At 38.3% G+C, this 72089-nt stretch overlaps 2 protein-coding genes and 4 long non-coding RNA genes across 9 annotated transcripts in view; 3 read left to right on the top strand and 3 right to left on the bottom strand.

The window, feature by feature from the left end:
* Nucleotides 1-20316: 20316 nt before the first annotated feature.
* ccbe1 (collagen and calcium binding EGF domains 1) lies at nucleotides 20317-66870 on the top strand. 2 transcript variants are annotated; one of them, XM_028601540.1, is made up of 11 exons: nucleotides 20317-20804; nucleotides 20904-20984; nucleotides 53748-53800; nucleotides 54088-54219; nucleotides 54804-54941; nucleotides 56064-56170; nucleotides 57560-57668; nucleotides 58481-58620; nucleotides 60743-60778; nucleotides 63035-63070; nucleotides 64426-66870. In XM_028601540.1, the coding sequence occupies exons 1-11, from the start codon at nucleotides 20701-20703 to the stop codon at nucleotides 64699-64701; spliced, it is 1212 nt and encodes a 403-aa protein (XP_028457341.1). In that variant the 5' UTR covers nucleotides 20317-20700; the 3' UTR covers nucleotides 64702-66870. The 2 variants fall into 2 exon arrangements, with proteins under 2 accessions (XP_028457341.1, XP_028457340.1); XM_028601539.1 differs by having other exon boundaries at nucleotides 56061-56170.
* Nucleotides 27363-28584, top strand: LOC114570910 (uncharacterized). The gene is made up of 3 exons (XR_003694595.1): nucleotides 27363-27517; nucleotides 28119-28221; nucleotides 28467-28584. It is a non-coding gene; the product is annotated as an uncharacterized LOC114570910 (long non-coding RNA).
* Nucleotides 33062-33644, bottom strand: LOC114570912 (uncharacterized). Its single transcript, XR_003694599.1, has 2 exons — nucleotides 33419-33644; nucleotides 33062-33306 (listed from the first exon to the last, which is right to left on the bottom strand). It is a non-coding gene; the product is annotated as an uncharacterized LOC114570912 (long non-coding RNA).
* LOC114570913 (uncharacterized) lies at nucleotides 33952-34576 on the bottom strand. Its single transcript, XR_003694600.1, has 3 exons — nucleotides 34398-34576; nucleotides 34209-34294; nucleotides 33952-34023 (listed from the first exon to the last, which is right to left on the bottom strand). It is a non-coding gene; the product is annotated as an uncharacterized LOC114570913 (long non-coding RNA).
* LOC114570911 (uncharacterized) lies at nucleotides 34613-36068 on the bottom strand. Of its 3 annotated transcripts, none has more exons than XR_003694597.1 (3): nucleotides 35898-36067; nucleotides 35207-35329; nucleotides 34613-34707 (listed from the first exon to the last, which is right to left on the bottom strand). It is a non-coding gene; the product is annotated as an uncharacterized LOC114570911 (long non-coding RNA). The 3 variants fall into 3 exon arrangements; XR_003694598.1 differs by lacking the exon at nucleotides 34613-34707 and adding an exon at nucleotides 34860-34910 and having other exon boundaries at nucleotides 35898-36068; XR_003694596.1 differs by lacking the exon at nucleotides 34613-34707 and adding an exon at nucleotides 34865-34907 and having other exon boundaries at nucleotides 35898-36066.
* A 4877-nt stretch (nucleotides 66871-71747) lies between the features above and the next one.
* Nucleotides 71748-72089, top strand: part of lman1 (lectin, mannose-binding, 1) — a 17162-nt gene continuing 16820 nt past the window's right edge. Inside the window, exon 1 of the mRNA XM_028601587.1 lies at nucleotides 71748-72031. Coding sequence (XP_028457388.1) covers nucleotides 71812-72031 — 220 coding nt within the window. The 5' untranslated portion in view covers nucleotides 71748-71811. The remainder of the gene's footprint in view (nucleotides 72032-72089) is intronic.

Raw genomic sequence — 72089 nt, 5'->3', positions numbered from 1 at the left:
GTCTAAAAGTTGGAATCTACTTACTATATATTAAACTCTCTCCACTTCCAGGTGAACAGATTCATTTTCCCATCTGTGACATTCACAAGTCATACTGTGCAATTTATTCAGCTCCTTGTATGACAGATGTCTTATGCAATCCTGATATAATCTGGCATTAAGGTTGAACCAATAGAGACTCTATAAATACTTTCTCTTTTTGCCATCATAGTTGTCTTAAGTAATAGATATCTGTGGCCTGTTTTGCACGCAAGCCCTAGATTCTGATAAGTGTTGTCGTAGTGCAGATTTGTGCCCTAACTCCTTAGATGGCCTATGAAGTACGCTGAACTATTCTTCAAGACAACCAAATGTATTTAATTGTCTATTTTAAGCTCCATGGTTTTGTGAAATTATTTTACACGCATTTATACTATTTATACATATTTCATTGGTTTTATATTTGACATTTTTATAGACACAGTATGAATAATAATATATTCTTTCCTTCAAATGAAAATGCTACAGTCTTGTATATCGGCCACTAAGCAGCATTTAATGTATTCATGAGATTTCAGACTCTATGGTTGCCCAAATCAAATAGACTACAATTTTCAAACAAGAACAAATGAAAAGAAAATTGTGGTATCAAAAATATCATTTAATTTTCGTAAAAAATCATGAATACAGCATAAAATAAGATTTGAGGCTTTTAATGTAAAAACAAAACAAAAAGCAATCTGTTTGACCTGACCTCCCCCACACACACACACACACACACACACACACAGACACATACACATGTTCTGACGTAAGCTATGTAATAATCAAATGGTTTCCCGTGTCATTAGTGATTACATCACAGAATGAATGGACATGTACAGATGTGGTGTCAAAGTAACCAACGTGACACTGATGATCAGCCTGAAGTAATAATTGGCAAACTGAGTGACCATGTGGCTGTTACGCAGTCAATCAAGCCACATCTGCACAGTTACACAATTTTGAACCCAAAGGTGCATTAACTAATACTGTACATAAAGCAACAGTACAATATGATCACTACTTCTAACCTAAAGAGGGCCTATTGAATGATTGCCAGTACATTTGTTCATGTTCCCCTCAGGATGAATTAAATCACTTCAGTGATTCCCTGACATTTTATAGCCTATCATCAGCTAAACATCAGCATGTTAACACTTCAGCATGCTAACATTAGCATTTAGCTCAAAGCACTACAGTGCCTATAAGTACAGCCTCACAGAGCTGCTGCTTGGTTCAGCCACACCTGAATATACATATTCCAAAATATCTTTTTAGATTTTAAAGGTTACAAATTGATACAAAATCTGGTTTATTTGTAATGAATCAACCATTTTTTCCACATATACTGTAAATGTAAGCATTTTGAAGTAGAAAGGCAGATTAATCTGAAATGGTGCTTCAGAGCTTCTTTATATTCCGAAGTGGAAACCCCAAGCTCTCATTTCTGTGTGTTGCCATCTAATCCACACCCTGTCCATTCATATGCAACCAAGCGTGCCATGACGATTTACGTAGCTGACACATGGCAGGCATTAATCAGGTATTTGCTCCCGGCTGGAGGTGGTGATAAGACCAAGGGTTGAGGATGAATGCTGGTGGGGATCACAAAGCGTTGCATTTTTCCCCTTTACAGTACATTTGTCATATTGATTCAATTGATTTACATAACAAAGAGGCCAGGTGAGCGCTCTCTCTCTCTCTCTCTCTCTCTCTCTCTCTCTCTCTCTCTCTCTCTCTCTCTCTCTCTCTCTCTCTCGTCATTTGTGTATGCATGTGTTTTGTGCTCCGATGTTGCTCTGGAAAGTTTCTATTTGTCATCCTCCTGACATTGGAAGAAAGCTATTTCTGGATCAGTGTTTGCTTTTGACTCCAATGTAGCATCCCAGAGGTTTTATTGACAAGAGGGAAACTGTTGAACACAATGACCTCAGAGGTAAAATCAATGATTATTATTAGACAAGTAAAAGTCTTTCATGGATGCCCAATTTTTATTTTTTAATAAGATAAAGAGAACAAATTCTCGTTCTTTTTATAAACCATCTCTAATCAATGTTTGCCTTACCTAAAGCCAGCATATGGCACTAAGTTAGTGGCTTGTCTTGTACAGATAAAATACAGATAAAGTTCTGTCTAGTAACACCACTGAAGACTGACCTCTGTGTAGATAATGCACATTTCAAAACACACCACTTCAATCACAGAAAATCACTTACTTCCTCTCTTTGTTGATTCTCTCTTTTCGAAATAGGTGCCTATAACATGTGGAACTCTTCTGTTCAGTTCAGATCTTCATTGACCCACAAGAGGACATTTTTTTTTTTGCAGCAAGGCAGCATAAAACACAAACCCAATAAAAACCAAATAAATTAGTGCTGGTGCTAGGCACGCAAATCAGAATACAACAAAGGTGTAGGTAATAAAAGCAAAGAAAAATTGTGAAAATAGGGATAAGACAATTTGCTAAGCTGTACAGGGAGCCAAGAGGCGTGTATCAGTGTGTGTTTACTGCACATGGGATACATTTTCTGCAACGGTTATTTCTAACCAGAGGGGAAAGAATGTCAAATTCCTTAAAGAGGGGATTGTCTGGATTTGCTATGATGGTATTTAGCATTTTGTGTTATTAGCTGGCTAAAACCCACTAAGGAAGAAGGCTGCTGCTCACCAATTATTTAACTCGACAATGTTGTCCAGTTGTTTCCTTTGAATTCCCATAACTGTACCAAGAAATCTGTTAGAAGTTCGGGACTGATTCTATGATGGTCTTCGTTGCCCTTGCTTCAATGTTCACATCAAAGCTCAATTACTTCAATCAATAGTCAATACTGTATACTGTAACAATTGTCTGAGAAGCTGGAAGTGATGTATGTGTTATGTAAGTTAATAACAGTCAATAACAATTTAAAAGATCACTGACTACAGGCCCATGGTTTGACTCATTTCCATGAAGCAGACCGACACCAACTCATCTGCAAATTTAACTTGTACTAACTTGTGTACAGAATAAACAGTTGTGGGAACAGGACACAACTCTTTGGGGAGCCTATGGCAGACAGAATATACTTTACCAAGTGAGGGAGTCTTAAATCCATCTGACGATCTTGAAATTGAAATGTGAAAGATGTAGCAGTCAAGATGTAGGCCAAAAGCAGAAGAGGTCAATAAATAAAAGTGTTTTTATGCCATCAAGGTGCTTATAGAGAGAGATAGAGAATTGGTGCTTGCATCATCCACCTCTCTTGTTTTTGCAAGGGGTCAAGGAGACCCTCGGCCCTGCCGACCAACTGAGTTCTGACCAGTCTCTCAAATGCTACCCGCCTGAAGGCACTGAGCTCCTAAAAATACTATTTATTAAAAGCTTTTTAAGTCAACTGTTTGTGACAGTAAACTGGGATTTGCCTAATCATAATGGAGAAAAAAAAACACATACGTATGTGATTTATAGTCAGCATGTTGACCGGGATTGAGTTGCTTCATCATAAAACATTGGAGTACAGGTAAAACTGAAAAAACTTGAGGTCTTGTGAGGCCTTAAAGTCTCGTAAAGCAGAGTCCAGCTGGTCATCTGTGCCACATTTTCCGCAGCAACACAGCATAATTCAAATCCTGTTGGATCTCACGCTATTTGGCTTGCTTAGCAAAGTATCCTCTCTCATCCCACAGAACATACATCCATTTTCTCCTTGACATTAGAGAGAATAGTTCTAGAACAGGAAGGAGTTATGATGAAGGAATTTTGTATTTTAATTGTTGGTCCTGACAGAACTAACAGTGTGTCAGCCATGTTACATGTTACTGTTAGCTCAGTGTTTTATAATGTATGTATCCATGAAATTTCAACAATAGATCCATTTTGATCTAACAGGTTTGAGTAACTTGATTATCTGGTAATTCTCTCTTGTGAAGATGAAAGGCACACAACCACAACTAGTGTAATTGGTCCTTATCTATCATTTCCCACCGTAATCATCCTTATAATAAGCCGTTATATACAGTAACCCACCTCAATTATTTAACACAATAATCCTTTAGGGTCACTTTACTTGATAGACCTTATTGACTCCTGGATGAAGTCACTAATATCCTAATAAAATGCAAGTATATCATTAGGTTTTACTTTTTTAAGATGTTTTTGAGTTTGCAAATTTAAAATCCCAATTTAAAATGACAAATAAGTAGGTTTAATGTTTTTGAGTCTTATTTAGAATACATGTAAACACAGATTTACAATCAGCACTAACTGATTGGGAATTCATCCACAGGTGCATGGCTGCAAGCTGTTGCGGTATGATTGCGCAGGAAGTGGCAGCAGCAGAGATTGAGCAAAACGCTATTTGACAGCTTAAATAGACTTTCCAGTTGGTAATGGCACTGTATAAATTCAGCCAAGACATGGGCAGGTCAGAACACAGCACCACTTAAGTTGTCAGGCTGAAGTTGCTCTGCAGGCGTGTTTCATTTCAGCACTTATATGCTCTATTTGGATGATTCTGAGCACTGTTCAGTCATACTGACCCAACCCAGGTTCTTTTGGCCTTTATATAAATCAAAATTGCAATTCAGACAGATGTCATGCCAGGCCAATCATATACCTACTGTACTGTATGTAAAGTGCAATAGTCTGCCAATCTATTTACCAAAAAAAGAAAAAAGGGGGCAACCAGGTGCTGAATCATCAAATCCATCTTTTTGAAATAACTAAAACAAAAATAATAATTTAACAGATGATGCAAATGAGATAAACAAAATAGCTATTGATACATTTAAATACATTGTGTAATATGGAAACAGCTTCCCATCTTTTTATTATATTAGAAAAATATAATTAATAAAAAGTTAAAAAATAAGAAATATAATTATACGTTCCATGTCCACTTTCAGCAACTTGTTCACTTTGTATTTTCATGATTCATAGTAGCCTAATATTTAATGTCATCCAGTTTTGGTCCGATTTTTTGTAGCTCCCTACCACAAAATGCTTTATACACTTTTTTTTTCACATATGCAGTCGTACTTCCCTATGGAATGCCGTTTTATTCAATATTAAATAAATGAATAAATACATACATATATGAATAAATAAATGAAATACATCATGAAATAAATAAATGAGGCAATAAATACATAAATAATTAAATACATGTAAATATTTATATATAAATGAATCAATTAGTTGAATAAATATATTTAAAGGTTTTACTTTTACTTATATCATGGTACTTTTATTTCATAAGTCCACATTTATTTATTTCAATGGACTTTTATTTCCTAACGGCACATTTATTGATTTCCCTCTCTATTTATTTCTTATATGCAAATCAGGGGGCGTGGCTATCACTGACATTGAGAACAGAGCCGTGGGCAAAAAAAGGCTGGCAAAGTGAGAGTGCGGACATAATGGAAGACATCGGTGGGCTCCGAGATAGCATGCTATCATTAGCAGATCAAATCGATCAACATGGTTTATCAGCAGATACTATTTTGGCACATGCTGAAGAAGTTTTGGAAACACTAGGGCGGACAAGTGCTCTTCAAGAAATATACATAGACGACAAAGTTTAAATTGTTTAAGACTGATTGAGCACATTTGTTTTTTGTTTGTTTGTGTGGAAGATGTCATAGTCCAAGAAGTCAACGTTACCGCTGGTACTACAAGCACAGGTGCTGGACGGCGCCTCTGGATATTCCAGGTGACATGCTGGCTAACTTTGTGTTGTCTATCAACCCGAGTCATCCAGCACGATTCAGAGGAGATTGGCCGAAGAAGGGATTAGGTGAGTTAACTTACTTATTGAGCTAAAAAGTAGGCTATGGTGGGCAAACACATTTATAATACAGGCCACATTCAACCCCCCTTTATGGGCTGTGGTAGTAGCCGTATATATTTTATGAGTTGGGCTGTTATGGGGTGCTGCCGTGCTATCACTAGCTATAGATGGACAAATTCATTAAACCAGCTGCTGTTTTAATCACTGCGGGTTGACAAAACATTAGCTGAGGCGTTGTTAAGTGAGCTAGCGGGCAATCGACTGCTCTAATTCACATTTAACTGAACATTTCCGTTGATGGTGAAGTGAGACAAGGTGAATGGGACTTCTTTGGGACTATTTATGTGAACGTTTCTGTCCTCATTCATCTCCTTTCCTTCTTGCACAGCCGATGCAGTTGACACACCTGTAAACACGATGTTATATAAAATAAACAATAAATACAGAAACGGCCACACAAATAGTCCCAAATAAGTCCCATTCACCAGCTTGTCTCACTTCACCATCAACGGAAATGTTCAGAATTAAAATCTTTATCACCTTTAAATAAATCAATCTTGTATGAGAATTTGTAACCTTTCTTTGGTTGACATTTTATAATCCATTTTACAATAAATTATATATCTTTTTTTTTGGTGTATTATGAATCAAGAGAACAGTTTCTACATTTCTGAAGATTTATCTCTATAATAATGTAGAAAATACCACACTAAGAGAAACTCCCCTCAGGCTGAGTGCTCTGGACCATAAACTCCTGTACTTCATACATCAGTCATCCGTAAGACCATGAAGAGAGCATGTGCCCTAGTCCATCCACACCATAAGTCAACTTATGATGCCAAATTTAATTTTTTTTTGCTGACCTGGTGAAAGTCATTCATGCATTCATCTCTTAACGGCTGATTTACTGCAATACTCTGTACTATTGCCTCAATCAAAATAAAGCTGCGTGCTTACAGTTTGTGCAAAAAGACACAGACAAGGATTTATTTCTGCACTATTGTATTATTTATCTTATCTTTTAACAATTAGTATCAAATTGGAATGCGCCCCTCCCCTCTCTGTCTCCTTTTGTCATTTTGTGAATTTCAAGTTTGTCACCACCATCCTATGTCCTTGAACCTGGCTCCCTGTAATAAACTTAGCATGATAATTGCACAGGTACTAAAACCAATTCATATATTTACAAAGTAATCAGCCCTCCAATTGAACGATGGTGTTTGCTTATTAACTTTGTACAGGGCCCAGAACCTATGTCTACGTACGATGGTACTGTAGTTGCAGGTCCTGTTTCCTGTTTCCTGTCTAAACATCACATTACAGATAAGGCGTAGTGTCAGATAATCTGTTTCGTAATATCCGCATACAGTGTATACCTCAGTTGCATATATATATGATATGTTTTTGTGTGACTGTTGTCTTATATTGGTTCTATAGCTTTTGTCACCTATCGTAGCCTATCCTACTACCCTTTATATATAGCCTACTGATTTGATTAAAGCAAGACAACATCGGCAGTATTGACTGCAAAATATGTTACAGAATATTTCGTTCTGTATGACCAGTGCAACATTTGAAAATATTTTCTCTGAAATTTTGTATTACATTTATATCTACATTGATGTCAAAACCTAGACTTTCAAACATCAAGATGTCATTTATTAATATGCATTCGTGTCTAAATGACATATAAACATATTTTCCTATTCTATTTTTGCCTGGAAACGCCTCCAACACGCTCGCGTCTCGCGTGAAAAATAGGCGTTGGTTCTATTTCTAGCAGGCGCGCGGCTCGAGCCGCGCCTGAGACGCGCGTCTCACGCCGGCAGTGTGTAAGCTCTAACCTGTTAACATGGGAGCCGAAATATAAACGGACACGCCACGCGGCTGACACGCTCGCGCAACGCGTGCAGTGTGTAACGGGCCTTATACTGATGCCTTTGGGTTATTAAATGATCCCTTTGATGCATAGTGAAGAAAAGAAAACGCACTACCCGCACATAAAATTCAGTTAGGTCCATTTCCTGGTCAGTCTCACATTTTTCAGCATATCTCCGGAATTATTACTGTTTTATACAGAGCACCTCAAATTATGCCACTGAAAGAAACATTAATAAATGATAAACCAGCAGCTGTGCGCGTCAGTGTTATGCAATCATGCCCTACCAGTAGTGTATGTGAGATAGAGAGAGAGTGAGTTGCATTGTGGCTGAGGTAAGAGAGAGGAAGCCAAGTGGCCAAGACTTCATTGACGAGGCTGCATGAGACCATCCATATTGATGCTTTATTTACGGTACCACCACCGCCTCCCTGCATTGACCTTAACGTTACTGTTTAATGCATTATTGAAGAGGCTTGAGGGCTTCAAGTGTTGAACAAAATATAGAGTATGAGAAGAGTTTAATATGTAATGCTTCAACGGCTACAGTAAATGCATATATTCACACAGATATTCACTGCCTAGTTAGTCTTGCTTTGCCAGACCTTCCTCTACAGCGCTGCGAAGGAGGGTCTGACTAGTCCACACAGCATTCCGGGATAGGAGAAAAACATGCTCTGGTTTATTGGCATCTCTTTAAACCAATCACAATCATCAAGGGTGGCCCAAAGCACCGGACAGAGCCAAGGTGCCTCTGCAAAATAGCCTCGGGAAGGAACTTGTTTTGGTGGAATGTTCAAAAGTAGTTTTAGTCGTGCAACAGAAAACTCAGATTAGACAGATAGTCTAGCCAGCTGTCTGGATTTACCCTGCAGAGATCTGAGGGGCAGTTAACCATAGTTCTCATAAATCCACTGGAGTTACAACACTATGAAAGCAGAAGGTAAAGGACATCAGGCCAAAAAGAGTGAAATCTGGCGGAATTTCCATCGGCAAAGGAGCAGTCCCGGAAGTGGAACGTCGTGGATCAGTGGCGTAATGAGACAACACCGGGCCCCTATGCAGGATTATCAAGGAGGGCCCCCCTACTAAAGCACGTGATGATGGCACAATGTCCACGAGTAGGCTACCATGAATAGGAAAGGATAGAATAATTATTACTATTAATTAATTACTCTGGGCTGAGATAGGAACCTTACCAAAAAGGCTCAGGATGCTGCAAATGTTGGTATACTATGAAAATGGCTGGTGGATTTAAGACAACAAATTATAATTTATTGAATTAATCATATATGAACATATACATCACTGTCAGTGGCTTGTTGATCTTTACATTGTTAGTTAATTTCCTATCCTGGCCACACACACACACACACACACACACACACACACACACACACACACACACACACACACACACACATTCATACGGTTTGATAAAGTACTTATTGGACTTTAACTTATCATTGCACTTACAATAACGAGTGTAGCTGTCCTCAATTTAGGTCATCGTGTCGTCTCATCTGCGTTTTTTTTTCCTGCATCCACCGCGTGTGATTGTGTGTGTGTGTGTGTGCGTACGCGCGTCAGTGGCGGGGGAAATGGAGCAGCAGCCCCTTCTGCTGCAGAGAGCCGACAGGATTGAAACAGCAGCCGCTGTGAAAAAACGTTACAGCTTACATTGATGTTAAAATGTATACAGGTTGGCACGACGGTCTGAAATGTTTTGTTATGTCTTTCGCTGTACGTTTTGTTGATAAATGTGAGATGTTCGAGTCACACACACGTCTCGTCTTCATAACAGAAACAAGAAAATTAATTTGACCCGTTCTCACTCCCGCTTGGTCAGTGGCTGCACGTGGGACTGCTGGGATTGTCGCGAGTAATGTAAATGCAATAGGGGGCCCCAGCTGTCAATCAATATCTTCCATGATGCGGGCCCCTGATTGGTCCGGGCCCGTAAGCACCACTTACCCTGCTTATCGATAGTTATGCGTCTGTCGTGGATATAGACTACTGCCTAGTTAACACTGGTACCTTTTTTAAAGGGGCTCCCTCTTAGGTCGCCTGGGACAGGTCTGCTCTCTGTCCCCAGAGTTAGAACTAAACATGGAAAAGCAGTGTTTAGTTTTTATGCATCACATACCTGGGAAAAACTCCCAGAAAACTGCAGGTCCGCTGCAACTCTTAGTTCTTTGAATCAAGGCTGAAGACTTTTCTGTTTGACGCTGCCTTTTATTAAATCAAATAATTGTTAATTTCCCTACACTGCACTGTAACTTTTATTCTTGTATTTAATATCTGTCTTATTCTATTTTAGCTGTTTTTATATTTTCTTTAATGAATGTTTTGAATTGTTTTGAATTGGTCGTTAATGTTTTATGTAAAGCACTTTGAATTACCTTGTTGCTGAAATGTGCTATATAAATAAAGCTGCCTTGCCTCATTCAGTAAAGAGGCAGAATTCCGGGAGCACCAACACTTACGAAACGGCATGTATTGGACAATACAAGTATCCATGGAGAACCATGTGTGAAGTGTGAAAATGGTTTCAGAATGTTGTTTATGCGCATTAAGTAAGCAGCCAGTAAGTTAACCATGTGTCATGCTGTGTGCCTCTCTGCTAATGGTTTTGTTCATGTTTCCTCAGGAGCACAATGCATCACTAGACATCAGAGTTACAAGGTAATTATTACTGTTGTGGACTGTACAGTACAATCATTTGTACATGAACAGTACATGAAAGTGTAAAGCGCTGCATGGCAATGTTTGTCCATGGCGGAAGAAAATGTATTGACTAATTGTATGCAATTCCAAGGGGTTTAACACTGGCAATATACAGTAAATGTAGATCCAGGTCACTTTGCATCCCGCTGCCTTTGCTCCAAGTATAATACGACTGCTTTCCGTCCTTATGCTCTATTTGTTGCAACAATCTATTAGTTGACCAGAGGTGTGCCCCCACTCTAATTCAACTAAACTCATTTAGAATTACATACATTCTGTGTGTTAGGCCTTGTTTTTATTCCAATGCCATATTCTCTGTATGAGTTTATGCTTCCATGCATGTGAAATTAGTATTACTGGCAGTAATGGCAGGGAGTGGGCGATGGAATTACTTATTACTTTGGTTAAACTGATTACAACTGGCAAATGGTGATGAGGGTTGCAAGTAGAAACTGCTTTGTATAAGAGGTCACAATTAAAAGAGTGTGGGAACCTCAGCTATCTAAGAAAGTGACATGCAAAAAATGTTGCTGCTTTATCCTGTATCAAAGCAATCCAACCAAGTTTTTTCCCCAAAGGCAGAGAGGAGCTGATTCCAGAGTTTTCTATAAACTTCACAACACTTTTAGACAAATTGATTCAAACTTCTAAATGCAGTAGACTATAAAGCTCTGTGACCAGGGGACCTTATTGACATTGCAACAGGAAATGAGTAACCTTTGATGTTCTGGCACTTTGCTTGCCATTATTTTTATAATGTGCAATGTTGTTCAGGTTCAAAGCTTCTTCTCCTTAAGGTATTCTTGCTTGTTTCTTGGCTGCCTTGTGGAAGAATCAACAACATGGTTCAAAAGGCTTGTTTATCAGAATTTAAATTTAAGGGGATCTTTTGATACATTTAAAGGGGTACCAAAACAGAATAACTTGGAATTCTCTTTTAACGATTGAATGATAATGTAAGATTCAAGTGATAGGAAATAATGAATAAATCAAGAGCTAACATGTGGAAAGAAGTGACTGTAATGAGATAAATCAGTGTGAGTGGAAGCAAGTTTGCCTTTGGGTTTCATTCTGTTTCTCATCTATTGTGACACAAAGATCGTAAAGCTAAATTGGGGCCACATATCATTGATCAAGGGCAGATAGAATTGATACTAAAATGTCAGAGCATAGAGCTGTATGTAGATGCCAGAGATTATTTACAGTTTAGGTGTCTCCAGGAGTGAGAGTACTGTGACTGCAGCTGTTTTATGGGGAAACCTTATCAGCATGTAGCAGGAAGGTGTGTGTGTTGGGGTAGTATAAGGAAAGTAGGTAAATAATCCCTGGGCCGCTGCAAAGGACTCAGCCTATATGGGGCGCACGCTCTTACTGGGTGAGCTAGAGGTCGCCCCAGACCCACAGTAATTCTAAGATGTGGCCACAACCTACGCAGTCAGTTTGACTTTATTAAATTCTCTTCCAACTGTTGCCACCATACTGACATTTAAAATGACTAACAGATTAGTGACATTTCTGAAGGGTAAATCAATTCAAATAAGAGAACTGTGAGGGCTTTTGCTGGCTGTGGTCTATGATTGACACCTTGGCTAGCTCACATAAAATACAATTAGCTGATATGATCAGCTGATGACCTCTCAGGCAGGTCAGTTGGACCGCATAGTAGCAATCTGCATAAGCTGAAGGACTGAAGAGTGTTTTATTAGGCCAAATGAGAAAGACTACATAATACATAATGTTGAACAAAGAGACCTGTATCTGATGAGGAGATATCTGATTCAGTAGATGTGTAAACCTGTCATAGGGTTTTGGCAGTAATTATATTCTTGGTGTTTGGAAGTGTTATTGACGAAAGCTGCCAGTTACTGCTGAGATTTTAAGCTGTTTTAACAAGCAGTCCAGTGATGGCTTCTGCTTTTTGCTTTTAATAACATCTCTCCCAGAAACATTTAATGAAAAAAGGAGAAAACGCAAAGCACCTCAGCAATAAAGTCTAAAAGCAAAGCTAGAATGGACATATACTGTATACTAGTGATTGTATACTAGCCATTTTAAAAGCAGATGGAGCTAAGAATTCAGAAATGAAGACTAATGTGAAGATGTTCTCATATTTGTTAGACGTGTAGCAACCACATTAGTTGGCTAGCATCCATACAACCATTCACTTTTTTTCCAAAGTATAGTGGGCCAGCAGACAGTAGCTATACTTATGTCATGCTACACCAACATTCAGGAAAGGCAAGATATACTACCAACTGTTGATTGATATTGACTAATTTCCTTAACCCAAATGTTCTTTTGGGGGTCTTAGAGACCCCAGCTCTAAAACATGGTTAATTACAATGGATTTTGATATGCTCTATATCCGTGATTGGAGTTGACAGAACATTGTACAGCACGAACCCTCCCCAAATCCCAAATAAGTATGGAGTTGTAACTGTAATGAGGAGTACACAGAGGTCTAACTGACCCCACATATAAGTAACATCACATTAGCATGCTGTACATTTCTTTAATTGTGAATGACTTTTGGCAAACAAAATGAATACATATTTCTTTATGTATAGTCCATGAAAAATATAAAAGATATGTATTAAGATATTGTATATAACAATACTTTCCTGAATTTTGTCAGGTTCATCAAATGTGCAAGCCCAGTTTGTTGTAAAGGGAAGGTTTACCACTTCAACACTGTTCCAAATGCTGGGTTTTAATAAACCCAGAAGAAAATAATATAAGATTAATGTACAATTACACATTGCACACAAGGTATCATGCATACACAGTGAACACCAGGAGTAATTACATGCATACATACAAAGAAATGTAAATGTAAATAAAAATACAAACAATCCCACTGGCAGTGTGATAAGTGGGAGAGATATTGTTTTCCTAGCCTCCTGAGACCCAGCCCATTGACTTATGTCCACTGTAGTGGACATTTGAGTTTCATTCCTCTCCTTGGAATCGTTTGTGCAAGTCTCTTAATTCCTGCTGTACTGTACAGAGGACATCCTGGGCTTTTCAGTGATGTGTTATTTGATTGGCTGGGAGGCCGGGAACCGCCTCTTTCTTTCAATCCAAAATGGACAGCATAGGAACAAGCACATTTTATGGAAAGATAAGAGATGAGTCAAATATTATTATTTATTTTATGATAATCATATATTTTCTTGTTCATTAAGGTGTTAGGAATCATATATTGAGTTCTGATAGAAACTACATTATGTATCTTTTGAAAAATTGGCATTTTATGAATGTCAATTATAGTGGACATCAGGACTATCTTCATGTAAATAATGACTCCACATCTACCAAATTTGTCTTTTTTTTTTTACTCAAATGATCCTGTTGTCCACTACAGTGGACATTCTTTAAATAAATAAAAATAAAAAAATTTAAATTGTAAGATGTTTTTTTAACCTTAAACAGGTATGGAATCACAAAAAAATCTGATTAGGAAAAACAAAATTTTCCTCGGTTCTCAGGAGGCTAGAGTAGGTGTCTGGTTCAGTAAAAGCAGTATGTGTAACATACCGACAGACAGTGAAGTAACCCATCCAAAGGCAATATCTTCACCTTTGTGTTGACAGGTTGCCAAGAATGATCAGTATACCAGTGAAAGGTGCACACGAACTGTACATGTAGGTCAACTTTAACCAAAACTCTCCTGGACAAATCGAAACAAATCACTGTTAGCTCAGTTCAGACAAAACTACCTGAATTTAATCTTGAATTAACGGCTGCTAGACTGGAAAATAGATGTTGACTGTCACTGCTGCAAACTCAACTATCTTGTGACATTGAAGGGAAGCGAATGGGTATGATAATAGCTTCCGAGCTAAACAATATGGCTCGGTGTACTGGTGCATGTTATCACAACCGGGCTATAAATTCACTGATACCGGCGGGGGCCAATTCTGCCTAATGCTTCAGAACTAATTTAAATGATGATGAGCCATATTACCTGACCTGTGCTAGTCCTGATCACCACAGCCCAGAGGAGCTATTATCTTAAGATAGCAAGAGTTGAGAAAAAGCAGGCCAGGAGAGAAGAGTGGAAGAGGTAGAGAAAAGCGTGGAAAGACATGAAGAGGATATGGGGACAAAAGCTCATTTGTCACCATCTTAAGTAAACGTTGTTGTGTCTGGATAAGTGCAATAGAAACATTTGCCTAGAAATACTCTGCTTTCATATATATTACGTTTTGGTGAAATCCTAATGCATTATTTTTGGTCTGTGAAATGTCACAAAGGCCTTTTGGAGAGAAATAATTCTCTTTTTATTTCCATTTTCCTGCATGGTTTGCCACGGTCCAACCATCTGTTTGCTGGCTTTGCATCCATATCAAGAAATAAGCAGCACATTCTCCATGTGAAAAAACAATAAATAAACCACCCATTAGAAATAGGAACTGCCAATATTCCTCTCATGAATTTGACTAAAGGTTAAGCCAAACAGCAATGTCCTCTCTTAACGTGTTTTCTAACTTGTTTATTTTTTGTGTTTTAAACTCCAAATGCTACTGTACACACACACACACACACACACTTTGTCACAGAGGGCAGTGGAAACAGGCCGATATACAGCATACCTTTATCGATGAGTATCTAGTAGGAGGGTGAAAAGGAAGGATGACTTCACGGAAGGACGCTTTGTGTGTGTGTGTGTGTGTGTGTGTGTGTGTGTGTGTGTGTGTGTGTGTGTGTGTGTGTGTGTGTGTGTGTGTGTGTGTGTGTGTGTGTGTGTGTGTGTGTGTGTGTGTCAGTAAAAAGGAGCCAGGAGATCCAGAGGAGGGGGAGAGACATAATGGCCGGGAGGCGCTGTGAAATGTGGCCATCCCAAGGACACTGCACTGAGGTTGGATTTATTGATCCAAGCACCGTTGAGGGGACATGTGCAGTGACATGTACTGTAGTAGAAGTAACTTCCAATTTCACCATAATTGTTACCATTGTGTTGCATAGTAATCAACTGTAGGGAAGTGCTTTCAATTGGCTTTAGTCCAGATCCACAGTGAATCAGTAAAACTGAACTTGTAGGTTTATAAGAAATATAAATACATACAATGTTTTTACTATGCAAACGTATTTTTGGGATGTGTGACTGAAGATGCTCTTTAGGCTAAGGAGAACATTATTCATTATCATTCTTAAATCAATGTAACGCTTCCAGGATAACTTCTGTGTGTAGTTGGGTATGTTTACAGCAGATGAAAAGCTTCCTCATGCATCACATTACACCTTATGTGACTCACCAGTGAACCTTTGAACAGCTGGTGCATGTGAAGAAAGAGAGGGAGAGAGAGAGTCGCAGTGACATGAGGTGGGGGAAATCGTTCTCACTGAGATGACAGGAAGAAAACTCTGTATTAAGCTGCTGCCACAACAGTGGGGGAGTGAGCTAAAGTGATGATGGTCGTGCTCCATTTTATCTGTTCTGCTTAGCTTTCCTGATTGGTTGGCTGTATATCATCCACCCATGATATAAATTGGAAAACCCCCAAAAGAAACAAACAAAGGACTATTTGTTATAATAGTTTGTCCTTGTGTCATGGGCTGGGTTATATGGCTTTTACTTTGGATTTGATTTTTAATTAAAGTATTCCCTCCTTATTAAATTGCATTGGGGAGGGATCTCTTTATGGTCAGTATGGAGGGGAGGAATACAGTACATACAGCAACAGGAAAAATGTGAACCTATCCTTTATGACCATTTGCACTATTTCTCCTCCACCTGGCCTCCACTGCTTTCGGTTTGATGCATCGCAAGCATCATAAAATAATGCAAAAAAAAAAAAGATATATATACAGTGTATCTCCCCTGGACTTTTTGTCCCTTGATTTTCCAGACCTACCAACACACCCATGTGTCTACTTTATTTCTTTACCTCGTCACCATTTGACCTCCTTTTGATGTAATTTCTCCTGCTATTCTCCCATTTATTTAGTGTTTTGATGAGTTGATGTATGAATCACATTTTTGTATCCACTTGATTGCATAATTTGTATATTTCTGTTTCAACAAGCAAAATGAATAATGGTCTATTGCCATGGCAATAATAGAGTAAAATATGCAACCATGAAGATTCCTCTTAACCTGGTTACTAAGCCACCAGACTGTTTGAAAATTAGACAACAAATAGCTGTAAAGCTACATTTATTCTCAGATTGCATTAGTAATGGTTTAATGTAGCTTACTGTGGCATTATTGTAACTGGGGTGGACTAGTTATTTAATAAAATGTACATAAAAGGAACCATGCTGAGATGGTAAAACAAGAGAAAATTAGCATACAGAGAATGGAACTATAAAGATAGTTAAATATAGTATTAGGCAAAAGCATTGTAGTAAATGTTAATTGCTGTAATAAAAGAAACATACATTATAGACCTAAGAGAGGTAATGTGAGACTGTAAGCTGCGCTGACTATATAACAGTTTGCATAAAAAGCTTGTGGGAGGCAGAGTGACCTTGAGACAGAGAAAGCCCTGTTAAGAGGTAGTCCCAGGTTTCATTCTTGTGACAGCAAATGTGTCCCTGTCGTTGCATTTTAACCTTCCAAAATGCCATTGAGGAATTAATTTATAGTTGTGTTAAATAAGACTTTTGTCCATGACAAACAGACAAACACAGCTTGCAGGAGTACATGAATGTGACTGTGATGCCGCCTGTTAATATTTCTAGCGAGCTCAAACTTGCTGTGGCTCTCTACCAGTCTGTCTGGGCATGTGCAGAGAGGCACTGCAGTGCTGCACTGTCTAAAGGGAGAAAGACAAGAAAGAGAGGAGTTGTGACAGAGGGGTGCTCGTGCCCTGCAAAATTCTCGTTGCCATCCTATGTGTTGAGAGAGCATTTACAGGATAAAAGGCTACATTTGTGTATAGTCCACTGCTGCAGTCCCGCATTATGAAGCATCCATTAAGCATGGAAAGGATCATTTGAATGTCAACGTCAGCAGCCTACAATGCACTGAATTGTTTTTGACGGCACATTCTCTCATTGGATGGCTCATCAGTATAATAGAACTTGTTTTTTTTCAGATTCTTTTGCCAAACAATCAAACCGAGTCCATTTGGTGCAATGCCCTGCAACCCCTAAAACCATCACATCTTAGAATAGCAGTGTATTTCTGCTCCACCTTTCTCCAGTTCAAGTCAGGCTGTTTCCACCTCTTGCAGAGATCTCAAGGATAGCTCCTTAATCAAGAGAAACAACCAAGTCCCATCACAGACTGTTTTAGTCCTGTATTTTCTTTTGTTTGTTCAAATACAAACCTCTACAAAGTGTGTCCTTTCTCCCTGGATAACTTTTCTTTCATCTGATTTAATTGTTATCCTCACGGTGGTGCAGTTTCTGTCCCTGCCGAGGCAGTAAAGATAGGATAAGAGTTTCATGTGATGTGGCACTGTTAAGTGGAAAAACAGTGGTCCACCTGTGCTCTAACCAATCCTTCTAGGTCAGGAAACACCCAGCTGAGATAAACAACACTGGCTGGGTGAACAGTGAGAACAGGAACTACATAGTGAGATCTTGGTTTTTGCTCAAAATATCCTTAAGTTTGGAATGTGGCAAACAGATGGATACAAACACAGAGGGAGAGAAACATAGTAAAAGTCATTTATTTGAAAGATACAATAAAGTACATTGACAGAGTAAAGGGTAAAAAGGCTTCCTTTGTTCTTTATTGTTTACTTTAAAATTGATAACATGGCAAAAGAACCACAGACAATTATTTCATATCTCTGAGGCAGAGGATGTTGCTAGACATTATAGTGAGGTTATTAGCTCTGTAGCTTTGATACAGTGTCAGCCTGCAGCATTAATTGGCTACTTGTGCTGTTGCAGGCATGTTCATTCTCTGCCTCTCGGGCTGCTGAGGCATCATAACAGGTGGAACATAAATGGCACAGCATGTGCACCTCAGAGTCGTGACGCACCCTGGTATTTCTAAAAGCTGTCATCCATTTTGTGGGCAATGATGACGATAGTGGCGAAAGAGGGGTGGGGGTGGGATCTCTTGGTTGAAAGGGCCATCAAGTGGCTGTAAATTGAACTGCACCTTCAGACGGTTACTGAGCCATAGAGGCTCTGTTGTAATGAAGCAGGTAGACCAGTGAAATCCTGCTTTCACTTGAACTGAAATGGTCATGCTTGAGCAGGCCCTTTGAAGCAGGCTCAAGGTGCTATTTTCTGTAGGCACAAGGCACAGTTTCCTTTTAATGAAAAAGAAAAACATGATTGTAATAGGAAATATTGTATTATGTTTCACCTCAATAGACATTCTTTCTGACTAATTCTGAATAAAGTGAAATCATACCTGACTGACCTTACAGATTGAAAAGCTACCAAAGTGACTGTAAGTGACACCACAGTCCTCTTGTTTCACTGGGATATCCTTTACAGGCTCCTCAGAAGCTCCACTGTCCAACTCCCTGTAATGCCACACTGCATTCCTGAGAAACTGAAGAACTGTTGGGTTCTGCAGGTGCCAGTGAGCAGTGTTTGTGCTCGGATCAGGCCTGCTGGTAGAGGTCATACAGAGGTCAGGGTCACTCATTAACTCAGGTTTCTCATCAACTCTTTAACTTTAAACCACTTGACCCAAAGAATTAGCAAGATAGTGAGGTAGGTTTGGGTTAACAGAGCATGAAAGTTAGAACTTCCTGCTGATGTAATGGCTTGGTTGACATGCTTCATGTGCTCATTGGAATCCAGTGGTGGAAAGTACTGCAAATACTTAGTATTCAGTAAATGCTTAAGTGCAATGTTGAAGTATTTTTACTTTACTTGAGTTGAATTTGAATTTTATGCTACTTCATACTTCTACTCGTGTTTTAAAGGGAAATTGTGTACTTTTTACTCAACTACCTTTCTCTGACAACTAGCTAACTGACACTAGTTCCATGTTAACCTTTTAATGCTGCTCACATATTAATGCATCAGTGCTAATAATAACAGATAAGTTATTATTAACTGACCGGTTCCGTTCTGTCTGCACAAGTACTTTTGCTTTTGAAAGTTTTAGGTACATTTTGCTGGTAATACTTTTACTTTTTATTGAGTGATTGTATACTGTATTATTACTACTTTTACTTAAGAAGAGGAGCTGAATACTTGTTCCACCACTGCTGGACTCAAATTTAAAGTAATTTTAATTAATGATATTGATCTGTTGAATGAATGAGGCTTTTAAATTATTATAACATGTAGCAGAGAGCAAAATGTCAATGAACAGCTCATAATTCATAATCTAGCAACATAATCAGATATTTGAATTGTATAGGTTATTTAGAGGTGTTGTTTGATACAGAAGTTTTAAGATTACAAATGTTTTAGAAGCACATATTGTGCCACTGGGCCCCAGGCTATATACATACTGTTTGTCCTGCAATCCTGTGGATTTTATTCTAGATGCTCAATTAATTTACAAACGCTGCTTTTCTCTTTCATCTCTTTCCTTTTTTTAAACTTTGGGAAGCTTCTATCAAAGCCTCAGAAGAACTGTTTTTGCATGCTGAGTAGTCTGAATGTGTGACGTGCCCCTTTTTTAAAGTATTTTATGAAATCTTGTTTAATCAATTTATGAATAATATATGCTTACAACTTCAAATAGAGGTGCAATAAATTATTACTTCAAATGTATTCGCGCTCATATTTCTATAATGCATTTTGAATGTGTTGGTTATATGACACCCACTGAAGTGAAACACAGAAATTAATAGAATTTTATCTAACTGATGATGAACTCATCGCATTCTTGTCTTGGAAAACAGATGTGCATTTTTTTTATGTATGTATGTATTTATTTATTTGTTCATGTATTTATTTATTATGGAGCAGTTATTTCAGTAACAGCCACGAGGTGGTAGCAAAGATGCAGACGTCATGACGCACATAGAGCGTTCTCTACTACAACGTGTCGGTGTGGGGTGAATGATGGGGCGAATGTTAGTGGTTCCGATCCATTTTCAAAGTTTCACCGAAGATAAACGGTTAAACAAAAGGTATGTTTATGTGTCAGCAAACATCTTGGCTAAAAGAAAAGATGTTTAATGATAATAATAATAAAAAAAGAGTTTAAATAGGCTATATATTCCGGTTCCTCCGGTTTCTTGACGTGACCTGTCAAAAGTATGGAGGAGGGAAAGTTACCGTTAAGATGGCTCAGAAGCCCGGGGGTGAGTGGGAGGGTCTGCCTGTCTGTCGCTACACCACTTTACTCCCTGAAGTTGTAGCAGTGAGGAGCAAATCATTACACGTGTGGAGTACTGTCAGCACCCAGGTGACAGGACCGATGAGATGATACTAAAACACAACAGGAGTCCTCTTCTGCTCGCCGTCACCTGCATGTACTTCTCAGGAGGTCTGCTTTGGTCTTACCAAGAAGAGGATGCCAGTGACGGGTAATTGTAGGACATGTAGGCTTAAACACCAAAGTGACACCAGGACTCCTTGCATGAGATGACAGAAAAATGCTTACTTTAAAATGTTTTCTTTCACAGTGAAGAGTGCTCTGAGAATAACATTTCTACAACAAAGTACCCCTGCGTGAAGTCGACTGGAGAAGTCACAACGTGTTACAGGTACAGAAGAGTGATTCATGTTTTGTGCCCATAAAAAGTGATTGCAAAATGTAGTTCTACATGATGTCAAATTGGACTTGTCATTTATTATTCAGAGCAATAATGCTGTTTAAATGGTGCTTGGTTGAAATGTTAGTGATGGAAACTCACTTTTTGTATAACACTGGGCAGTTCTGCCTAATGAATCACGCAAAGATAAGTGAAAATCACAAAATCATGTTGCCAGAGGCTGCTTATAGCTTTAAAACAAAAAATAAATAAGCTAAATAAAAATCCTCCAGTGTTCCTTTTTTTTTTTACCATGCATGTGATTTAATTACTATTTTTAATAAAACTACTTTCAGTGCAGTCAGTCAGATGTTTTTACGAGATGAAAAATGTCTGCTTCCTAAAAAGGCTGCAGTTGATCATTACAGATATTTAAAAAACTCCATGAACTTTTTAAAATTTATTATATAACAATGTTTCTTATGGAATGAAGGGATTTTCTGGGGACACGGTGGATTTTCCTCTTAATCATCCTTTGTGACTTAAAGGGATCATTGCAATCCAAATATCCACAAGCCTCTTGATTGAACTATTTTGCTCTGACACTGGCTTTAATTATGACAGTTCACAGACACAGTGGACACAGCGTCTCCTCGCAGCAAAACCCCTGTCAGAGGCTACGGATTAAGTTGTTAGAACTTAATCGGTCTTCATTGCAAGGGGCCATCTCACAGGCATAATGAAACAACTTGACACTACTGACTTTAAAGAGGTAGTTTAGTTAAAAATCAATTCAAATATCCACAGTTTTCCCTTATGGCCAATTCATTTATTGTGATATAGAAAATATATAGTTTACAGCAACAAGAGTTTGACAAATGTCTGCTTGTCTTTGTGATGGATACAAGCTGCAAGTTGAATCATTTTATGATTTGAGACACGTGCTACTCTCCCAACACCCCCACACTCCTTATGGTGTTTCTTTTAAGATATATTTATTATAAAATGAGCAGCTGATAAATGCTCAAACACCACTTTGCAGGAATGTAATGCTCTTTTTTTTCAGGCACATTGTGAATCAGGCTGATGAGATGGTTGTACTGTTGTTTGGAAACAGAATCATGCAACTTATTTAGGAAACTTATTTTCAAACATTTTGCCAATCATTCATAGTAAATCTATTTGTGTATGTCCTTTTTCTGGGAAAGCATATGGAGAACTAAAGAAATGCCAGAATGTTGAATATCTCCTCTGAGAAGTCTTCCAAATGTAGACTTTGTAAAGTATCATCTCTGCATCACTTGACAAACTGCTGGCTGTGGTTCAAGCACACAGTGACATCCTGTTTGATCTTCAAATCTCAAACACATTCTTAACATAATTATGTTGGTTTATGGTTATTGGCTGTGGCCACAGTTGTTTCCCACAATGTTTATTTAAAGGAGAAAAAGATTGTCAGCTAAGAGCCAAGATTAGAGCCAAGTGCCCTGTACGATGTGAGCTGATGACTGCCCGTCAGGCTTGTAATGGTTAGTAGAGTTTTATTATAGTGCCAAAGATTCAGAGTAATGATCTGAATTTGATAAGATGAATGTGGATTTTGCATACTGCATTCTTTTTCAAATTGCCCCAGTCCTATACCAGTGCAATTGTGCCTTGGCATGACTGAGATGTAGTTCAAAGGGAACCAAGCGTGATTTAAGTTGGCAAGACTCAGTTGCCAAAAGAAAATATTGGCTTATGGCATTCATTAGGCTCTCTGCAGAGTATCAGTGTGTCAGCACATCTCGGAACATTTATTACTGTAATAAACAGTTTGTTTGTTTTTACAAAAAAAGCTATTTGTGTAAACGTTGTTGCTTTTACATGCAGGTGTGTTATAGCAGTTTGATATTATAACACGGCCCCCAATAGGCCATGGGACATCCTTTTTTTCTTTTCTTTTTTTATACTTTTGTTTTTGGATAACAATCTGTAGAACTGACTAACAGATGTTAGATGGGCGTTATTTGGCATACAACTAAAGCTTAAAATGTACATGAGCAGTTCCTTCATGAGGTGATTTATAGTGGTCATGATCATGGTTAGCTTTTAGTATGGATGTTTAAATTCTAACTGAACAGCTTCATTAATGTGATTATCACCCTAGATTTTGTCTTTGAAAATGTTATTCTTATTTGATAATTTGGTGAATTTGACAATGCAGTTTTTACCAGTTAGCATTAATAGAAATACCTGAACAGGAACACTTATGTCTTGCTTTTTAAAGGAATAGTTTGGCATTTTGGGATATACAATATGCGTATTTGCTTTCTTGCGAGGAGTAAGTTACCATACAAATGTGAGAGAAACATTGATGCCACTCTTACCTTTGTATGGTAAGAGCAGTTTCCATGCAACCTGTGGAGACTCCAGGAAGTCACTGCTCTCAGGAATGAATTAGAGGCTGTTTGAAATTGCATGCTAACTACTGCATACTACATACTAAATTAATATATACTCTGTACTGCATACTGCGTACTAAATTAACAATTAAGTATGCTATTACCAGCTGACTCAGAAATTCTTGCTAATCTAGTATACTGTACATCCTGGCATTTATCATGTACAAAAAATCCACATACTATGCAGTTGGAACACACTTAATACTTAATTTTACATCATAATTAGTATGAATAGTATGTTAGTATGCAATTTTAAACCGAGCCATAGTCTTTCACACAACCCACCCACCGTACACTGTTTTTGTAAGGATTAAACAAACACGTTCATTTCTGGTGCTGGTAGCTGGATTTTGTCACACTTGGACTGAGCAATGCTAGCTGTTTCCCCCGGTTTCTAGTCTTTATGCTAAGCTAATCAGCTGCTGTTTCTTTGTATTTAACAGACAAATATGAGAGTGGCAGCGATCTTCTCATCTAAGTCTCGGAAAGAAAGCAAATGTTATTTCCCAAAATGTCAAAGATTTTAGAGGCATTGAAGTCCAAGTCTTCTGTAGGTCTAGTGGGAGAGGAGAGCACCACATAAAAGAATTTTGAAACAGGCACCCTTTGACCATGGCATTCCTCTGTGTGCACAGTTTAACACTCATCATTGCATTTATCATATTGTGAAACCGCGTCAGAGGAGACACCAGAGACCCAGAGAGCATATGTCACAGACAAGAGAAGTACCAGGCCCTCAGCTGACTCCAACCATATCTGTCTCACTGTCAGTGCAGGCACATTCTTCTCTCACCATCTTTCTGGGTTGTTTTATATGAAGATTGTCATTCAGCATCTTCAGGCTTGAAAATGTAGGCTATGCTTATATTTTTAGTCTTACCGTCTTAACCGTAGGATTAAATATTCTTGGCTCACAATAAGATCTAAGAGGTTGTGCAGGGTTTTTGTTCCAGAAGTTGCACTTAAATCATGAAAGCCTCTGATTGCAACATAAATGCTTTACTAAAAGCCAAAAAGCCAAAGTAGGGTTGATGAAAATGATAAGGTGTGTACTTTTTGTTCCAATTTGGCAACATCTTCAGTGTTAAGCGGTCACTGCTGTTGCCTTTTTCAATTTATGTCCCAGAGATCAGTTTGTAATCAGTATTGGCAGTAGTATGGCTGTTGGTGGCTTTTCTTTGTGTTGCCATTGTGGTTCTCACTGGTCAGTCACGCTAACCATTGTCTTTATCCTCATAGTATATTTGTTTTCGACCCTAGTTGCTGCTGCTGAAAATAAACCCATCACTTTCTTTGTCAAAGCACAATTTCTGACTTAGCTGGACAAATGTGTTGAGTATATTCCAGAAGAGGTTTTAATTTTCATCCATGTTGCAGATTTGAGGGGCTTCCAGGTTTTACTCAGCAGTTATCCAGCTAACTTCATAATCCTGCGTTGTGAGACAGACCCCCTGGCGAAGACATATCTGACAACGGATGTTAGCCAACAGTAAATTGTTGAGTTTACATTGACTGCTTCCAGTTGAATCACTTTATCATTTGACAGTAGAGAGTGACAGAACAGATATTTATGAGAAGGTTATGTACTTAATATTTATTGTTTTAATGCTGTTAAATCAAATGCAGTAAATTAGAGCTGTTTACTCAGAATGTAGAAGTTTTTTTCAGCTGCTGAGATTAAGTATCCTATGACATCTCTGAAAATCTAAAATGATAGCCAGATCCAATCTGTTAACCATCATACGATCGAGGCACATTAATAATCTTTGTTTATAACTTCTCTTAGGTGACAAAAGGGTACAAGAAACAGTGATTACATTGGTTTGATTTATTGTGTTTTACCTACACTGTAAAGGAAATGCTTCTTTGGAAAAGAAGCAGAACACATTGAGAGTGAGTCTTTCCACTCTACATCTGCAACAGTTATACATAATTGATGTGTGGCATTTGTAATTGTTGCTTTGTTATTTTTTCAATAATTCTGGTGGTAGTAAGCATTTTGTTGCTCTGCTCCCATCGTCCTTTGCTCTGGAATTCAGGGGAAACTGGTTTATGTAGTAAGGAAACTGAGGGTAACATTTCTTCTGCCCCCCCATAAAACATGATAGACTTCTCATGCACTTGGTTGATCCAAACAGCATTGTTTGTGTCCTGTAAATGTACCATCAATGCATTCCAATGAAATGCATTGGAATTTATTAAGAGGTATTTGGTATCTCTCATTTTTACTTACTCCTGTTCCACATTGTACTAGTGTTTATATACTTGTATTGTGAATCCAAGGGCCCAGAAGTTTGTCAAAAGAAATTACGTTGATTTTCCATTGACCGTAAAATGAGTAACTGATTTTTATTATGATTCCCAGACAGTGACTCAAACACTACTCATACTGCTCAGTTTCAGAGAAATTATCACTTCAGTGTGATTATTCAACTTGGCTGCAAAGCTTTAAGTATCTCTTGTTTCCTTAGTTTTCAAATCTGGTTTTCACATCAAATTTAAATGTATTCTGTGCCTTGGAATAATCCTCTCAGCTGGACTTCTGTTCCTTCTCCCAATTCAAATAGCTTTCAACACGGGAAATACACTTGGGAGTTCTCTGTTCTCTGTTGCCATATTGTCATCCCTCCAGTGATCATAGCTCCATGAAGGATATAATTGTGGCACAGTTTAAGGAGTTCAGCAGGCACCAGTTAGTTATGTGTTGTCCTTTTAGGCTAATACATTTCTGATACAACTATAAATGTTCTTCACTGAAAAGTAGAATGAGATTTATGGACAACATATGAATAGCATCTTTCAAGAAAATGTATTGGCGGAAAAACATGTTAGTCAGGAAAGCCCCCATGTTATAATGTTACTAAATGAATGCCAACTGAGCCATGGGCACACATCCACTATTGTAGCATAGTTATTCAATAGGTCGGACTCCTTTTCAAATAGATGTACAACTTATATGTTCCAACATTTTTGGATGTCTGCTCACTGATACAGTATAATTAGTCATTAAGCACAGTGATTATTCCAGGGGAGGGAGATGGAAAATATTAGGTAATTTAAAATGATTACTTTGTCTGACATTCTCTTTAGATGTATCTTTTTTATTACTTACAAACCCAATTATAAACCACCTTATGTATGCTACTGGATATGCGTCAGAGAGCCAGTTAGTAGACTTGATACGTATACTTGTCAAGTCTTGTCTGTTGTTCTTTTGTAAACAGGGTTCTAGTGATTTCCAAAAACCCAAAGGCTAAGTATCAAAGCAGACATATTTTTCACTTATTCAAACCATATCTGGGATTACTAACAAATGGTTTTTAGATTGGGTTCAAACCGTAAATAATTTTTTAGGAACGACAACATTATAAGCTATTGCAGTTTAAACATTTGAAAAGACAAAAATGCATCATGATAAAGTAAATAAGATGTCTGAGGAAGGAGCATGGAATAAGTCCAAGCTGTTTCTCAACAGCCCTTTGAGTGAATCAGAGTTTACCGGAATTAACCTCAGTAGATGCAGAATGAGATAACACCACTGAAAATCATGCCAATCAAAAATGCCTAAAATGATGTACAGTACCTGGCGCTGTTCCCCACTATTTTGATACTCAACTGAGTAATCAAAGAAAAAGGAGTGCAAGATGCTAGTATAATGTACACCATTACACTAACTAAATTATCGACACAAGCATAAAACTGTGGTCTAATATATCCCATAATTACGGTGGCCGAGAAGGGTCAGAACAAATACAAAAGCTACAACACAAATACAAAAGCTACAACACAAATACAAAAGCGACAACACAAATACAAAAGCGACAACACAAACGCAAAAGCCACAACACAAATACATAAGCTACAGCACAAATACAAAAGCCACAACACAAACGCAAAAGCGACAACACAAACGCAAAAGCCACAACACAAATACATAAGCCACAACACAAATACATAAGCCACAACACAAATACATAAGCGACAACGGAAGTAGCTAGCTATGTGACAACGGAAGTAGCTAAGTGACAACGGAAGTGAACGTGTTGTTGATAAACGGAGCCGGAGGATGAGCAGAAGGAGAAGTTCTTGTATGTTTGAGAAGTAAGTGAAACTTACTTCCCTTGCTAATTATGATTACTGTTGCTATGTGATTGTCACAAATAAGCAATGTTGTTCGATATATTTGTATTTTCACATGTATGTACTCTGCCATTTAGGCTACGAAGCTACAGCTATCTAACGTTAGCTAGCTAACATTTAGCTAGATAGCTATAACTTCGTAACGTCTTTTAACGCTATGTTTAAAGTCTAGATAGCTATAGTTTGTCACGTTTAGTGAAGCTGTTTAAACACATATACATAACATATGTGGTAATGGTTGCGGTAAACAGATGTTTAAAGTGAATGCTAATTGTGTTACCTTTTAATATGCTGCCTATTACAGTATTAGTAGCGTAATCTGTCATACATACACGGTTGGTGTGAATGAAATAAACCCAGAATTTTCACCATGACCTTGCTTCGTGTTTACTCCTGGAGGGAGATAATGAATCACTAACTATATGAGTCCGTGTATGCACCAGTACAAATGTATTAAGGGATCAACTTTGTGTAGAAGAGTATTTAGATTACCATCCCACAAGTTTGAGAACATGTGCCTTGGTTGTAGTCTAAAACTTTGCTTTCCTTGGTCTTTTAACAGGTTATGTTTTGTCCATTTTGTGGAGTGAACCTTCAACATGTTCTGTCATATTGTGGGAAATGTGGCAGAAACGTTCAGTTTTTATGGAGTCTTCAAGATGAAGGTATGCTATGTTTAGTTCTGACATGTAGTGTAATTAGATACTGGATTGCTTTGTTATTTGACAAATGAACATGAAGTTAACCACTTTTGTAATTAAATGTAATTCAAATTGTAATTAATGTAATTGACTTTGAGTATCTTTTACTCTGTACTGTTTCTTCAATGCTAAGTAAAAGTTAAAACACGGTACATTAATGCAGTGCATCTAATAATCTTAAATATAATGTCCTCATTCCTACCCATCAGGTCCTGAAGCTACAATGGCAGATGAACTTATTCAGAAGTATTTCACAGAAGGCCATAGTTATGAAGTAATAATGGACTTACTGGCAACCAAGCACAACATTTCATTGAGTCTTAGCACTTTAAAAGAAGACTACAGGATGCACGCCTGACCGGAGGACAAACTACACTCCGTTTGCAACTGTGCAGGCAGCTATATCTGAGGAACTTAAGGGATCAGGCCAGCTCTTATGATACCGAGCAATGTGTCAGACTCTGAGACAGAAGTACTCTCTTATAGTCAGAAGAGATGATGTGATGCGCCTAATGGGAGAACTGGATCCGTCCGGAAAAAAATCGCTCTAGACGCAGATTCGTCCGGAGAGCATACCACTCAATGGGACCCAATGACGTCTGGCATGTTGATGGCTATGATAAAATGAAACCTTTTGGGATTGCAATTAGTGGCTGTATCGATGGATTTTCTAGAAAAATCATGTGGCTGAAATGTGGAAAGTCTAACAATGACCCTGGCATAATTGCTCAAAATTACATGCAGTGTGTAGCTGAGTTTGGAATTATTCCATGCGTCTCCGCACAGACTGCGGCACAGAAAATGGACTGATGGCATCACTTCACTGTTCCCTGAGATCAGAGCATGCAGATGAGTTTGCAGGAGCCAAAAGCCACATGTCTGCGGCACTTCAACATCCAACCAGCGCATTGAAAGCTGGTGGTCCTACTTTCGGAAACAAAGGTTTTTGTCTCATACATTAAATTCTTCATTGATTTATGCTCTACTACATTTGTGTATTTACTGTATGTTTTACTGATCTAGGCAATACTCACTCCTGCTTGGTGGGTGCCTCATGTTGGCTGTTGTATTTCCTTAGTGTCAGCTTGAGACTATTTTCTTTCTACATTTTTCTAATATCTACGACATTATAGTGTGTTAATGTGTGTATTCTTAACTAGGAGTCAATTTTGGATGGATCTGTTCAGTGACTTGAGGAGAGGCATCTCTTCAATGGCAACTATCAACACATAAGTTTGGTGCGATACTGCTTCTTGGGTGTCCTGCAGAATGAACTGGATGAATACAAGCAATTGTGGAACACTCACACTATTCGTCCAGTTCGCCAATCCCAATGCCCATCTGGTAAACCAGAGGCTATGTACAATGTGCCTCACAGGTGAGTATTGCATCACCATGTTAAAAATAAACCTAATCAGGTAACACTTTATTTGAACTATAGTTCATGGTGGATTCATGGATAGATAGTACAATAACATTGCACATCAAACATCTAGCTGTCACAAAAATACACACATGCTTCAAGCATTTTGGTCAAATATGTAGTTGTGACTTATTTTAACTCATGATCATGTTGACTTAGTATCTTTTGTGTCTCTGCATCATTGTCCTATGAGAAGTGCGTGACTAAAATAATGAACATAACTCAAATAAATTTGAAAGAAAACTGTTAGTGAGTGATTCTGGATTTTTTTTTTTTGTACATGCTCCTAGATTTAACGGAAGGAATTGTGGATTCCCAGCATCTACACAAACCCTGAGCCAGTTTGACAGCCTCATGCCAGCGCCAGCAACTCCTGGTGGAGAGGATGAACAGCAAACTCGCTTTGAAGAACTGCAGAGACAAAGTGGTTTGACATCTCCTCTACAATGGGAATCTGCTGTAGAGAACTACATCACCCTGAAGAACATGGCTGATCTTTAATGTACAGTTGCGATGGCGTTTATGAACCCATGCTAAAGTTGACTAAAAGAGGAATAAAAAATAATCTTTTGAAATTTATCTTAATTAAAAAAATTGGGAAAAATCCAACCTTTAAGGACACCAATTTTCTTTGTGAATGGATATGTATTGTAAAGAAATGTTCTTCCTTAAAATGCAGGGGTCATAAGTACACTGGGGTAAAGTACAGGGTGTGTATACTACTGTATTTTAAGGAAGAACTTTCATTTATTTGTAATACATTATTCATGCAGAAAGAAAATTGGTGTCCTTAAAGGTTGGATTTTTCCCATTTTTGTTTTTTAAATTAAGAAATAAAGAAATTTACAAGATTTTTTTATTCGTATTTATTCATATATATATATTCAACTTCAGCATGGTTTCATAAATGTGTAAGCACAACTGTAGCTTATTTCCAAAGGTGGGACCAAGTCAGTTTTGTAAAATGCAAGTAAGTCTTAAGTCTTTGCCGTTAAGTCCCTTGTCCAGACAGGCAAATCCAAAATCATACTTTTGTATTTTGAGTCATTAATATTGAAATCTTCAAATGTAGAAAACATATCAATACATAATAAATTGAATTTGCACAAATCATGAATGTCTTTTAAAAAGTTTTACCTCGTGCTACTAACCTTAACACTGTACAGATTTTCAAAATAAAAAGACTAAATTAAATTGCCTCTACTTCTGTAATTTTAAAATTAAGTTTTACATATTGCAATCCGTTCTTCATGCTTCTCTCCAACATATGCTATCTGGCCTGCAGTCTGTCAGATTGGCTAAAGTGGATCTGGGAAATGATGCGTTCATGAAGTATCTGGGAATAAATGGCATTAGTTGATTCACAAAATTATTTTTTTATTTGTACAAATGGTAATATACAAATGGCAATATACAGTGTAAACAAGAGTCCACAATCTAATTTCTATTTATTTACTTATTTTATTTTTAATAGAAACAATGTTTATCATCAAAGCGGCTAAATGTACATAACATGCAAGAAATACAGCTTAGTTACACAGAGAAAAAAAATCAATTATCACAATGTTTGTGACCTAATACATCGATGTCTATTTTTCAGCAATATTCTAGGGTTGACAATTGGTGCTTTCACAAATAAGACCATGACAGTTTTGATAAATAATCAACAGTAATGTGGGCAAATGCAAATAATGCAGCCTTTAAAAACAAGGAAAAGACTAAACTTGTGTCATATCGCGATAAACACCCAAAATTTAAGACAATATCTAGTCTTGTATATCTAAAGTATGTCAATATAATATTGATATATTTTCCAGCCCTAACAGCCATGTTTCATAAATGACACTACTTCTGACATTTAAGTGGTGATGTGTTATTTAACCAAACTACACAACAAACATAACAATTTGAAAAACTGGCACAAACATTTGGCCACTACTATTAATGCAAACAAAAAGCTTTTAATTTATCTGCAACTTTTACCACATAGGTAATTCAATGACAATGGTTCAAGGGGCTGACAGTTGATAACTGTCTAAATGCATCCAAAGCCAGGGAATTCTTAATCCCAAAGCTCATTTTGCCTTAAAGGTGTTGTAGTTTTCCAGGAGTGGCAACATTAAAGTATTGGCACATGTATTTGCCATAGGGAGGCGTTGAACTGGCCAGGAAGTGAAGGCGTGGCTGAGGTTCCATACCAGCAGGAGGTATGCATGGCACACCTGTGGCAAACATGAAGACCTCCTCCAGGGTTACTTCACTTTGACTTTCTAAAAGTAGAAAGCAATTAAACAACATCCACAACAACTCTGGAACTGTTTATTATAATTTCTGTGGATAAAATAACACAATTAAAAGAAAATTCACCAACCTTCACAATCAAGAAGGTAGTCTGCCCAGAAAGATAGTGTTTTTTCCTCCTGTAGCCTCTTGTTGCTTCCACGCAGACTTAGCTCTGGTCGGAAGATATTCTCAATGTCCGTAGCAGATAACTTTTTATCTGACAGGCAGAGAACAGGTGTCAGGACTTCAGGATGCTGCTGCAGCACTGTTAACACCTGCAAGCTGGAAAGCCCATCCTTGAATCTGAAATACAACAACAGGTTACCAGAAAATTGGAATGTGCACTACATAGCAGCAAGACAGCAACACCAGGTTTTAACGCAAAACAATATATTTTTTAAAACAGTAACAAAAAAAACATACCTTTCAATTGCACTGTGGTTTCTGTCAATGATGTACCACCTGAGGTACTCCTTTACAATCGACTTCCTTTCCTCAACTGACCTTACATGTTTGAAGCACCCTGCTGTCTGCAACATAGTGCTGTTCTGTACCATTAGGTCTCGGGGGTCTCCAATGAGGATGCATTGTGTATCTAAAAAAATATATGATGAACTTAACTCATTTGATATATATAAACAATATAATAGTCATATCAGAAAACTACCTTTAACCTTTAATAAGTTGACAAAACTGCACCCTTCACTAACCAACAACCTTTGCTAGAATTTTACACCCTCATACCTTTTCGTAACACTTTCCCTATTTCCTCATCTGTAATGTCTCCTATAGATGAGTTGAAACTGGACTGCCCTGAGATGTAGCTGACCAGATCCTTTGAGAGGAAATTTGGACCAGGTCCTCCATGTACTATGGATACAGCAATCATCTTTCCTGCCAAACTATATTCATCCTCTCTGATTGCTGCTTATGAAAATACATAGTAATCATATTAAATCAGTTTTTTATGTTAAACAAGAATTGCATGGTTAATGATGTAGTTCCTTTAAAACACTCCACACAAAACAGTACCTGTTGAGTTGTAGACAAGGTAGCGGCTCTCTGCAGGTCCATCAAATATGGGTCGTTTGTTCAGGCTTTTCATCAGGAGTGAGAGGAATTCTCTTTTTGGGCCACCTGTATCAATACCTTCCTCAAACATGCCTGCATCATCAGAAAACTTTACTAGGAGGTCCTTCTTTTCAGAGAATGTTCCTCTTTTGAATCCTCTGACGGCACCATCCCAGATGTCAGAGCGGCAAATGTGAAATCTGCTGACTGCGTGGCGATCAATCTGGAGTGCCAGGTTTGCAATCACTTCTGAAATGGGTCTCTGTTCTATCCTACCAACAAATAGATGATGATGAATGTAATGATGATGATGATGATACTTGGTGGAAGACACATTTAACCAGAAAAAACAACAGTTGTAGTAAGGGTGACTTGATTTCTTACTCTGGATCCTCTGAAATATCATGAGTGACAGCATCACTGTCTCCGGAGGTCTCTGAATCCTCTACTATAATGGGTGCATACAGTTCTGTGTATTTTCTGAAAAATTAAGAAACATTTACATTGTTCTTGTCTCCAAATGAATCAATCAATCTCCAAATTTAGAGAGGAAAGCATCATACCTATAACATGTAGTTTCCAATGCACTTCCTGATGTTCCTGGGCAGTCTTCTGCTTGGAAAGTAAGATCTGCATGACAAACAAGTTATTGGACTTGTGAGTAGAAGGGCTTGAATATAAAAGATAGGGGTATCAGATGTCCTATTTATAAAGAAAGGCACTACTCTTTCAATTATCACTTTGGGTCTCTAAGTCAGTGTCACATATTACTTTATGTAATTTAGTTAGCTACAGAATATTTAAAAGACAAAGCTACAAACACATACATCTCTGCCACTTTAATAAAAAACACTAAGGGAACTAAATAGTAGTTTCTAGTTTTTAATATCTCTACACATATAGGAGCCACATATTACCATAGTTTCTGGATCACGGTGTGGAGTTTCTTCAACACCAATACTGGTACTGGTCAAGATTGGTTTAAATAGCTGAAAGTAAAAAACAAATCACAGCTGCACTTCAGATTTGACGGAAATAGCCTGAAATATAAGCAATAAGAGTATCTCTCATTTGATGAACATCCTGACCCACACCACATTGTTAAAGGGCATACCATCTTTGACCTGCACGTGAGTCATGAAAGCAGGTACAACATGGCAAATGTTACACTTACTACTGTATCAGCTGAATTGAATTCAGCAGCACTTCTGCTTGTAATGATCACCTCTGAATCAGACGAGTCTGAGTTGAATTGCTCAGCTGTGAAATACAAGATTAGACAATGAACAATGGGACAATTTACTTATACTAATCAATTTAAGAGAGCTTTTTTTCTTTGGTTATTGATATCAGAATTACTTACAATTAGTAAGGAAATCTTCCACCGTACAAATGTACAATGTGAGGCGTTGCCAAGCCTTCCCAACAGCATCCTTGTAGAGTTTCAGAGAGAAGGCTGTTTCTGTCCCGGGAATATTTATTACCTTTGTACCATCAGGGTAGAGCAGAAGGTAGGGACCAGCCTCTAAATTTTTGTTAAAATCTTTCATTTTCTGTCACGGCTGCTTTCGCAATTGCTCTGCATCCGACCCTGGTTGCACTACAAGGGGTAGTACCATTCCTCTGACAGGTTTCAGCACTCCATCCTTTATGCGCATAATACCAACTGAAATCTACAGAGAAACATAGAAGTAGGTTCATTGACACATAGCAAATATATGACATAATGGACTACCAGCTGAACTGAAGTTACCTTCACACTGCTGTCTTTCAGTGGTTCTTTTTTCTTTTGAAACATGATTGTCTCTCTTTCTCTTTCAAACTTGAAAATTCAGGAATGTAGCCAGTGCACTATTTCCTGTGCTTCCAGTTCCTGCTTCAAACAGAATCCAATCAGTTGGAGTCATTTTTTTATTTTTTATAAAAAGTTCTAGTTTCTTCTCTCCTATGTGACAGTAAACTGAATAGCTTTGAGTTGGGGACAAAAGACATTTGAGAACATTCTCTTTGGCTTTGGGAAACACTGATCCACATTTTACAAACCAAACTACTAATCCATTAATCCAGACAATAACTCACACATTAATCAATAATGAAAAAACTGTTAGTGGCAGCCTTTCACTCATTGAGTATAGAAGATTAATAAAAATGATGGAATCTTTGAATAGTTACCTTCACTTGTGCCAGGCTTAGCAGCATCATGCAGAAATGTGATGTTCTTGCCACATGAACTGCAGAATGCTGTTTCTACATGTAGGTTGAACCCACAAAAAGGACAATACATACTGTAGTTATCTGTAATAAAACAAATAGTGTCATTAGGTGAGCATTAGGAATGTAAACATTAAATAAATAAACAATTTACTAAACATTAACGTTATATTGTATTTGTTTAAGTGCTATGCTTCATGTACCACATAACCATAAGCAAGTGCAGAACATTGAACAATGTTAACCTTCCAAGTGAAGTGAGTGTGCGCACACACACGCAGGATGGATATATTAACAAGTAATGCTAGTTGATAGTTAAACGTAGGACTCGCGCGTTAAAAGACGCGGGGCGCCATTTAGTTAACGTTAGTTAAATGCTAGCTGTAGCTTCGTAGCCTAAATGGCCGAGATACGCTTAACAAGTTACAATAATATAGTATTTGTGTGATTTAGCTTAACAGCTTCACTAAACGTGACAAACTATAGACTTTAAACATAGCATTTGCGCGTTAAAAGACACTACGAAGCTTCGTAGCCTAAATGGCAGAGTACATACATGTGAAAATACAAATATATCGAACAACATTGCTTATTTGTGACAATCACATAGCAACAGTAATCATAATTAGCAAGGGAAGTAAGTTTCACTTACTTCTCATACAAGAACTTCTCCTTCTGCTCATCCTCCGGCTCCGTTTATCAACAACACGTTCACTTCCGTTGTCACTTAGCTACTTCCGTTGTCACATAGCTAGCTACTTCCGTTGTCGCTTATGTATTTGTGTTGTGGCTTATGTATTTGTGTTGTGGCTTTTGCGTTTGTGTTGTCGCTTTTGCGTTTGTGTTGTGGCTTTTGTATTTGTGTTGTGGCTTTTGTATTTGTGTTGTAGCTTTTGTATTTGTGTTGTGGCTTTTGTATTTGTGTTGTAGCTTTTGTATTTGTGTTGTAGCTTTTGTATTTGTGTTGTAGCTTTTGTATTTGTGTTGTAGCTTTTGTATTTGTGTTGTAGCTTTTGTATGTGTTCTGACCCTTCTCGGCCACCGTACATAATTCATTTTAAACCAAATCCCTGAAATGATGCATAATGTCCTGTCAAGGAAAAGACATCAACATCTGTTTCAGATCAATAGTCAGAAAGAGGATATATATGTACTGTGGATTCAAGGAGGTGACCTAAACATTTGGTATTGCTCTTTAATGACAGCTCCCACACAGTTGAATGTTAAAAGGATCTAAAGGCACGGAGCAGGTCAGCTGTTAGATTAAGCTAATGATTCTAGCCTGTCTGATTTAAAATTCAATGAAATACTATGAATAACTTTTTTTTTTTCTTTGGTTGACATGTCAGCAACTTTACCCTTAGTGTCGACCAGGTGCAAAGTCTTCCCACAGTGCTATGTGTCCGTGATGGACTAATCTCCTTGATGGATCACTTTGATGAATCATGAGCCAAACAAAAGTGAGCTTAGTGTCAGTGGGGTAAATGTCAATCAACTAGTCAAACAAGTCCCCAAAATGAAACAACATAATACGTTTGTAATTGCACTCCAGAACGAAACATAAGAATTTCTGATCTGGCGCCTTTAATGGCAGGACAAAAGCATTCGTCTGTACCTTTTCAAAATCATTACAAATCACTGTTAGAAAAATACATCTGATAACAATGTAACCTATGTTGGTTTTAGGACAGCTTTTATAACAACTGATACTGACATATTTCTTTATTGTGGGGACGGTGTCCTTTTTCCAGCATAATATTTTCTCTGTAAGTCAGTATAGATGATTGGATGGATCCTGTAGCCTATGAATTCAGCTCAGTGCAACATGCCATATGGAAGCCCTATAGTTGGGTCACCTAAGTCCCCATCTAACCAAGTTCAGTTTTGTGCTTACAAAACACATCTTCTTTAAAGCCACTAATAAGGTTTTAAAACTTTACTTGTGCCAGTTGTTGCATGCAGGGGAAATTGTAACAACCAGGTTATTTTGCTCATTCACACCTTTCATTAATTATGTGCCTGTGTGCTCATATGCATGTCCCACTTTAATAGATACCATGCACAGGTGAGATTAGTTGCACCTGCATGGGCACTTCTGGGCCTATAGATCTCATTTGAAATGCACAAATTTTTTCCCCCCTTTTTCAAACCGAGTTAACAAGACAAACTTGGTGCACTTCATATTTTGTACTGACATCGGCATTAGATGCTCATCTGTCATGCGTCAATGTGTTCCTGTTGTAAAAGATGTTGTAAAGCACCCCAAAGTACTTTACAATACAAACTCAAAAATACACAAGGCTTAAGAACATCAGAGAAAGAAGAAAAACTTTTAAATGTTCCTGTCTTAACAGAAGAGAAGGGGAATGCTTTGTTTTTGTACATCAACTTTATTTATGATTCTCACTTGTTTTTCACAAAAGCCTAACACATCAATTATTGGTCCCTTTAGTCTGTTTTGCTGTCCCATAGAAATATTATTGATGTTGATGTTAATAATTCATAAGCCTTAGAGCCACCCCTTAATGTGTGTCACTTTGATGGTGTCGCACTTTGCACCATATTGTGAATAATATTGTTATAGAAGTCGAGCCAAATGGTTGTAAGTCATGTCTGCAGGTCCTGACATTAATATATTAGTGTGCTGCTGGAAGATCTCACAGTCACTGTTGAACTGTCTTGTGAGTGGGAGGTGGAGGCAGGTTTTTCAAGTCTGATTTACATTTGTCATTCATCTTTGCTCCCGTAGGGGGGGATATTTTACAGAACATTTTAATAGCATATCTTTATTATTTTATTTTGAATGAGATGTAAAGGAGCTGTTAAGTTGCGGTCTTATCACAATTCTAATGAAGTGGCAATATGCCCTATTAGGTAAAGGATGAATCCCTATCCGGTTTCTTAATTAAAAGCACTGAGGAAGATGCAATGAAGTGTAAGTTATCATAGTGAGAGCAGGGGAGGACATGTTAGTGTTAAGGAGCATTCCTTAGTGACGGATGTAGAGCACAAGCAGCAGCAAACATCCTCTCTCTCTCTCTCTCTCCTCTCTTGTGTGCATTGCACTTCATGAAGTGATGTGTTAGAAATACACACAACAGTAGGTTTACATAACTTTGCTAATGGATTCACTATTTAATTTCTTTTACCAAAATGTCTAACAACAAATATGGTCCCACATCCTTAAATTTCTCACTTATACATAAGACTTTTATTTGCCTTCTTTCTGTCATGTTTCTTTATTTGAATAATTAGAAACATGTCATTTCAGACTTTTTTTTTTTTTTTTTCAGTATTACTGAACAGAGAGTAATTTGTTTTTGACGGTTTATATTTTGCAACTAATTCAAAACATGCCTTTACTGGAAAGACCATGACTTTGAGCGTTCTAGCTTTATAATCTCTCCTAACCTCTCCTTTTATCAGAATAGTTTGACAACTGCTGTTTGGATGACTTTGACCTGTTTCCCAGCGCACACATTCTTCAGTATTGTACAGTAGTTATCCATTATGTGGAGGACAGGCTGTAAATGGAGATGGATGTTCTCCCTCTGTCAAAGCCTTCGCATCTTTAAAGGCATGTACTGTACATGGTGTGGGGTAGATGTAAGCTACCAGCTGAATATCTACTGTAAATGGAAATGAGGACTAACACGTCTAAAGAAATGACCATTTATCCAATAAATAACTACAGGGCATCAGTCTGGCCTCTTTTCACCTATATTTTAAATTGGAGTAATTTCATATGGCGCAAGTATGTGCATGTTAACATAGAAACAGATATAAGAAACTGGCATCTGTGTTAATATATGAGTGAGTGCTAGTGTTCACATATTTTACTATTCTCTAAATGTTCTGACCTTTTAAACACATGCTAAATGGTGGTAAATAGTACATTAAATGAATTACAGGATGTTTTGGTGGCTGGTGATCTTCACTAATCCATATATCAACAATTTCTTTCTGATATTTTGGTTTCTTAAATCCCACTCTTGTTTCTTTTGGCTGTTGCTCATTCACCCATCTGTTTCTTTCCATGGAGGACTGTAATGTGGTCACACTTTGGTCACGCTGTGGTTTTGCGATGGTTAAGAGATGTGGTGCTAGGGAAACCACAGGTTGTGGTTTTTCTGCCTCCATGCCTCTGCCTGTATATCCAAGACTATGCTCTAGCTGTATCAACATGTTATTGCATTCCACTCAGAAAAAATAATGAATTAAATAATAATAAAGCAGCACTTTGCATAAAAAACAGCATTTGTACGCCCACTACTGTGGAACAGGAACTTCTTGACAGGTAAATCAGCTAATTGAAAGTAATTGGGTGTGTGTTTAACTTCAATATTTTTCATAGCTAATCGTTATTCATCGTTGGGCTGTTTGAAGCCATAATTTATTCTCCATAAGTTAAAAAAAAAAAAAAAAAAAAAAATGAACTGCTAATTTATCAGTCCTGAAGGACCGCAGCTCACAAAGGGAAATGTCCGCCTGCACCAGTGAACATACTGCCGCACGCCAGTCTAGTCAGGTTAAATTGTAAACAGCTGCAGCATTCAATGTTAATATCACATTTTTGGAAAAGGGGCTTCATGTTTGGTGGCTTTTGGCAGCACAGATGTTGCCCCCTCCACTGAGAATTTGGCTTGTATGCTGCTGAATTTCAATATTTGTGAGTCAGTTGTATTTTAATGTAATGATATTCACCACTGCCACCACCATCAGTGTGTTTGTCCACCTGCCAAGACCATGTTATACAGTTATAGAGCTTCCACATGCTGTTTTAAATACTACATTCATCTTCTAACCTTGCCCTCTTCTCTCTATTCGAAGGCCGGATATGTTTCATTGTTAGAGGAACATGCACATTAATACGTGTTATTTTAAATCATAATCCAAGTTGGTCAATGCTGGCTAATTTCTGTGTGCGGCCCCTGGACCGAATATCAAATTTCACTATATGCAAGTTTTAAAATAACATAAAAACCACAAAGCCTCAAGTGGGCTAACCTATGTCACATACCTCACATCTCAGTTACCTTACACACTGCATGTCATGAAAACATATGAAACGGATAAAAGGAGAACTATAATACAGTAACTACCTCACATGAAGACTAGTCTCCAGCCATGACACAACTACACTAAAAAAATAATTGTTAAACAACTTAATTGTTTTGTTTTTTTTAAGTTTGTTAAAGTGCTCATATTATGCTCATTTTCAGGTTCATACTTGTATTTAGAGGTTATATCAGAATAGGTTTATGTGGTTTAATTTTCAAAAAACACCATATTTTTGTTGTACTGCACATTGCTGCAGCTCCTCTTTTCACCCTGTGTGTTGAGCTCTCTGTTTTAGTTACAGAGTTAGGCATCTTACTTCTGTTCCATCTTTGTTGGGAGTCGCACATGCACAGTACCTAGGTAAGGACTACTACTCAGTCAGAAGCAGAGTATGAGGGGGACCACACTAGCAGCTAGGCGAGCATTATAACGTGTTACAACATGACGCACGTTCATCACAGAAGTAAAGGCTGGACTACAACAGAGCAGTTTGGAGCAGTTTGTGAACAGTGTTTTCTGTTGGAGATGTTATGTCCCTTTGGGGTGGACTTTGGGCTTTTTCACTTTGTAAACCTATTACATGTAAAAAAATATATATATAACACAATAAAGGAAAGGGAAAAAGCCAAAAAGCATGATTTGAGCACTTTAACAATTCTCTTGGTTTAGTGTACAGGACGAGGCTTATATCAGATATCCCACATATCAATTTCCATGGCAATCCATCCAGTAGCTTATGACATTTCACTTAAATCCACAAATGTCAACCTCAACTCAGAAAAAGTCAGAGCATCACCAAAGTCTGTGATTCATTCTGTGAAGACCACAAATGTCTGTACAAAATTGCATGGCGATCCATTCTATAGTTGTTAGATATTTCAGTCTAGACCAAAGTGTACTGACAGCATAGCTAAAAACAGGGATGTAGAAGCTAGATTTACTGGTCAAACACACATGACAAAAACAGAACAAGTAAACCGTAGATAACAAAATTCAATACATCCAGTCTTCTGAACACAAAGAGGCACCAGTCACCTCTTGTAGCTTTAGAACACTTCATTTGATGCTCCCAATGCTGTTGCGTCGTTTCAATTTCCTCTGTAAATTAACTGTGATTTCTGACTCACGTACTGGCTTGAAGCCCCATTGCTATTTGCTTAAATGACACCACTTAAATTTATTGATTAAGAGCTCTTTTTTAAATTGTACTTTATATATTTCTAGTTAAATCATCAGGAGGGTTGTGAGACAGTAAACCAACTCCAACTACTGAAAGGTCTAAGCTGAGAAAAAAAAAGAACATCTGCTTTTTACATTTAGGAACCAGTTTTCTTAAAACCCATTTTGCACCATTTCCATAGTATGGCTATTCATATGCTGTGTGAAGTGCCCTCCTGCTTCAAATGCTCCACCACCATCCCAGTCCCCAAAAAACCCTCCATCACAGGATTAAATGACTACAGGCCTGTCGCCCTGACGTCTGTGGTCATGGAATCATTTGAAAGACTGGTGTTGAGCCACCTGAAGGACATAACAGGACCCCTGCTGGACTCCCTGCAGTTTGCCTACAGGGCAAGCAGGTCGGTCAATATGGGACTGCAATACATCCTGCACCACCTCGACTCCCCAGGGACGTATGCTAGGATCCTGTTTGTACTTCAGCTCAGCGTTCAACACTGTCTTCCCTGAACTCACAACTACATCAGAAGCTCACCCAGTTCTCAGTGCTTGCCCCCACCTGTCAGTGTATCATCAGCTTCCTGATTGACAGGCAGCAGTAGGTCCAATGGTGCAGTCAGAACCACCTGGAGTTAAACCCCAAGAAGACTGTGGAGATGACCGTGGACTTTAGGACAGCCCCCCACCACCACCACCACCACCATCTATTTAGGTTCCTGGGATCAACCATCTCACAGGACCTGATATGGTCTCCCCACATTGACTCTCTCCAGAAAAAGGTCCAGCAGAGGTTATACTTCCTGCGACAGCTAAGGAAGTTTAATCTGCCTAAAGAGCTGCTGACCACTTTCTACTCAGCCATCATCCAGTCTGTCATCCGCACCTCCATCACTGTCTGGTTTGGGTCAGCCACCAATCAGGACAGGGCCAAACTGCAACGGACAATTAGGGCTGCAGAGAGGATCATTGGAGCTGACCTTCCCACCATCCAGGACCTGTACCGGTCCAGAGTCAGAAAAAGGCCAACAAAAATCTCTGCAGACCCTTCACATCCTGGTCACAAACTATTCAACCTCTTTCCCTCTGGTAGGCGATACAGGGCACTGTTTGCCAAAACTAGCCGACACAAAGACAGTTTCTTTCCCCAAGCAGTCACTCTGTTGAACACTCAGAAATAGCCCCCACCCTTACACTGAACAAAGTCAATAAACACTGTTCTGCTCATCTACCTCATGTATATTTCAATCTTACAATTACAATGTTGTTATTAATATATGACCATTGCACCGAACTACCTTGCACTATATTTATATTTAAATCTTAACTCTCGGACTATACTGATGTTACACCATTCCTTCCCTCTCTTCAATTGCTACTGTATATTTTTGTAAATTTGTAAATTCTAGTGCAGTGTTATCCGGTATACTTAACAGTATACTTACTTACTGTCATTTCTGTTTTTTATTCTTTATAGGTTAAGTGAGTTTTGTACTTTGAGAGCAAAGATTAGCCGGAGTCAAATTCCTTGTTTGTCTACGCAAACCTGGCCAATAAAGCTGATTCTGATTCTGATATTGCAGTGCTTATTTTTTAGCAGCCTTTTCCCTCTGTTAATGTAATGAGCTGTTAAATTTGTTAACAGATAACAGATTAATTAAATTATTAATAATGATTGTTATAAACTTTTCCCTGGTTGTGGAGGTTGCACGCTTTCACAGTAACCTCAGTTTTTGAGGGGAACTGGTAATATCTGGCTTGTGTCCAGTAGAATGGTTTGAGTTAAAAACACATGGAAGGGCTGACGACGGTTTACTGTAACAGTCCACAGACAGCCGTGCTCTGTATCATTTCCTGAAGTGTCAGTACCCGAGACATCACACACACCTCTGCACTTGTCCTCAGCTTTTTAAGTGAAAGTTTATATAACTCAAAGTTTGAGTTTCTCAACAAAAAATGTGACATAAAAGCAGACAGATTTAATTATGGATTACACTAAACATTTTATAACATGTGGTCAGTGTCAAATGTGATTTAGTTTGAGCCTGGAACACCACTGAGGAAATCCAACAAAGGGAGGCAGAGGCCTGGGCTGCCTCTGTTATAGCTGACTGGTAGTATTTAGGCTCCAGCTGTCTGCCAAAGCTGAGCAAAGCTGAAGTGCTTTGCTGCAGTGAGTCTCATTGAAAAACTGCCGGTTTTGTTGGATTATGTTGCAGATGCCAGCACAGCGGGAGTGCTGTACATGGCCAAAGTAGCTGCTAACAGCAGATGGATTGTAGAGCTAATATGGGGAGAGGTCCTTATTTCTAGTGACCCTTTTTAATTTGTTCCCTATATGGCTGCATATTGGTCAGGCAGGCAGGGACACTTGTTTATTGTTTTTGATTGGGATTGGGATGTTAATGTGGGCTCACTGCTCACACCCAAGCCAAGCTGGTTACATGCAGGCACTGTGAGAGTCTTGTTGGCAGAACAGAACCGATAATATGTATTTTTTTTCTGTAGTGTGCATACAGTTGTTTTAAAGGAATAGTTCTGCATTTTGGTAAATACACTTATTCGGCTTATTGCCTATGATAAGATCGATACCACTCTTAACGATATGATGAATATGAAGCTGGAGCAGGTGATTGCTTTTACACTAAATAAATGAAATATAACATGTTAATTAGTAAGCTTTAGAGTTGCTGGTAGACTGATTTTATTATCTTTTGAACAGAGCCAGACAAGTTGTTTCCCCCTGTTTTGCAATCTTAATGCTAAGTTAAGCTAACCGGCTGCTGTTTGTAGCTTCATATTGAACATACAGATATTAGAGTGGATACAATCTTCCCATTGAACGTTCTGCAACCAAGAAAAGGTTTATTTCTCAAAATGTTAAATTATTCTTTTGATAGACAACAGTAACAACAATAACAGACTTTTCTATAACTAGCAGCAACAGTTTCCTTCAACTTGTATCTTTATTGTGTTTCTACATGCTTTGACAGCATATTTTCCTACTTTGTTTTTTCACATTTACCAAGCCTTCCCATTACCATTGTGTCACAAGAGAGAGAGTGAAAACAAAAGGGCAAGACTTAAAAGCAGAGATTTGAATTAGTGACATTTAATTGAGCGAGGCTTGCACAATTTTCTAACCAGACTGCTTGTTTGTTTTAAATATGGGGCCTTACCAAGGGGTATTGTACCAAAGCTGTGTGACTGTCACGGACGAGGTCAAACAGTCATTAACCAATAGGTTATGTTAATGTACCATGCTAGTGATCAAATGGGGCGCCATTATTTCTCTGGGCAGACATAAATATGCACTCACCCTAGATATAGATAGAAACCTTTTTTTTAAATGGAAAGAGAGGGGATTTTATTTTAATAGGATATTTGTCATTTAAAAGGCCAACTAAATAGTTTTATTTTGCAGCTGGGTTGTTGGACCCCTCAGTCTATGAAATGTCCCTTAAGTCATCACACTGAGTTATACTGCTAAGTGCTTTGGGCTTATAATGCTACAACTGTTGTCTGTAATGGCTTGCCTCCAACAGACAGATATCAGCTTGTGGAAAAACATATTTCTCCAACATCGTTTACCTTTTATGGCATCTCCAAACAGTCGCCTGTAATTACATTATAATTACTGGCAATAATTAGACATGATACAGCATAGCTGTTCTAACAGCAACCCATTTGAAAGAGGAATATTAGTGCATTAGGAATCATGACTCAAAGTGTGCCTTTATAGAGACAATTATGGCAACAATCAAGTCTGATTCCTTGCTTTCCCGAGTGTAGTATTTTTAGCAGAATAAATTATCTTTCCAAGAGTGAAGTTTTTTTCAGTTTGGAGGTTAGGAAAACACAAAGGTATCCAGACATTCTGAAGACATACTATCTATACTTTTTTTGTTTTTTTATGTGTACCTATAAACTTGCTGCCCTTGGGGGTTGTTTTTTTGGCTGCAGCACCAGCAGAAGAAACTGTCCCTCTTAATATGCTGTATTTTGTCTAGTTCTGGAATAGCTATTGTGTTGCTTAACTTTATGTCCTGTTTGTCATGACGACCAGTGTGTGCTTACAGAAATAGGACACAGTTTAACCGGCTGGAGTTTTATTTCTTAATGACATAATGTGAATCTCAAGAACAAACGTCCAAACCAAGAGGCCTAACAAAGTGCAGTGTACCTTTTTTGTTCATTTGTTTATATTAAACTGTGGTGACCCTGAAACTGCAGAGAGGGAGTCGTGTGTGGTGTGTGTGGTGTGTGCAAGTGTTCCGAAGCATAACTGAATGGGTTTATATGAAAGTGACAGAACTTAAACTTCTATAAATATATGGTTGTTAATAACACACAGCATTAAATATCCTATCCTCTTATTGTTATTTATGGAGTTTAAGTAGTAGTACATACAAGTCATGATATGCAGAGTCCATCGTAACTGTAGGAAGAGAAGTACTTTAATCTGTGTAGAGTTGAGAGTGAGTGGAGCATTGACCATGCTAGTGGAGAGAGTACAGAATACTAAAAAGGCAGTATATCTGCAGAATACATGAAATGATGAAGATTAATTTATTGTTGATGAGGTAACATCTGATTTAACAAATGGTTTGTGCAAACTAACTGAATGGGTTGTGTATTGGTTGCAGGTTTTGCACAAGAGTTAGTTGACTAAGACTCATACCAAATGCTTGGCAGGGTAAACAGGAGTCAGTGAGCCGCCATGGTCTTGACAATAACGACATCTTGTAGACGGTAAGATTTTCCTGGAAAAAAAGTGCAGCTTCTTCATTCAAATAGAATGATAGGCAGAGGCAATTATTCCTGACGATGCAAGATGCAACGAAAATTCAAGGTGAGAGTGGGAAAGAAGAGTTGATTATCAGGAGCTTAGCAATCACTAATGTGGAATGTGATAACAAGGCCAAACAGTGATGCTAAAGGAGAGAAGAAGAGCGGGCAAAGTCTGAGCTGTAGAGGACTCCCAAGGATAGACTAAAGTGTAGAGTGTAGTTTATAAGTATGCAAATAATGTGGAGTCAGATCTCTGGGGGAAGTTGATAATTCGAATAAGGAGCAGATTAGCAGCTGTTGAAAAATTGGTTTAATTTCAGTAATTTTTTCAGATGTGATTTTTGTTTTGTTTCAGTTATATGCTGTTGCTGATTAATTATGTCTTAACTTCTAATGGCATAATGCTAATGATATTAAGGCTATTAACTCGTGCTCACAATGCAAGCAAACCTCGCTTGTGAGTGAAAGGTCAATAAATGCATAAGTCAAGACAAGAAGCCTTTGCTTTTTCTTTGTAAATTACCAATTTACCTCAATCTATCTTCCTTTTTTATTCAGCTTGAAGCCTGCTTGCTCATTGTGCTACTGTGCACTGCCCCTTGGCACCTTGCAACAAATCTACAATCTAAGGGACACTTCTACAGCAAAAGTCTACAGTATGTGGGCAACTAAAATAAATTTGTGTTTGGTAGATTATTTCTCTGTGGTAACAATGCTTTTTGGTGCCCCATTTGTAAGGAACATACATTTGTGGGATGAGCAGCAGTACTGAGTATGTGGGTTGCACCCATGAAAAATGTGCCAAATCTTCTCTGCAGTGTGATGTTGTGGGGCGGCATCTCCCTCACTGGAATAACGAGGCTTGTCATCATTGGAGGCAATCTCAATGCAGAGAGAGATAGAGATGAAATTCTACCAGTGGCAATCCCATATCTCCACAGTCTGGGACTGAACTCTATCCTCCAAGTTGACAATGCTCGCCCCAACAGGGCAGGGTTTATCCGAGACTACCTCCAGAATGTGGGAGTGGAGAGGATGGAATGGCCTGCCAGCAGTCCTGACCTCAACCCCATTGAGCACTTGTGGGATCAGCTTGGGCATGTTGTTCGTGCCAGAGTGACCAACACAACCACGTTGGCTGACTTGCGACAAATGCTGGTTGAAGATTGGGATGCCATCCCACAGCAGTGTGTGACCAGGCTGGTGACCCGCATGAGGAGGAGGTGCCAGGCTGTTGTGGCTGTGTATGGTTCTTCCACACGCTACTGAGGCTCCTGTTTGTGAAATGAATAAATTGTTAAATTGCCAATATGTCTTGTTTCTTCAAACTTCAATCATCCAAACCGCCAAACGAGTCAATGGCAGAATAAGCTGTCTGGCATTTGCAGAGAAGATTTGGCAAATTTTTCGTGCTGCTCATCCCACAAATGCATGTTCTAAACAGAAACTAAACAGGCTTTCCAACAGTATAAGATTTATTGCCAAAAACATTGTTACCACAGAGAAATAATCTACCAAACACAAATTTCCTTACTTTTTGTGCTAAATTTAATTAGGGATGCAACTAAATGGATCTTGAAGTCTATAAACTGTCCAAAAATACTGAAACGTGTCCATCACAACTTTCCAGAGCCCAAAGTGACGGCTTCAGATTACTTGTGTTGTCCGAACAAAACTCAGAGATAATAATTTACAATTATACAAAACAGATAAAAGCAGCAAATCCTTACATAAGTTGCAACATTTTTGTTTCCAAAAATGGTGATTATTATATAATCTAAATTATTGTTAATTAGGCTATTATTAATTTCTGTCTTTTAAGTGTCTCAATCCACACCATTCAGTATGAATAGGCTTATCCGCTTGAGTGTGGAAGTTGTGTCCTTTTTACTTCAACAAACATGTTCTCTTGAGTGGAATGCAGACATGCTTTTGCTAGACAAATAAGCCTCCACTGAGCAGACTGCATGTGTTGTCTCACAGCTGTGTGTGTTGTGTGTGTGTGCGATACCCTTTAGTTTTGTAATTGTTATCTTTGTTACAGAGAAGACCATGCTGGGACGTGATAAAGAGGGCCTCTCGTGAAGGTGCATGTACTGTATGCATCATCCGTGTGCAGTTTTTGCTCACGCTATAGTGGCTTCCACTTTAACTCGTGTGTCGGTGTGAATTAGTGTGTTTCATTAAAAGACAAAGCCAGGCCAGGCCATTCCACCATGTTGGTTCAGGGGAGGTCCACTGTTTATAAGGTAATTAGAGTGCTTATGGTTCACCCCGGGTAACTGAGGTCAGACTAATCTATGTCTAGATTTCAGAGGGGGGCTGTAAAATGATATGGATCACTGGCAAAATGAAATAACCTTTTTAGGAAGAAAGGGAAAAAAAGGAACAGGTGGCAAAACAATCAGATTGTCTGTGATGTGCTCAAATTTGAACAAGTGCAGGACTCACACAGCACACCTGATAAATGTCAGTCAACAAGCTGGTATTGAGGCATGTGACTCTGGAAACTCATTGATATTCTTGTGGAAATGAATGCATTTGGGATATCTTTCCTCCTTGTTCTCACTCATTAATACGAATGAAATGTTTCAAATTTGTTTGCTGATTTGCATGAAGTATGTGATTAACTAACAAGCATGCACAGCATTGTATTCTTAGCTGTTGTTATGAAAGGTGCTAAGGCTCTGTGGTCTTGTTTTGTGAACTGAATATTATGAAGCGCTTCACCTCTAATTACCCATGCTTAATCTTTTCAACAGGAGTTATTCTATTAAATGCTGAAAGAACTAACGCACCTTCATATCATGCTCATTGACTGTCCCCTAGTGTGTCACTGTGGAGAGTGATTTAGATCTCAGCTGTTTCTGCTGTTCAAACACAGTGGCCGAAGCTTAGGTGGACTGTTAAATAGCCTTCAATGAATACTAGATATTGACTCAGACAGTTGTTAGAATATAAACAAAGATGTTTGCAAATAATGATATCCTTTTTCATTAAAGCATTTGTGTGCTGTAGCAGAGGCTGGAGTTCATACACACTGCATTTACAAAAATAGTTCATTTTGTAAAGCGTTCAGTTGGCCCTCCATCGTAGGAAAACATTCAAATTTCAAATGTTTTGTCACTTACCACTCTAAGAAAGCTGTGTTGGAACTGCAAGCACTTATTGCAGACTTAACCATTGCCACAACATGTAATTTGACAAAAACATCTCTAAAGTAGGCAATAGTATGACTGCAGTCAGTGCAGTGCATTCATTTGAATGTTCTTCTAACTAGACAATAACCCTTAAACCCAAATTTAAAACAAATGTCAGCGCTAACATGTTATACTGGTATCAGGTTTGTGATGAGAATGGTATTTCCATGTATCAGCAGTTTATTTCTGAGACCCTCCATATCAAAGACCTGACTGATTTTCCACCCCCAGACAATAAATCATGTAGTTGGTATGAGCTTATTTTATTGCTCTAGTGCATTGACCCCTCAGCTTAGTATCCATCACCCAGAGTCACTATAGAGTCACCCAACATGCATTTCTATGCATGTTGTTTTAACTTGTAGACAGGTCGTATCATTATCATCTCGATTTTGCATGTCTACTTCTCCTGGTCTGCCTGTTTTGGTGTCAAAACAAAAAATTATCAAAGGGACAACATAAGAAATCAATAATTTTAAATTTAAAACAATTTGTCTAAGTGGAAAATGCCAGATAATACTGTAATTTTGTTTTTAAAGTGCTATAAAAGTGCTTTAATCTGCAAAGTAACCAAATATCACTCATATTTCAGACTTGTTTATTTAATGATATAATGAGAGAAAGTACAATAAGGTAGAATGTTATAGGGCTAATAAGCATTTCCCTGAATGATAATTTAATCAAGATACAGTTCAGTACAAAATGAACTTCAACACAGATATGAACTTAGTTTCCGTGGGATGTTGTCGCATCTCTCAGGATCTTCTGGAGACGGACATAGATGTTTGTTTTCTCATGATTGTTCGACTAACCCTGGTTATTTTGATAAGCTGGTTATTTGCTATAAGTGCCTTCTGTCCTCATTGGGATGTTATTGTGACATGAAATATTGGGTCACACAGGAAACCATCCTTAGATCAGCACTCTCCCACCCACAAACACTGCAACATATGCTGAGATGTTATTCACTTACACAAATTGAAAGACAGACAGAAACAACTTTCCAGTTTGGCATGCATTAGTACATTTTACTGCAGTTATCTTAGCCTAAAATATAAGACATAGTATTTCCATACTTAATAAATACCCTACATTTATAAAAAAAAGGTGTTTTAGTAACTAGCTTTAGCAAACTGCCGTACCATACAGTACATACATAACTAAAGAACAAACTAAAGATACATACTAAAGAACTTATTAACAAGACTTTGAGTCTACAGCCATGCTGGCATCCCTGTGAGGCTGTACAGCTATTAGATACAGTGACACTTGTACATATAGTGTGCGTGCACTGTGCATGAATCTGTACCTCCGTCAGTGCGTCACTTATTATCTAAATCACCAATGGACATCCGTTTGATCATTCAGATTCAATATCTGAACAACCTTCAATTCCCCATACTTCATGTGTAGAATCACACAATGCAAGTCCACAATTAACATGCACATGCCCTCAATGAAACACACTAACACTTGCGCACAAAATTGCACACACATTATATTTAGATGCACAAACGCACTACATGTGTCCTGCCCCCACCTTGTAGAGAGCCCCCTGAGTGGTTAGTGTTTTAATCAAAGATTTGAAATGAGATTGTTGCAGGATGTTCTTCAGTGGGAGCCTCAAGTGCAGTGAGGGGGGTTCTTATGGTCCTTCTTTAGGTAGCCATTAAGTCGTGTGAGTGAATAAGTACTTGGCTGCTCTGTATATCCTGTACCCATGGAAATTACAGTAAAAGCACTTGACTATAGAAGGTAGATGCATGGTATTGCAGTGGTGCAGTAAGTGATTTGCTTTGTTTTACCAGGATTATATTTCTGTGAGGATGTTATTGCAAAAAGCATGACCTTTTTATTTTTTTAGACGTGTCATTTGATTCATAAATAATATTGGATGTAGCAAATGGAAAATCGTACTGTAATAATGAGAAACTTAAATTAAGAAATCGTGTCATATACCCTTATTCTGTTCCAAGTCTCTAATGGGCCATTAAGGGAGAGATCTCAAAAATCAAGCAGAAAAATCTTCACAAAACATATTTTTCTCTTCTTACTCTTCCACAACTTTCCCCTCAAAAATGTCCTTGTCTTGGATCTCTTTATGTCTCCTAAGGTGTAGTGTGAGGAGCAGGAATTCAGACAGTTTTAAGCCACATTAGCGGCATGGCTTTAGGGATGGCAATGTAGGTGTCGAAAACGAGATGGTACATCTCAAGGGGTTATCCTAATAAAAGAATTTCACAAGGTGTGTCAGTCGTTCCACCACTTTGGTCCAGGCTGAAATATCTCAGCAACTATTGGCTAGATTGCCGAGATATTTTGTTGAGATTCATGGTCAATCCCACTAACTTTGTTGAGCTCCTGACTTTTCTCAAGCACCGTGAAGTTGACATTTGTGGATTTAAGTGAAATTTCTTTTGGATGGATTTTCATGACTATTGGTACATACATTCATGTTCCCTTCAGGATCAATCACTAACTTTGGTGATCCCTAAACCTTTCATCAATCTCTGGTCAAATGTTTATTTTGTCCAATACTTGTGGGCAAGTGATGTGTTGAGCACTAATTAGCAAGTGTCTGCACGCTACCACACTCAACTAAGATGGTAAACACGGTGACCATCAGCATGTTAACATTGTCGCTGTGAACCTGTTAGCATGCGGACGTTAGCATTCAGCCTCACAGAGCTGCTAGCATAGCCGTAGAATATTGTTCTCCTAGAGTGAACGTGGTTGAGAAAAGATCAATCATGTTACGTAAAATAAATGTTTAAATAAATGACCCCAATTGTTCTTCAATGTTGGTGAGCAGAGAGGGGAGAACTTTCATTATGTAAAATGATCAGACAGGCCCATAGGAATGACCAATCATCATAATGAATCAATCACTGCTCCTAAATAAAAGCTTTAAAGCATTACAGAGTAATCGTTTTTCAGTACAGAGTGAGTGTCATTGCACTATATTTGCCATGAATTCATGGTTTATTTAGATTTGTTTTCCCCTCCTGTTTGAAAGTAACACCTGGTAGCACTTTTCCTTAGAGTGTGAGCGAGGTATGATTACCTCATAACGATATGACTCGTCCTGATAAAATATTGCAATAAAATGTCATCATACAGTTGGTATTTATAAAACTGAACACAGATGAGGGAAAAAATGATGCAACAGAGAAGATGTTAAAGAAAAAGCTCATTAATTTGTTGCTTCACATTTCCTCAAAGTGTTTTCTCTCTGACTAACTATAACTCTCTAACTATTTGGATAGTTGGATAGATAGATAGTAATTTATCTATTCATTCATCATGGCCTCTAATAAATGATATAAATACATAGTGCAGATGTATGGATTAGAATTAAAATTCTGGAGCGAATTGGATAGAAAGAAGTATGTACTGTAAGTGAGCAGGAAATAAATTGATTGGACAGAGTAGATGAAGAGTAAAGTTCAGTATTTGCTCAATAATAAGGGATTCAAAAGGGACATTTTGAAGAGAAATAAGAAATGGCACACAGTCAACATAGTCAACCCAACTGGGGATAGATAGAGAGAGAGAGAGAGAGAGAGAGAGAGAGAGATTTTCATGAAGATGTTTCCCACATTAACAAACACAATTGGAAAAACAGACTGGACCACAACAAATTCTGCATTTCCTTATTCAATTCAATTCAATTTTATTTATAGTATCAAATCATAACATAGGTTATCTCGAGACACTTTACAGATAGAGTAGGTCTAGACCACACTCTATAATTTACAAAGCCCCAACAATTCCAACAATTACAGTAATTCCCTCAAGAGCAAGCAGTGCGACAGTGGCGAGGAAAAACTCCCTCTTGGGAAGAAACCGCGGACAGACCCAGGCTCTTGGTAGGCGGTGTCTGACGGGCCGGTTGGGGGTGTGATGAACAGTGGCAATAGTAGTCACATTAATAATGGAACAGTGACTGGATGTAGCGGGAAGCTGCAAGGTTCAGCAGGAAGCAGCAGGGTTCAACAGGAAGCTGCATGACATTGCAGGGCACCGCTGAGCTCAGCAGGGAGTGCAGCAGGACCACGGCGACAGCTGGAACCAGGATCTTGGTGCCAACGTTCTCCAAGGAAATACTCTGGGGGGAAAAAACATAAGGACTCCGGGGAGTAAACTCCCCAGAATATTAATTATTAAAGTTACATGTCAAACATTATGCACGCCATATTGAAATATGGTTATCTACTGTGTGTTTGTTAAAGTATTTTGGATTTGTCTTCTTATGTCCATTTGATATTTTACAGAAAGAAATGTTGCAAGGGCTTCAAGTTTGTGTTGGGCCAGTGCATTCCTGAAGGTAGGGGAAATGTTTTGGATGTCTGTCTTGTGTATTTGTGATCACTTTGGAATGCTCTCCCATCATGTTCCATATGGTAGTTGGTCCTTAAACAGACTTCACTTAACTTTATTATATTTTAACCTCACTGAATGTTTCATAACCCATGACAGAATTGAAAAAATAAATAAAACACTTAAATAAACTGACACATACTGTAGATGGATATGAGATCCCCCTTGTGTTTTTTTTTTTTTTTTTTTTTTTTTTGTGTTTACACTGATGAAATGCCTAATTAATTTCTGCAGACTATGATGTGTGTGCTGGCGCCCCCTGTGAGCAACAGTGTACTGACCATTTTGGTCGAGTGGTGTGCACCTGTTACCCTGGCTACCGCTATGACCGTGAGCGCCACAGAAACCGAGAGCCCTACTGTCTAGGTGAGACCTTGTACAACAACCTCATGAATATAACTTCTCTTTAAAAACAAGAATATGATTTACATTCTAATTTTTTTAACAACTAAATGTGTTAGAAGGCACCAGAGTGGAGCTTGGCCTGTTGGTTAGAAGATGACCTGCACCATCTAATAGCAATCCTAGTACAGGAAGTCTATTAACTATTTCACACAATCTCTGGATTGGATGGTTCGGTTGATTCCCTATTTCAAAACTGAGCTTGGCATATATGTAGAATATTGACTCTATCAGATCCTTTTGCTGAATGCTGCAGTTGATGTTAATACACTTTACAAGTTTGAGCCAAGATGGTGGTAACAGTGTAAGATTGTATAAAATATAGCTTTTCTGTATTTTTAATATGTCATTGGATATGTGTGTGTGTGTGTGTGTGTGTGTGTGTGTGTGTGTGTGTGTGTGTGTGTGTGTGTGTGTGTGTGTGTGTGTGTGTGTGTGTGTGTGTGTGTGTGTGTGTGTGTGTGTGTGTGTGTGTGTTAATTGACTCTGTCTTTCTTTAATTTGCTTGTTGTCTGTCTTCTGTATCTGTCCGTCACTACAACTTATAGACATCAACGAATGTGCAGACAAAAACACGACTACGTGCTCTCAGATCTGCGTCAATTCTTTCGGGAGCTACAGGTGTGAGTGTGAGAAAGGCTATTTCCTGGAAGAAGATGGGAAAACATGCACCAAGGGGGAGAGAGGTGAGAGTAGTATTTTTACTCACACATTTTCTCTTTACTCAAGGGCACATCGGACTGTGATGTGGAGCTCATCACACATTATTTGGTGAGAGAAAAAGAGATGGGGGAGGGGGGTTGCTGGGGGTACGGCAAACATAGACACCTGGTAGTCATTACACATCCCAGCTCCTTGTGCATGTCAGAACATTTCTGTCTCCCAAATATACCGTTGCCCCCATGACTCCTGGTCTTTTTTGATTTGCTGGATGCAGTTGAGACGATAATAAAGTATTTTTTTGCCCCATATTCAGTTGCAAATGAAGCAGTCAAGGGCTGCAGATTTGCTACTTCCTCCCATGAGTTTATCTTCCATTACCTACTATAACATTTCAGGAGAAGTTGGAGAGTGAGAAATGATGGTTCATATAGTCATGATCCTGCTTTATGTCCTTCTGCTTTGTAACGTAGTGGGGAACATAGTGTCCAGACACTTTCACTTTTCCATAAAACATATGCATTTGTAGAGAACAGCCCATTCTACTACAGGCCAGAGACAAATCAGGAGCTCTGTGCTTTTTGTGTTGTTTTTTTCTCTTTTTACGATTGTGCAAGTTTATTGCTTTAACTTTAATCATAGAAACAAAGGTCCACAGTAAGTAACCCATATTTTTGTCAAATAGTTAAAATATAGAAATATGTAATTTTATTGTATTATTTTACCTCCTGCAAAGCCAGTAGTCAGACATAGGCTCAGCACTAGTCTGCCCTGCGACTCTGACACATTTACTAGACCACTTTCTTGTCTAAGTCAAGGATTTTAAGTGATCCCCAACGCTCGGGTCTCACAAATGATGGTTAGTTATCCTGCACTGTATAAGCCACTCATCCCCTGGTTAGCGCGCACAGTTTACAACAACCCATCAAACTGTCACCAGACATTTAATAGATAGATTGCTTTAACACAATTTTAGTAAAAAAAATTTAAGACATGCTTGCTCAAATCATACTTAACCTTTTCACATATTTAGTAAACAAGGTGATATTGTCTTTTTCCATTTTTCTGACGATTTTCCTGAAAGAAACATTTTCATACATTTGTAACCTCTGTGACAGAATTTTTTTTATTCTCCCAATTCCCAGCAGTGCATCTCTTTGAGAAGTCTGACAACGTGATGAATGCTGGAACTTGCTCAGCCACATGTGACGATTTCCACCAGATCAGGATGTCTGTCCTTCAGCTTAAACAGAAGGTAAAAGTCATAATAATAACAACAAAAAACACACATTTCTATCTTACAGATGCAAAATAGAATCTATTCAATTTAACTGTAACACTACCCTATTTCTATCTTAAATCAGAATCCTGCAGCTTTTTCTAGTATTCTGTGGTTGACCGCAAAAGGTCCCAATGGGCATTAAACACACCTTCTTGATTCAGCTGAATGTAAATATCTGCAGAACTGCTCCGTTTATTTACCACTACCTAAAGATCTCGCTTTATCTCCAAGGAGTCCATACCTGACAGTATTTCAGAAACAACAGCAGGCTGATTTTTAAAACTTCCTTTAGATTTATTGTAGCACTTTATTTCCTAATAAGGAAATGTCTAAAACAACTTCCTTTACTGATTTCTTCCATAAGTGAGAATTGGTAGGCTGTTTGTGTGAAACTCAACAGTGGGGTTACATTTCCCTGTGTGTAATCACAGGAGATCTGAGCATGAGTCTGTCAACAGTGGCACTCAACACCCTCGGCTGTAACACATTATATATCGCTTCCAACTGTGTGGTCTCGGTGCTCATGCAGCTATATAGTATATGACGCCTTTTTTCTTAATGTTAATATATTAAGAAAACAAAATGAAAATACTGTATATTATTACGGTATATGATAAAGTATCTTATCATTTACTCATATGCATTATGGGAAGGTTAGAGTATGGACGTAGGATCACACTGTCACAGGATATAGTCTTGCATAATCCTCACTGATCAGCAGGTGAACCACGACCTGTGTGTGTGTGTGTGTGTGTGTGTGTGTGTGTGTGTGTGTGTGTGTGTGTGCGCGTGTGTGTGCGCGTGCGTGAGCATGCATTCTGATTTGTAGGCCCTTGCAGCATAGCAAGATCTTTCACGTGTTTCCCTCTGGGATTGCCAGATCCACATGATGTTATACAGAGATCAAAGATAACTTCTCCCAAGGATGCCTCTTAGCATACAGAGCAGGAAAACTCTCCTGGTCTTGCTGAATAATGCAGAGGGGTTGCCTGGCCCTCCATCTGTCTGGGTTGCAGCTTGTAGCAGATGGAGGATCACCTTTCATCTTTGGCAGGGAATATACTTTTTACATAATTTAACTTGAAGTTGGCCTCTTCAGTGTGTAATTTTCCTGTCCTGTTTGACACTACATGACTTTATGTATCATTGTATGTTAAACCATTTTAGGAATTAAAACCAAATAATTGTTACGCGTTTGACATCACTTCTACATTAAGGAAAAAAAAGACTTTCAACCCCTGGAAGAATATGTATTTTTGTTGGCTATGTTCTGTATTTGATATATCACTCCTTCAATTATTTGTGGTGGACATTTTGATTAGCCTGTTCATTCAGTCATTATTTTCTGCATCTTTATTCAAGATTGCCATGCTGTCAAACAGTGCTGACGTCCCTGAGCAGATGACCAGTGAGAAAGTCCTGACGTCGCCTATATTTCTACCAGGGCCTCCAGGTCTCCCTGGTCCTCCAGGTAAACACATGATTCTTAAGATAATAAATCCGTGTCAGACTCTGCTTGAGGAAACTGGCCTGCATCCAGCAGCGATAGTCTGAAGCAAGACTAAGAGCCTACGGCCATGCTAGCGGCTCTGGGAGCCTGTACTTAGGCACAGCTGTGCTTTAAGTTAAATGCTTAAATCAGCATGCGAGCATGCTCACAGGGACAACATTTACCATGTTCACCATCTTAGTTTAGTGTGAAAGCATGCTAATATTTGCTAATTAGCACTAAACACAAAGTACAACTGAGGCTGATTGGTCATTAGTTTGTAGTGCAGGTATTTGGTTATAAGCTAAAGTACTGGACAAAAAAAAATTGACCTGGTGATAGGGGTCAATGAAACATTACAAGTCATCACTAGGGTGACATGAATATCTGTATCAATGGTAATTCATGTATCATGGTAATTAATCCATTCATTGGTTATACCATACACTTAGAACCACAACTGTCAACTTTAAGGTAGAGGAAAAGTCAAGAGATCGCCCAAGTCATTAGGATTCATAATCTGGGAACCATGCATGTCTGTACCAAAGTTTGTGCCAATGTATCCAGTAGATGTTGATATGTTTCACCAAATAAATGAAAACTTGTACCTGGTGGAACTAGAGGAATAGTTCATAACATATAATGTCAGTTGGACCGACCAACATTGCCATCTCTAGAGCAACTAGCACTGCTAAAAAAATTCAATCTATTTTGCAAAAATCATATATTCTGTCTCTGACCTTTTTAGTGATCAGTTATCTTTAGTTCACTAATATCAGTCTGGATTGTTTTAGGAGATCCAGGACCAGAGGGCCCTCCAGGACTTGCAGGACAGTTGGGCACCCCTGGGCCTCCTGGTCATAGGGGCTTGATGGGACCCATTGGACCCACACCAGACCTGTCCCACATCAAGCGGGGCCCCAGAGGACCCGTGGTCAGTTAATGTATACTTTTTTTATTATAAATAATTGAGTTTTAATCAAATCTGCCATACAATGGTTCACCCCAGATAAAATAGACACATTTACTCAGTATTTTTATACAATTTAATTTGTCACATTTCTTAGATCTAACAATATAGGCTATTGAATCAGCAAGTATGGAACAGTGTGTGTGCTCTTCTGATGGAACTCCACTGCTCTGGGTTATTCCTGGATACCAGTCTCTTAAATCCACCTTTGCCATTTGACACGTTACAGCTGAATTACTCAGTTAAAGTGATGGTTCGGAGTAATTTCACCTTATGCTGCTTTACACCTGGACCTCGAGCCAAACAACCCCCCATAAGCTTTTTTTCCCTTGTTATAATGTTGGTCGAGTTAGCGTTATCAGCTGGTTAGCTTAGTGCAGGCGCTAATGGATCCACGTTTGTATCTCCACTAATAATGCCCGGAATGATACCAAACGTCTACAGTAGTACAAATAGTTTCTTTACTTATAAAACGAGGCATTAGAAAGTTTGTAACTACACCAGAAGTATATTTAAATAACACTTGCCTGATGGATACTCCTCTTGGCTGCTATCGCGCAAGATCATACATAGGTCACAACATCTATTGCCGGAAAAGACTAATGGAGAAGAAGATCCAAAAGCAAGTAAACAGCAGAAGCAGCTAATGCAGTGTGAGGCGATAGGACAAAATGCCACACAGTTGTATATATCCCGGCTGCGGTTTAAAAGCAATAGATGTTGTGCTCTGTGCAGCCAAGAGGAGTATCCATCAGGCAAGTGTTATTTAAATATACTTCTGGTGTAGTTACAAACTTTCTAATGCCTCGTTTTATAAGTACAGAAACTATTTGTACTACTGTAGACTTTTGGTATCATTCCGGGCATTATTAGTGGGGTACTTTACGAGATACAAACGTGGATCCATTAGCGCCTGCACTAAGCTAACCAGCTGATAACGCTAACTCGACCAACGTTATAACAAGGGGAAAAAAAGCTTATGGGGGGTTGTTTGACTCGAGGTCAAGGTGTAAAGCAGCTTAGGGTGAAATTACTCCGAACCATCACTTTACTCTGGATGACAGCACTGAATGCATTAAAACCATGAAAAGCTCTTAACTTCCGTCAATGTTTTTTTTTGTTTATTTTTTCACCAAAATTATCTAAGTAATTTAGTAATCCTGCATCATGAGACAGGCCCCAGGAGAGCTGTAATTTTGTCTTAATAAAGAGAGCATAAGAAGGGAGCAACCAGGTATCTACAATACTTCACTCACCCTCTTAAAGAAACCTACACTTCTGTAAGGTAAAAAAGGATGACACACTGTAACGGCAATAATAACAAAGAAAGCAGAATCCATTTACAGTTTTAGTTGTTTTCTTTGGCATGCTGTGTTCTTGTGCAGCGCTCGATCTTGCCTGCGAGTGTGAAGTGAGTGTTCAAAGTGTGGGATCTGAATCAAGAATGTGGCCACAGAGACATGTTTCCAGTTTTTAAAGCTTGAGTATTTATGCAATCTCCTTTATTGATGAATCAGACCATCAACACTTGCAATTAGTCATATCATGAGCTGCATGATGCCAAACTGTGTGTGTGTGGTTGTGTTGTGTTGTGTTGTGTTGTGTTGTGTTGTGTTGTGTTGTGTTGTGTTGTGTTGTGTTGTGTGGGGTTTCAGAGATGATGAACGTAGTATAGTGTGTGACTCAGAGGCTTGGTACTGATCTGAATATATGGCCTACTCCGTATACAATGTCTTACACTTCTTTAATGATGAATATCCCAGGAAGGAGATCAAAGCACTCTGTACTATTGAGCTGAAGTCAATCAAAAATGACCTAGAGGCAGGCACAATGTTAACCCCAGATAATCGTTGTTGGTGGAGCACAAGGAAGATGTCAGTTTTGAAGTTAAAAAGATTTAGAACATTAACACGTCTGGGTGCAAGGTAGGAAACGCCATCTGATAGATTGTCACGTGCAAATTAACATTTATGGGTTTTACAGTAACCAGTTGTATGTCTTTGGAGTGTGAAAGGAAACTAACATAAACATGCAAACTTGATTGAAACAGATATGAAATACAATCTGTTTTGTATTCATTTAACAGGGGCCTCCAGGAGCACCGGGGAAAGATGGCCTAAAGGTGAGGTCAGATGCTGTTTTGTCACCTAATCTTGTCCTATATGTGTAACATAACTTTTCTGTAAGAGGCAACTATTCTAAAAAAAAAAAAAAAAAAAAAGAACCTTTAGTTGCACTTTGTAGAATGGGTCCAGCATGTTGCCCCACAGGCAGAGGAGTCATTCATGTTGGCAGCAGAATTTGACTCTTGGCTCACTGAATGCGGCCTCTCTCAAAAGAAAGATAAGAGTTGCAGGAGGTTCAAAAGTACCAACAAAATCCATTTGGCTCATCTGCCAACACCATGTCTGTCAAAAATATTTCTCAATAGCCAAAATGTTTTTCAGCTTCTCCAAATTTATACAAGGGGAAAACCACAAGCCAGGTGCCAGGATTTTCACAAATCCTCAGTTTGTTCCTGCGGGTGATGGATCATTGCGAGTTGCTACAAGTTTACAGAGGAAGACTGGTGTGCCAAACAGCAATAGTCACTATTTTGATGCTCTTGTTTAGAATTATTAAAAATGTGCATGATTTGGTGGAATAGCTTCTCCGTATGAGCACAAGCAGAGCATTGTTATTTGGTGTCTGAGTGGCCATGTATAGGTTCAAATGATTGTACCCAAGACCGAGCATCTTGGGGACAAACTTGGATTTGAGATTACAGATTCTATCAGAAGATCACGGTTTGTTTAGAGTGATATAACCTCTCACCTGCAAACACGTTTCTCCGGCAACCTGAGTAAGAATTGACCCAAATCACAAGAAGCTGAGGCCCACAGCAAGTCTGTTCAAGTGGCAACCAGGTAACTTCCTTCTGACCACCAGTGTCAGTACTCTGGATACCTCTGGGCTAGTGCGGTTGTCTGGAATTATCACATGGATTTGGTTAACAGTGCCTTTGGATCAGCTGACGAAAGGTAGTAACCAACTTTCAAAAGGATAACTGGAATGTTTTTTTCTGCATAGCCTCCCCGTGAAACCTAAGGCAAAGTGTTAATAAAAAAAAAAAGGCTCCAGCAGATGGTTAAGTCTTAGATTAAGGAGACACAATGCAGATTCCACTCTGGCTACACTGAGATTTCTGTTTGCATTTTTTTGTATTTAACCAGATTTGCTCGTGCATTCCTTCTCATTTTGTAATAATCCTAGAAAAGAAAATCAAAGAGCAGCTGAGGTTCAGAAAATATGATGCCATCTTTGTTTGCAGATAATGTCGTTTCGGCCTTCAGACTTCTGCAGTGTGCTTCAAAGCAGTTAGTTTATTATTGTCATTAATGATGACAAAGCAAATATGAACATCATTTGAGACCATGGCAACAATAATGGTACACAGATGAGCTACAAATGCAAAGCCTATTGGAAACAAAAGTCAGGATTATTGTGATTTTGGTCAATAATGATTCAACAATGACGAGTCATCCATGTCACACTGTCTGAGAAATACGAGGTATCAAAGCTGAATAGAGTGTGGTCTTGTTATACCAGTATCACTGTTTGCTTAGCTTGTGGATAACGTATGGAACAACTTAGGTGCATCTGCTTTATTGACATAGTACCTTGGTATTCTTTCACTACAGCTGAGATGTTTGTGTGGATAGATTGGAGGTTGATGGTAATCTGTCTCTGAGTAACAAATCCAAACCATCTGCCAAAACACTCACAGCCCCAGTGTGACCCAGAGCACGGCTAACAACCACCGTGGTCAGGTCAATGTGTGTCTGTGTGTGTGTGTGTGTGTGTGTGTGTGTGTGTCTGTCTGTGTGTGTGTGTGTGTCTGTGTGTGTGTGCACGCTACCGTATGTCAACTGGCTGCCATTATACTTCACAGTCGAGCTTCAAACAGCCCACACTTTTTTTGTCTTTTACATTGCACAGGATGCAGTTTCGGGAACAGTTCTACATTTCGGGAAATATACTTATTTGCTTTCTTGCCAAAACGTAGATGAGATGATCGATACAACTCTCAAGACATGAAAGTGATGTTGTAAATTAAGGCAAGAAAGCGAATAAGCTTTTTTCCCCCAAAATGTCAAACTATTTCTTTAACTGGCTGAGGCAATAATACACAATCTAAACTGATTTTAATCTTCCACAAAACATGTTTCATTAAAATTATATGCTTGCTTATTCAGGCATTTGTGGTTACTCTCTCAGACTTCTCTCCCTTCCTCTAGCTCTTTTAAAAGGAAGTTCACTAACTAGAATTACATGAATTCTTCTGGTTCTTTCCCCCCGCTGTAATTCATGTAAGCTAAATATTTTGTTGTTTCCCCAGGGGGATCGAGGAGCTCCTGGGCCCGTCGGACCACCAGTAAGATTCTGCCTATCTATATTGATGCCACACTATTATAACGTGTTACCATTATCCAGAACAATACAGTTAAACGAAAGCATGTCTGAAAAAGAGACAACTGTGGACTTTTGTGGACATTAAGCGACACAGTTAATGATACTGTCAAACTCAAAGTAAATAGTATCCAGTACAGAGTAAGCATTATCCTCTTAGATAAACACTGATGGTGCGAACGTTAACAAATCCTAAGAAAAAGCTCAGACAGCCCATTGATCAGCTGTATTTCTGTTGGGATAAATATACACTACCGGTCAAAAGTTTGGGGTCACTTAGAAATTTCCATTCCACTCCATTCCAGACACAATACCTGCTGAGATCAGTTGTATTGTTTTTTTTAACCAGGGCAGCAGTTTTCAGATTACATTATTTGCTTACATAATTGCAAAAGGGTTCTCGACTGTTGTAGAAAGAAGTGGCTGAAGAAACACTTGAAATTCATGCTTTTTGGTCTAAACGTCATACCCAAATTAAAAGTGGTACAGCTCCCATATACTTTGACACTCAGGGGTGTGCCTGATATCATTGGAAAGGTGATTGATGTGGGTTTGTTTGTGTATTTGAGAAGTGTTGTATTTTGTAGTTTTTTGGCTTTTTTATTTGCACTTTTCAAATAGACATAAAAAAACGCACAGACATATTTGTAGAAAAGAATTCATATAAAATCCATTTTTGAGTCTTTTAGCTTCTGAATTTTTTTCTGTAGTAAGTTGAGACGTGGCTAATGCTGTGTTGTCTGTCACCTGTCAGATGTGTTTACAGCAGTGTATTTTAATAATTTTACAGATTTATAACTTGGACAGAAATAAAAAATCTCCATTCTAGCCTCTGTAACTCTGTGTCAGTAAGGCCTAGAATCGCCCTGACACTTGTAACAAAAACTTGAGAATGTTTCCTTTCCAATGATATCAGGCATACCCCTGAGTGTCAAAGTATATGGGAGCTGTACCACTTTTAATTTGGGTATTACGTTTAAACCAAAAAGCATGAATTTCAAGTGTTTCTTCAGCCACTTCTGTCTACAACAGTCGAGAACCCTTTTGCAATTATGTAAGCACATAATGTAATCTGAAAACTGCTGCCCTGGTTAAAAAAAACAATACAACTGATCTCAGCAGTTATTGTGTCTGGAATGGAGTGGAATGGAAATTTCTAAGTGACCCCAAACTTTTGACCGGTAGTGTAGAGAAATGTAATCTTTCCGTGAAAAAGGAGAGTAAGCTTAATTATATGTCCACAAATAATTTGTAAGATAATAAATGTATTTACATATATTATTTGTAAAATAATTATTTTTTGTCGTTCTCGACCCCCAGGGCCCTCCAGGCTCCTTTGATTTCCTACTTCTCCTGATGGCAGACATCCGTAACGACATCGCTGACTTGCAGAGCAAGGTGTACGGTCGGCCGATGCACTCTCCAGGAGAGGACTTTCCTTCGGTCCCCGACAGCTGGTGGGACAACCAGGACAATCTGGATACAGGCTCAGGTGAGGACTACAAGGAATCTCCAGCTCGAACAGGCGGAGGGTCTAAGAGGAACCGGAGGAGGAAACCAGCGCGAGAGAGAACAGACTTTGACTGGAATATTTAAAGAGAGTGGGTTTAAATACTTAATGTCAGGTGTAAATATTGTAGTAGTTTGCTTTCTTTTATTTAAACAGAATGCACTGTATGCCTGTGAATCAGATGTTTATTTTTGTATGATATACAAGAGTTTGTGTGAATATTTTTTAACAAAACGAGTAGACGGTGCAAATGCATGTTTTTTTATTCTATATATATTTTTTAAAAAACATATGGTTCCTTCACAGCATATTAAACAAGTCTCTCATGGAAGCAGTTTTTACCTCTTTACTTTATGACATTATATTTCACTCATTGTATTAGAAATGGAGCCACACGCTAAATAATGAACCAACTGACTGAATAGAATTGGAAGAAGATGGAAAAGAATACTTGCATTGCCGCATTGCTAAGCACGTGTAGGTAAACATACAAGGAAATTGTTTTTTCATTGTTTCAATGTAAAAACAAGGACAAAAAAGCTGAACAAAGATGGGTAAACATTATGTACATACAAGTAGGTGAAAAAATAGATGTATAGCTGTGTGGATCATAGTTGACTAATAGTTCTCCACCAGAGGGAGACATTCTCAAAGACACTTCTGGGTCATTTTACATTATAAAGTTCTTTACTCAGCGATACTGAGAAATAAAGGGTTAATGAATCTGTAACATCCTACAATATGATTACTTAGTCTAAAGAAAGGCAACATTTCCAGCTTTTGTGTGCAGTCTTACAAGGCTAAAGATTCAGAACTTTTACAAAAGAGTTCATCTTAAGGTCAGTCAGGATATTTACTTAGATGAGCAAACTTTTACTGTACATAATCACTGTACACAACATTATAGTGTGTTATAAACTATATAATGTTTGTAAATGCTAAAAACGGGATGTAAAGTAGTAGTAGTAGTGTTACCAATTCAATTGTTCATGACTATTGACCTTTTGAAAGATGCTTTAAAAAAGCATGTATAACTTTAAAAATGTAAAATCTTACAACACCAATAGGCTTAAAAATGTAACATTACTCTAGTTTTTGCCATTATCCACATTAGTCTGATATACTGAGGGCTATGAAGTCATTGCTGGAAAAGATTGAGGTTTGAAGTTGAGAAGTTGCAGACATGATCTCTAGGAGCTTGACCGAAACAAGGTGATGTCATTTTTATTTTCATACATAACAAGAATGTGAATTAACATTCAAAACAGGCAGCTCAAGAAACCTTTAGTCTTGTTTATCAGCACTGGTCTAACTTCTAAAGTTAATTTATTATCAGTATTGATTCTTATTGTTTTAATTAGGTGTTTTATAACTTCATTGTTAACTAAATAAGTAATTTTACATTAAGTACATTTTGCTGGTAAAACTTTCACTCAAAGAATGTGACTTGTAATGGTGTATCCTTTGCTACTTTTCCCAAGTAAAATATTTAAATACTTCTTCAACCACTGATAAGCTGTGATAAATAAATGTGACCAAAAAACACTGATGTATGAAATATGTAAAATGATGTGTGAAAGAGTGTAGTAGAATGTAGTTAAGTGACTTTACTCAAGTATTGTACTTAAGTACAATTTGAGATACTTGAGTATTTTCTTATGATGCCCATATATATAACAGCTATAGTTAAAGTTTAACATTTTAAATTAAAACAACAATCCATTAAATATTAAACCACGCAGCAACTAATGAGCTTCTAATTATTGAGGAATCTATTCTTGATTAAATTTAAGTAGTTAAAATTGACTTCACCTGAGCATCTACAATATTAAAATGTTGCTTACATGTTAATGTATCAATAATAATCTTCTACATAATCGAGTGACCCTCTCAAAGGGGTCATTCTGCATGAATATTTTTACGTTTGATACTTGAACTATATTTTACTGTTAATTATTTTTATAGTGTGGTATCGCTACTTTTAATCTGTTATATGATTTAAATATTTCTTCTACCACTGCCCACAGTACACTGTGCCCCACACAGTCATGCAGTACTCCTTTAACTCCACTAGGTGGCAGTCATTTCTCAGTCACATTCAGTATGTACTGTGTGATTACACCCCTCTGAATGATGCACAGCACACAGTATTCAGTGAAGTTATTAAACGATGTGGTGTAGTTCACAGATACGCTCATGAAGATAATCAAAACCCAATTATGAATAAACCTTTGTGGAAATGTCCACTCAGCGTGGGTAATGTGTGTTTTCTGGTTTATTTTTGAACTCAGTGACTGAAAGAAGATGTTCTTATGCAACTATATTTAACATCATTCTTTTTAAAAATTGTTTGACAACATGGTGGGATGCAACCAGTGACATTAACTGTAAAAGACCAATGTAATACACTTAAATCAGCAATGCATTGCGTTTGAACATTACAATTAGACATCATCCACGCCATGTTTGTTGTCAAGGAAAACTAAGAATTGTGTTATTGCATAATTATCTATCGCAATTCCAATCATCATTTCATCAACAATACAAAGAAAAACACATTTGTGAATTTCTTTTAGCGCATGCCAAAAAGTCCTTCAAAACAGTCCGATGCCACCTTCATTAAACATGACATCATTGTTTAAATGTTGCATATTTGCACAATGAGCCCATTTTCAGAGAACAGTACGTGCCAGTACGTGATTCCCATTTGATTAAAGAGGGGCCGAAATTAAAGTCCTGCGCACATCCTTTTAACGAGCTTGGGTGATTTTGTCTGGAAAAGAACTTGGCAATATATGTCTGCAAAATCTCTTCTGGAAGTAATTAATCACCATCATAGAAGGGCAAGCCTTAAAAGATTTCCAATATTTGCTGAAGTGCCCCCTTGTTCCTAATTATATCTCCCTGCTTGTCCCCCTCATTATTTAGAACTACCCACAAAAAGATGCAACACTGAATGAGAACACCCCCAGCCCCCTTTCCAAAGAAAATGTTTAATAACCAAATTAATGAGTGTGTTACTGTTCTGCCATAGTGGCCTTAATGAGGTAATTTAATTAGTAGCGGCTGCCCAGAACTGTTGGAAACCGATAGAGGAAACAAACAGAGAGAGGCAGCATAGAGAAAATTAGTGTTACCCAATTCATTCATTAATGCATTAGTGTGGGCAGCAAATTAACTGCCCCAAAAATCCCCCATTCAGTGAAGATTATGATGAAAAAAATACATTGTTGCCCTCCGACGTAATTACAAGACAGTGCAAATTCAATTCTAATGAGGCGAAAGGCACCCCCTTAACATACATCCCCTATTTCCCCCTCTAAAGGGGCTTGCTCTTGTTGGAGCCTAAGTTTAAGGAAGCATTGAGAGTGAAGGAGACAATAATGAGAGATTGGCCTGGCCTTAAGTGCTTTATATGCTGCAAGCAGGTAGAGAGGATTGAATGGCTCTCTTTCTGGGACTCCTGGGGGGCCTGTCTTCCCAGCACAACAACACTTGGCCCTGAGAAAATGGTCTGCTGAGGAGCCTGGAGAGTGAATGGACCTGTGCTGCAGTGGGTCAAACTGAATGGCCACAAGTTCTTCAATGATTACAAACTATGTTGTGCCAGGCCGGGCTATACACATGTACACAAACTCACACAAACTCACACAGAAACACAAGTAGATGGCCCTCACCCTTCCACCACTCCCTCTCATTGAGTTATCTTTACTCAGGCTTTGTCTCCTCTAATTGGAGCTGATGAGGGACTAATTGGTAGCTTTTTTACAACACCCAGTACTTAAGCAATGGCAAGCCGAGGGAGGCAGCATGAGCAGAGTTAATGAGAGGCTTTGCACAAATAAAGGTTTTAAAATGGGCCTGTTTCACAGAATGGAAGAAGAGGAAAGTTGAGAATATCTTTTGTGTCCTCCACATCTTTCACTTATGTGCAGGTATCTGAAAAGAAGAGGGAGTGGTGGAGGGCACACAGTGGTTGCCGAAACTTTGAGCACTTGTGCGCATAAAAGGATCTGTTCTGTATTGTTTGGGGCCCATCGTTTAGTGTGTCTGTTAATAATGAGAAAGGACTGCTCTTCAAATGAATGTGGCAAAGTCCTTAGTGGACAATAAGTGCCCTCTCTTGGCTGGACCACACTGGACCGTGTTGAAGCAATCTGAAATAAAGGTTTAGTCCTTCTGCATTGTTGAGGGTGAGTATGTGGCCTATGTCCGTAGAATTGGGCCAACAAATAAAACAGCAGCAAAGCCAGTCTATACTAATGTGGAGCAATCATTAAATCATAGTTTGGCATTATCATGATCAAAATCTGGTTTTAACTACAGTAAGTAGGGCCTGTTGGATGCACTTCCATCATATTTTACACAGCAGAAATACTGAAAGAAATCGAAACTCATCAGATGGTATTTTAAGCATTAAAAAAGCCATGCTCTCCTCGTCTAGGGCCAGTTAGAGATTTGCATCATGGTGGTAAACTTAAGAGCACAGCGGGCTCGACCACAGGACATTTCCTCAGCATGCTGTCATCTCAGCAGACATTTTGTTCTTGTGATAATGGATTGCTTTGTGCTTTTCAGGTATGAATAAACACCATGAGGCAACAGGCTTCATTTAACTAAGCTGCAGTGTCACACCAGGAGGTGACAAGCCACTCTCCCTTTCCCCCTAATGTGACATGGGTAATACAAACACCTTTAGATCCTCCAGATACAAGTAGCCCCATGTACAACACAACTGTTATTTGTTTATCTGATGTGGATCACTAAATTTTGACTCATCCAAATGATGGCCAAAATACACACAGCAAGTGGATGTGAGGTGGAACATTTCAAGTTATTAGCTTTATTGTGATCAAAATTAAAACTAGATTCAGTGTGGGTATAGATTGATAAAATGCAGATTTCCAATAGCCCTAACCCATGTGACATGTTTACTACAGCATCCTATAATTCACTGGCCAAATATTTGTGCTGACTCATGTAATAGGCTATTCACAGTCTCAGTGACCCATTAACATCCTACAGGTTCTCATTGTCCACCACTAAATGGAACCATTAGCATTGCTATTGTTATTTAAATCGTACATTTCGTTACAAAGAGTATGGTTTAACTCTCTAATGAGGACTTCCTCAAACAAAGGACAGAGGCCTCTATTTTCTCTGCTCTCTAATCCCCTGCAACCTAGTGCTTTTCATGAGTTTTAAATGTTACACCAGAGTTATGAGAATTTCTTAATTTAAAGTACTGCACTTTTTTGTTTTCCTATAGATTATATAATTATTCACTGTGTCTACTCATGCACATCCTAATTTTCCTATATAGAGCATCAAGATCTTTTCATAATCAGACGTGTGTCCTAATACATCACTTTTCAGAGTTGCATACCGTAAAGCTTCTCTGATATATGTCTGTACATTCACAGTGTGTCTAACTATACTATAAGTATATAAGTATATAAGTTTGATAAGTAACAGACATTCCTGTCATACTTATGTATGCATACATACATACATACATACATAGATACTTACTTACTTGGCCTTTGTATTCCCTAACATTGACGAAGCCATCCAATCTTGTGCCTTTCGATCCAGTTGGCATCATTCCTGCTATAGAATGGATTTTATTATGTCGCTTTGACTTTGACATTAACTCCTTCAACACAAAGAGGTAAAAAAATAATTCAAGTTGAAATTTTTGTTATTCTCATTCATCTTAATCCACTGTGGATTGACTGAGCACCAACTACCATCATTAAGGATAACAAACGTGTGGAAATTATGTAAATGGCCTTGCAATTTGCTGATCATTTGCCAGAATAGTCAAAATCCCTAGATTAGTGGCACCACAATGGCCTGTTTTGTTATGGGGGTTCGTTTCTGAACCCGTAATCACAGGCCCTCACAGAAAGTGATGCTGCACCTCCAGAAGCAATAGGAAGAAGCTGGTGAAAGTAGATAGAAAGCGAGTGGCACATTATTGTGTCATCTCCTGTCTCCCGCTGAGACTTTCAGACTGCAGTCAGCATGGCTACGTCATTTAACCTTTCTCTGACCTCATGCAGACTAATGAGCGAGCCTGTCCAGAAAAAAACAAGTGATGCTACAGCAGCTGAAAGCCTTCACTGTATGTGGATTTTGACTTACCTGAGACATATATGTTTGTGGCTTGTTTCATTGTGGTTCTTTGATTGCTAATTCAGCTAATCTGTATATCATATAAAACATTTTTGTCCAGGTGCAATCTGTGCAGCATGTAGTAATGATAAGGAAAATGCCTATTGCTGACATGTCCCACAACACAAATAAATCAGCCATCATTAGATTTATTTTCATTATTATTATTTACACCTGTGCGTTTCTTACTGTGACAGGTCAAAATGTCTTCTGTGAAAAAGGCCTATTGATCAAATTACTAAAAACTAATTTACACGCTTGTGGGGCCCCTGGAGGTCTGGAGCAGTTGTCAGGTTGGTAATCCAGCCTCAACATGCACAATTTTGTACATTTTAAAAATATATCTGTATTAGAGCTGACAATAATAAATCTAAATCTAATCCATTCATCCATTGATTAACAGAAAAATAATGGAAAAATATTTTGATGATCAATAATCATTAAGTCATTTGCATTAGCAGTAATATCAGTATATAACATATAGCAAAACTATTAGCATTAGTATTATTGACAATGTACCAAAATATCAAATGCACTTTGGGAAATTGTGATGGGCATCCAAAATGTGTCAAACAATTAATGGAGAAAATAATTGGAAGATTAATCGATCATGAAAAAAACAACATTAGTTGCAGCCTTAAATTTGTATGCATGCATATACCCTTAATGTATCCACATGTCTGTGTTCTTATTGATTTATTATTATTTATTTTACTGACAACGTGACGTAAAAAAGGCCCCTCTTGTCAACTCAGCTGTAACCTTAAAATCTGTATACATTTTTGTATCATATCTTCTCTCATACTACATGATTGAATTTTTGTTATTTGTATTTTAAAATAAAATTTATAAAAAAAATAACATTTATAAAAAAAAAAGCCGTAACCTTAAAAAAAAAGGAAGAAAAGAAAGAAAAAGGAACAAAAAAAACCCCGACCAATCAGAAACCGCCCTGTTGGCCCTACAGACATCCCGTCATGCTCATGGCCTCAGCGCTACGTCAGCAGTGATACAGAAACATGGCGGTGTCCATTGCACGGCGCCCGGCTGCCAACGCTCGTGTGTTGTTATTAACTTTTCTCACAACGTTAATATTTCACCGCAGTGTCGCCGATATCGCCGCCGGTGCCTCGACGTCAGAAGAGCTTCCCCACCGCCGGTTTGAGTACAAATACAGCTTCAAAGGACCGCACCTGTCTCAGACCGACGGCAATATTCCGTTTTGGATTCACACTGGAAGTAAGTTTGCATCCAGCTGTCAACATCAAAGCGCTACAGAGCTGCTGGTCGTCTGTTG

Source organism: Perca flavescens, chromosome 16, assembly GCF_004354835.1.
Source record: "Perca flavescens isolate YP-PL-M2 chromosome 16, PFLA_1.0, whole genome shotgun sequence".
In the NCBI taxonomy this organism is placed as follows: Eukaryota; Metazoa; Chordata; class Actinopteri; order Perciformes; family Percidae; genus Perca; species Perca flavescens.
Note: the sequence above shows the minus strand (reverse complement) of the source record. Positions and strands in the feature narration are given on the sequence as shown.

Excerpts from the sequence above, each read along its gene's own strand:
- ccbe1 (XM_028601539.1), top strand. The coding sequence starts at position 20,701 with ATGATACTAAAACACAACAGGAGTCCTCTTCTGCTCGCCGTCACCTGC. Across the intron at positions 53,801-54,087 it reads GGGCCAGTGCATTCCTGAAG|ACTATGATGTGTGTGCTGGC; the intron begins GTAGGGGAAATG and ends TAATTTCTGCAG. Across the intron at positions 57,669-58,480 it reads AGGTCTCCCTGGTCCTCCAG|GAGATCCAGGACCAGAGGGC; the intron begins GTAAACACATGA and ends GGATTGTTTTAG.